Source organism: Pinus tabuliformis, chromosome 4_2 (genome assembly GCF_031772625.1).
Source record: "Pinus tabuliformis cultivar Carrire ecotype Pingquan chromosome 4_2, CPIR1, whole genome shotgun sequence".
NCBI classification, from domain to species: domain Eukaryota; kingdom Viridiplantae; phylum Streptophyta; class Pinopsida; order Pinales; family Pinaceae; genus Pinus; species Pinus tabuliformis.
In genome coordinates, this window is record NC_142304.1 from 5,932,163 (window position 1) to 6,004,251 (window position 72,089).

The 72,089-nt window shown below is 38.0% G+C and overlaps 1 protein-coding gene across 1 annotated transcript; it reads right to left on the reverse strand.

Moving 5' to 3' along the window:
- Window positions 1–25,241: 25,241 nt before the first annotated feature.
- LOC149168116 (guanine nucleotide-binding protein subunit gamma 2-like) lies at window positions 25,242–41,571 on the reverse strand. Its single transcript, XM_089428126.1, has 4 exons — window positions 40,625–41,571; window positions 26,005–26,057; window positions 25,842–25,886; window positions 25,242–25,738 (listed from the first exon to the last, which is right to left on the reverse strand). The coding sequence occupies exons 1-4, from the start codon at window positions 40,760–40,762 to the stop codon at window positions 25,657–25,659; spliced, it is 318 nt and encodes a 105-aa protein (XP_089284252.1). The 5' UTR covers window positions 40,763–41,571; the 3' UTR covers window positions 25,242–25,656.
- Between the last annotated feature and the right edge of the window lie 30,518 nt (window positions 41,572–72,089).

The window sequence follows — 72,089 nt, forward strand, 5'->3', positions numbered from 1 at the left end:
CATTGCATTACCAGTTTGATCTACAAGTGAAATTTCTACAGATAATAATTCTAACCATTTCTTACCAATCCATTTCAAAGGTCCTTCCTTTGTCTACACATCAACGACAACATGTGAATCATCCTGAAACACATCATTTATGGAAACTTCCTTTCCATTCCTGCCATTTTCTCTTTCCACCTTCTTCAAGTTTCATGGAAGCATTGTTGGATTCAAAGTCCAACATTTTGCAGCACCATGTCCTTGCTTATGGCAGTAAGTGCAACACATGTGCATCTTCTTGACAGCATGATTTGCCTTGTCCAGTGGATCTTTGGCTTTTTGCTTCTTTTCCTTCAAAAGTTTCCTGTATGTGCCCATTCTCTTCCAACATCTAGAAACATTATGGCTATCCAAAACACAAAAGGAACATGCAATTCTTTTCCCATACTTATATGGAAATTTACCATGCTGAACATAATCAAAAGGAATATAATTAGAACCAGATTTATACCTTTCTCTTTCACCTTTATTGCCTTCATAAGGAGGTGAATCAAATGAAGAAGTAGCTCCCTTTGGAACACCATCGACCTCTTGAATTGTTTCAAAGTTTCCACAACTTTCTAGTTCAAGTGTATGCTAATATACACCTTCTTTCTGTAAAGTATGCTTCACACTATTGCATTCCCCAAGAATACAATCTTCACAATCTTGAGGTAGAAGACCTGCAATGAAACTCCTTCATGGAGTTGTTTCAATGGTCTTCATGGCAGCTTTGGAACTCTCTCCATAAGCTTGTCCGTAGCCAAGACCCAAATACTTAGGCCTTTATTCAACAGTTATTGGCTCAACAATACCCTGTGCATGTTTTCCCAAGCCTTTTCCTTCATAGCCCATCTTGGACATTAACTTGGAACCTATGCCCCTGGTATGTTTTTCAAAAGAACCAATATAAACATTCTTAGAGGAAATTGAAGACAAACTTGAATTATTTACCTCTTCTTCAAACTGATACTTGACTAAGGGTTCTTTGGCAACAAAGAGCTGTGTCTCCAACTCATGCATCCTTTTCAGGTTCATATTTGCAATATGAAGTTGCCTCTCCATTTCCTGCAATTTGTCAAAAAACAATAGCTTCTCTTCCTTCATGGAATTCAACTACTCTCTAAGTATGATGCTCTTCCTTCCATCCTCATACATTTCTCTCACCATATCCTTCATGGTGAATAAGTATTCCTTCATGTCTTCATCAAAGACTCTTTTGAAGAAAGAAGAATTTGAGGACTCACTTGTAGAAGTTGTCATTATCAAAATGAACAAAAGTACTTCAAACAAGATTAACAAAGAGCTTATTCAAGCAACCTTTTGCAACAAACCTCTTGTGCTTCAAGGATTGCTTTGAGGTCCTTTGGGATAAGGAGAATTCCTTCAGCCCTTCTTCCTTCATGTCCTCTCCTGGACTTAGCTATCAGTAGCTTTTCCTTCACCTTTGCAAACTCAAACAACAGTTAGTTTACAAAAAATCAAATAGCAAAATCCTTGCTACTGTTTGAACACCTTTCAATTCAAACAAGCATATACTGGTACCACTTGCATCATGATACCACCTGCTCTGGGATAACCAGCTCTGATACCACCTTCTTTGAAGGTGGGGTTAATCAACCTGATGCTCTGATACCACCTAATCTAAAATGGGGCACTAAAGGCTTCTTGTCAGTTTACAAGAACCTCTCCCACTCCAAAGCTTAAACAATTTCCAAGATCTAGCTTATGCTTGACAATTTGCACAATTAAAAGAACTTGAAATAAGTGTATGCTTTTGATTGTCCTTAAATATTTATGGGCTTTGAGTTCATTTGCTTATGCTGCAATAAAACTCAAATAACAGTAAATAAAAGCAGCAAATAAACATCATACACATAGCAACAAGATGCAACAAATAACCAAACCACATAAACAACAAGTTTAATATGGAGTTCACCTTGATATCTTGGGCTACGTCTCCTTAAGCTCTAATCAACTCGATTAAACTCTTTGGGATTATGGCTTCAATTCTTTTACAAGTTTCACACTCAACTCCATTCGTTTACAAGTGAGCCAATGGGATTAGAATGCCATCTTAACCCTGGCTGCCTTCACTCTGTAAACAGATCTAGGCTTCTCTGGACTAGATTCCTTCAATCATTGCTCTAAGCTATATTGAGCTCTAGCTTGCACCAACTCCCTTAGAATTCTGTTAACTATCTCTGGAACTCCTCCTTCTGTCTTCAGCACACCTCGGACATCAGCAATAGCTTGATCATTTGATCTCTTTGTTATTCTGCCTCCAACCTCCGTGGCTTCTGCCTCTGCTCTCGGCTCTGGCTCTTGGCTCTAGCTCTCGACTTTGGCTCTTGGCTCTCTGGCTCTTGGCTTTGGCTCTTGGCTCTGGCTCTTACGAGCTTCTGGTTTCGCTTAACCTCCAAGCGACTCTCTGCTTCTGAGTCACCCCAACTCCACAGACTGCGTCCTCTGGACTTACACTCAGCATTCAAGCATCTCTGAGCCTCTTGGGCTTCTCTGCGCTTCTCCTGAGCATAACTCTGCCTCTTTGTGTTATCGGTGGTTCGCTCGACCTCCAAGTGAATCTCAACGACCTTCAGTCGCCCTGTCAATTGAGCTCCCTGTGCTTTTTGTAATACATCAGTTACAGTCGCCTCCATCATTGAAGAACCCGATTGTTTCATCACAAGAATCTGTTTACAAATGGAAAGGAACTAGCGGGCACAGGAAACCCGGTCGTTTGGCCTTCCTTTGCAGAAATCCCAAAAATAGCCACATAATGGAATACACAGGCAAACCGACCAAAAACACATCATGGAGCATTTTGCTGGATTTCAAATTATATTCAATCATGTTTATAATCCTATCGGGTCCGCACATATCGCAGTATTGCAATCGCATTGTGTAATGCTTAAAAACCCAATACACAGAAATACAAAGAAATACATTGAAAAACAAATTAACCCGGATCTCAAAGAACAATAAACTCGCCACTATAATGTCGTCGGGTCCGCCCATCGCAATCGCATGTCGCATAGGCCCCGCTCCTTTGTATTGTGGCATCCCAATTCACCGATTGTCGATCGCCGATCAACGCTATCGGCGCATCGCACATTGGCACTATCGCATATCAGCGAGTCACATGGTCATGGGTCTTGGTCCTTCAACCTTCCCGATTAGCGATCGCCGATTCAATCACAACCGTTGATCCCTTTTATTCATCTGACGGCTACGATGGAAGCGCTCGTCACAAGACTTTAAGCTATGGGTCTCAGTTCTTCTCCCTTGGTTCATTGCAATGCGATCTTGGCAGTTAATCTGGACCGTTGATCTGTCTTTTAATCCGATGGTTCGTACTGAACCCGAAATGGAAAACAGTCTACTCAATCTCCGTTGTTGATCCTGTGATCTCCAATCCAATGGTTGACAGCATTTTCAGATGGCCTACTTGTGCGGAGATCACCCGCCCGGAAAAAATGGTTTTCTCTCTCCTGCTGCGTGCTACATATCGGCCAATGTATGGAATCAGGTTCAACCTTTCCAATACCATTTACCACCTAGAGCCTGCCCAAAATACCGTTTACCGCCTTCCTCCCAGAACTCAAAAGGTTTATTTTATTTTCTATAAATTCTTCGGATCCACTTGGCCACTGCTGCCCACGTGCTTTATCCGAATTTCAATGTAAAATGCGCTTTATAAAGGTTTAGCGCTTAACAAAGGTTTTTAGCGCATAAGGCTAATATTAACCCTTAGGCCAAATTTAATAAGAAATGCCTCCTTTTCTAAGGACATTGGGAAAATCTTCTTTTTACAATAACTCCTTCGTCTGGAGTCCGTTTTGGCCTGTTCAAATTGCGTTGGATTCATAATGAAACAATCTACAAAATGAAACTATTTTCAAAATCATCCAATAACTTTCATTTTTCCTCTGTGAGGAAAATTCATAGACTTAGAAGTATATGTTAGATCCATTTTGGATCATTCTTCTATTAGAAATCAATTGTTTAGTAGATGTAAAAAGTACAATGGCAGAATGAATAAGTTCACCCAAATCTGAAGAAGATCTCTAACGGCAATAGCTGATGCAAACACTGAATCACCTTGGCTCTCCAAAATCTGCGCTTGCTCTTCAAGACTCTTTCTCTCTCTCTCAATCTTCCTCTAGACTCTCCAAGTCTCTCTTTCTCAAGTTTGAATTCTCCTCTCACAAGCACAAGGAAGTGTGTCAAGTAAGGATGAAAGGCACAAATATATAGGAAGAGCAGGGAGGTTGAATTGATGAGCGAGTAACTCCTATGCCTTGAGTAAGAGTTACATATGCCAAAATAGGAGTGTAACTTATGTCATAAAGGAGAGGAGTGCAACTTATGCATTTAGGAGAGAAGTGTAACTTATGCATTAAAGATGTGTAAGAGGAATATTTTTATGACAAGTCATTAAATTGTGTAAGAGAGTGTAAGTGGCATGTAAGAACATTAAAGAGAGAGAGAGTAACATATGCATTAATTGAGAGGAGTTACATATGACATGATTGAGAAACTTGAATTTATTTTTAATAATAATATAATAATATCATAAAGAGGACAATAGTGATAATAATAATAATATTGATGATTTAGTTAAAAATTAAACAATTGAAATTGATTAAGGACAAGTTAAGTGATTTTCCAACGTATATATATGATTACGAATTGACGGAAATTGATTATTTTTGGAAAGTCATGGCTTCAAAGATAGACATGACTTTCTATTTTTAGAAATGTTGGAAATGAAATTTTATTCAAGGAAATTCATCCCATAGCTGTCAATTTTCAACACTCCCTCTTAGCTAGGGAGGAATTTCTTTCTGATACAAGGATCTCTGCTATCTTTGCTTTGGAACAATGATGTTACAATCTAATGAAGAAGAATCATCATAGGGGAGATACATCCATCACCCTATACACACTTGGGGGGATCCACTTGTCAACACATGACAAGGATCTCGCACATCCAAGGCTCATCACTGCTTGGGGGGATCCACTTGTCAACACATGAAAAGGATCTCGCTCATCCAAGGCTCATCACTACTTGGGGGGATCCACTTGTCAACACATGACAAGGATCTCGCACATCCAAGGCTTATCATCCATGACCACCCTCTCTAGGAAGGGTCACATCTGTCAATCCAAGCTACTCTTTAAAAACCAATAACTTTACTTTTGGAAAAGGCTTGGTAAGAATGTCAGCGATCTAGTCATCAGTCGATATATGATGAAGTCTTACTGCTCCTCTTTGAACCATACCCCGGATATAGTGATATTTGATCTCAATGTGTTTGGAATTGTCATGGAACACAAGATTTTCAGCAAGTTGAATCCCACTCTTATTGCCATAGTAAATTATTGTAGTATCCAATATTTGTTCAAACATCTCTCCAAATAGCTTACTTATCCATACTGCCTCACAGTTAACCATGTTAGTAGCAATTTATTCGGCTTCAGTCGTGCTAAGTGCAACATACTTTTGCTTTCTGCTCATCTAAGATATCGTGGCATATCCTAAGCTGAAGTAGCACCCTGATGTGCTTTTTCTGTCAATAGAGTTACCAACCCATTCAACATCAAAGTATCCATGTAGCCTTATATCTTTGGCAATATATCTCAATCCAAGATTGATGGTCCCATGTAAGTACCTCAACACATGTTTTGCAAAAACCCAGTGTGCATGAGCATGATTAATCATGTAATGACTCAAAGTATTGACTGCAAAGCATATATCTGGTCTAGTGTTCACTAAGAACATCAATGCCCCAATCAGTTGATGGTACTCAGAAGAATTAGCCAAATCAAGTCATGCAACTTTACCACAAAGCTTCTTGAAATTCATTTCCATTGGAGTATTCATGGACTTAAACAGTCATGCCAAACCTTTCTAGTAGTTTGACAACATATTTTCCTTGAGAAAGAAAAATCTCACCAGATTTCTGCCATACCTCTAGGCCTAGAAAGTAGTGCATCAAACCAAGATCTTTGATTTCAAATTCAGAAGCTAACTCCATCTTACACTGGAGCATAAGAGGTTCACTACCGGTCAGAAATAAATCATCAACATACAATACCAAAATCAGGCATACCTTGGACTATCTTAAAGTAAAGATTTGGATCTACAATGCCTCGGGTAAAACCAATCTTCATCAAGAAGCTATCTATGCGAGCATACGAAGCTCTTGGAGCTTGCTTCAAACCATAGAGGGCTTTCTTCATCCTACACACATGATTTTCTGGAGCATGTACTTCAAAGCCTTGTGGTTGCTCCACAAATACTTCTTCTTTAAGGAAGCCACGCAGAAAAACAATCTTCACATCCATTTGGTGAAGAGACCATCATTGGCTAGCAGCTAGAGCTACAATAGATCAGATAGTGGTGTAATGGGAAACAGGTGCAAAAATTTCGTCATAATCTATTCCCTCTTTCTAAGAGAAATCTCTAGCCACAAATCTAGCTTTAGATTTTTGAATACTTCCATCAACGCCATGTTTAATTTTATACAACCCTTTAGAAGATACAATATATTTACCTTGGAGTCTTGGAACCACTTCCCATACATCATTATGAATGATGGATTCATACCCTTCAGCCATTACATCTTTCCACACTTGGGCCATTACAACTTCTTCAAAAGTGCATGGTTCAGCTTGAATAATATTGCTCATGTCTACGTCCACTTGGGGTAGCTCAATTGGCAATGGTTATGGAAATGAAGTCTCACCGAACTGGAAGTCTTGGGTTCAAATCTTGTTCTATCCCCCAATCGAGGTGAGAATTTGGACATGATAAAGATGTAGTCCTACCAAAGTTATATATACATATATATATATTTCTCATGGCTACAACATATCCTTGGAACCAACAAGGTTTCTTGCTTTCTCTAAAAGTTCCTTTGGGGGCACCATGTTTATCAACATCTTGAAGAATGTCACAAAGCCATAAAGGTCTCCTTTTAGAAGGAGAATCACATGGAGGAGGACCCAAAAGATCCATGGGCTCTGCGGGTTCATCAACAAGATTAGTTTTAGCTTCAAGATCTTCTTATATTTCAAATGCATCATCTTAACTATCAACATTAGCAAGAAGAAGAGGAGTGTCTGTTGCTTTTCCAAGAGTTGTGTCTTCATAAAATGTTACATCCATGCTAAATTTGATATTTCTATGACCATGTACGTATATTTTGTAAGCTTTAGAATTCTCACAATAACTAACAAACATACCTTTCTTACCTGAAGCTTCCAACTTGTTCCCATTAAGGGAATTTTGAAGTCTAAAATGGGCCTCCTAAAAAAAATGTACAACCAAAATAAACTTTATAAGAACCAATAGGATTCAAGATGATGATGTCAACCATGGGGGACGATTCACCTTTTGTTGAGTAAAAAAGTAAAATAATTATAAAATAATAAAACTACTTTTTTAACTCGTATTTTCAATTTATTTCCCTATGGGTTTACTCAAATTTCAAACAAAAATACTCGTTGGATGCAAAATTTGATTCATCATTCAAGGAATACCCATGTTGCATACTTTCGACGGACCATACTACACGGAAAATGAGAAATACATGAAAAGCGTAATTGCAAACATGTTTTTTCATGCATTACTCGTTTTTTCAACTCATTTTACTTATCTCCCTAATTTTTTACTCAAATAGTTTTTCTTTTTTCCCTCTAAATTTTATTTTATTATTTCCAATAGAAATGGACAACAATAGATTTTTCAACTGTAAATGAGATATTTCAGTAGCAAAATGGAAGAGAAATTTCGACAAAGAAAGAACAATAAGTAGAAGAAACAAGAGATATTTAAGAAAAATGAGAGTTGCAAATGGAGCAAAACAAGCTATATTTCAGTGGAAAATGAGCTGCAAATGGAGCAAACAACAAGCTATATTTCAGCAAAAAGAGATTTGTTGCAAATGGAGCGGACAACAAGATATATTTCAGCAGAAAATGAGCTGCAAATGGAGCGGACAACAAGCTATATTTAAGCAAAAAGAGAGTTGCAAATGGAGCGGACAACAAACTATATTTCAGCAGAAAATAGGTTGCAAATGGAATAGACAGCAAGAGATATTCCAACAAAAAGAGAGCTAGAAATGGAGTTTGTCTTCACCAAAGCTCTGATACCATGTTGAAATTTTGATGCTCTATGTTGTTACAATCACTTAAATCCAAAACTTTTTTATGTTGCAAATTAAGTAAAGTAATTGTAGATAGAACATAAACCATATGCACAATTGAAAATAGCCAATAACTCAATGAGACACAGAGATGTTTGGTCAATGACGAAGGAAAACACCACAAGGGGAAAATCCAATCAGATTCTTCTTCTAGTAGAAATCAATTGTTCAGTAGAAATACAAAGTACAATGAGAATGAAGAAGTTCACCCAAATCTGAAGAAGATCTCTAACAATAGTAGATGCAAACACTAAATCACTTTGGCTCTCCAAGATATGTTCTTGCTCTTTAAGACTCTTTCTCTCTCACTCACTCTTCCTCTAAACTCTCCAACTCTCTCTTTCTCAAGTTCAAATTCTTCTCTCACAAGCACACGCAATGTATCAAGTGAGGATGAAAGACACACATATATAAGAAGAGCAAGGAGGTTGAATTCACGAGGGAGTAACTCCTATGCTTTGAGGAGGAGTTACATATGCCAAAATAGGAGTGTAACTTATGTCATAAGGGAGAGGAGTGTAACTTTGAATTTAGGAGAGAAGTGTAACTTATGCATTAAAGAGGTGTAAGAGGAATCTTTTTATGAAAAATCATTAAATTGGGTAAGAGGGTGTAAGAGGTGCGTAAGAGCATTAAAGAGAGAGGAATGAATCCATTAAGAGAGAGAGAGAGAGAGTAATATATGCATTAATTGAGAGGAGTTACATGTGACATGATTGAGTCTCATGAATGAGAAACTTGAATTTATTTTTACTAATAATATAATAATATCATAGAGAAGATAATAGTAGTAATAATAATAGTAATAATATTGATTATTATATTAAAAATTAAACAATTGAGATTGATTAAGGACAAGTTAAGTGATTTTCCATTGTATATATATATATATATATGATTATGAATTGATGGAAAGTGATTATTTTTTGAAAGTCATGGTTGCAAAGATAAACATGACTTTCTATTTTTAGAAAGGTCATAAATGAAATTTTATTCAAGGGAATTCATCCCATAGCTGTCAATTTTCAAAAAAATCTATCTACTTCATCATTGAGAATGGGAGTTGGAAAAAATATTATTACATACAATTAGATCCATGGGAATTATATCTACTTCATCATTGAGAATGGAGTTGGAAAAAATATTATTTTTATACATACAATTTGATTATTTTATTAAGTCAAGATGAGGAATTGCACATCACTTATCAATGCAAATTCCATGACGACATTCACCCATTCAAGGACATTTTTTTGTGATGCAACCTTGCTTAATGTCTACAACATTCTACTCAGGAAACCTTTAATGTGGGAGAAACACAGGGTTTACGAGTCACATTATTAGCATCACCATCCTCAATATTGTGTACCAATGCTATTGAGCTACTAAGGTCATTCTGAAAACTAAGGTTGGCTTAATTTATGCCAGTCAATCTCACAAACTAATCAGACATTCTAAAAGGTTCATTTTCTTGAAGGTCCACTCACAAGTCATGCAAAATACTCCAATTCATACTCATATTTCCTTATTTTCACAACTTAATCAACTATACCTTTAGACTAGCAAGTAGGCCATTTGATTGACTCAATTCCCAAGTTCCATTTCCCATCAAATAAAGTATACTACATATCCATTCTAGAGGACGATAAGATCAAATGTCAACTAATCCATAAATTTCTACAAAATATAGAAACTAGCTTTAGACAAAACTGACTCAAAATTCACTATTGAAGTAAGCAATTATTCTCATGAAATTGGAAAAAATATTCTTGTTAACTGTTCAAAACCCCAGTGATATAAATAAATGCTAAATAGGCAGCTGAGAGAGATGGGGGCGCCGAGAGAAAACACGTAGAGCTAGGGTTTGCAGCAGGAGATCAGTGTTGGGTACCATGGAGAGGCGAGAGGGGGGGAGTTCCACTCCATCCTACAGTCAGGAAATCTCTAATCGATTCAAGAAACCACTGGGGACTGAAACCATGGTTTTAGGAAGAGGGAAACAGGAAAACAGAAGCTCACAGGGGCAAGAAGATATGCAGGAAGAAGTCAGACGAGAGAAGCGAATAGGAGGAGATAACCAGACTGTTGACACCAGAAATCGAACTGGACCATGTAAGCCTAGAGCAACCATCACACCCTGAGTGATGTTAAGTGATCCAGCGCTACAAGCGCATAGGGAACACATGGCAACTTATGCAGTTATTTGTAAATTCATGGGGTTATGGCCAACAGAGAAGGCTTTAAATGCATGGATAAAGAATCATTGGAAACCTAAGGGGGATATAGATCTACACCTTGGATCCAAGGGTTTCTTCACTGTAGTTTTTATAAACATAGAGGATAAAAACAAGGTGTTTGAAGGAGGGCCTTACTTCTATGTTATTGCAGGCCTCTATATGTGGCCTTGGGTGATGAATTTTGTCCCGAAGCATGAGACATTCACTTCGGTCCCGGTATGGGTAAGGCTCTATTCCCTACCTCTAGATTATTGGCAGCCAAAATCATTAAAAGCCATAGGAAATAAATTAGGGCATTTTTTTAAAATATCAGAGGCCACAAAGTGAGGAAAGTACACCTCCTTTGCCTGTATATGCATAGAGATGGACCTTTCTAGAGCTGTACCGGATGAAATAATTCTAGAATTTTTTGATGAAGAATGGGTGAAAGCGGTGGACTATGAGCATGTTCCTTTCAGATGCCGCAAATGCCATAAACACGGGCATCTATTCAGAGACTGCCCCTTAAACAAAGAGGAAATCAAAACTAAAGCAACCTCAGGGAAAGAAACTGAAAGCTTTAACAAAGTGGGGAGCAGAGGAAAAGGAGGGAGAAAGAACCAGAAGAAGGACAATGAGGAAAAATAGTTTATTCAGAATAGGTTCAAGGTATTAGAAGAAGCAGAGGAGCATGATAAAGCGAACCAGATACTAGAGGAAAGCATTGCAGAGAAGGAAAAGGAAGATAGCAGGGAGGATTTACCTGAAAAAAACCAACAAATGGAGGATCTGCCAAACAATATGGAACTTCATAGGGACCAAGAAATGACCCCGAGTGAGGTGGGAACAGAGGATCATGAACTGCAGGATAGACTGGATAGGGAGCATCTAGATCTGGAAAAGTTCTTGGAGAAGGGAACTACCAAAGGAATGGATTCGCTACCTCAAGAGGAGTTTAATAGAGTGCAACAGCTATTCCTATGGATAACTCAGGCAAAAGGTACGAGGGTCAAAAGAAACCATGATAGTCAGGACAGCAAAGGGGTTAAAACAATGAAGGCAACATCGAGACTAGCTCCAAGTAACCCAGGCAGGAAAAGGGGTAGGAAAAAACAGAATGAGCTACTAATAGAGTGTGGAAAACTCATGATCAATTCAGGTAAGATAAAAGACCTTACTAGTTACTCATTTACAAATATTTCTTAATGAAGCTAACAACATGGAATATTAGGGGTCTAGGAAGTAAAACGAAACAAAGAAATCTTAGCAATAGAATGAAAGAAGAAAAACCAGATATGATTTTCATCCAGGAAAAAAAATGTTCAGTAGACAAAATAAGAGAGATACATAGAAAATGGCTTATCAAATATGAATATCTAGAAGTTAAAGCAGACAAAGCAACAGGAGGAATTATCACACTTTGGAACCCTCAGAAACTGGGTATCCTAGATGCTGAAGCATCCAGGTTCTATTTGTCAGTGGTCATCCAACCTTTGGGGGACAAGGAAGTTTATTTGCTCACAAATGTTTATGGTCCACAAAAGCTGGAAGATAAACTTAGACTTCTAACCTCATTGGAGGAGTTAAGAGGAAGACATCTGGGTATCCCCTGGATTCTGGGAGGAGACTTCAATATGATCAGGTCTCTATCGAAAAAAAAGGGGGGACCAGATCACTAGGCAGAGATTCTATAGCATTTCAGAATTTCATAAACAACATGAAGCTTGTAGATACAAAGACAAGTAATGGCACATTTACCTGGAATAATAAGAGGGGAGGAGCGTCTCAAGTAGCCTCTAAACTTGACATATTAATTATAACAGAGGACCTCATCCTCACAGGCCATAACTTGGTAGCAATGATACTTCCTTTTGGAGGCTCGGACCACTGGCCTATTCAACTTGAAGCATCCTTTATAGGAACTCCAAGAAATAGACCTTTCAGGTTTGAAAACATTTGGCTTATCCATCCTGACTTCATCAGCAATATTGAAAGATGGTGGACAGAAGATACGCAAGTTCAAGGTGCTAAATGTTCCTTCTACATCAGAGATTGAAACACGTCACAAAGGCTCAAATATTGGAACAAGAATGAATTTGGTAATTTATTCGAAGCCAAATATGTAGCAGAACAAAAACTACAGGAAATTAACCAAACCCTCATTTTAGAGGGCTTCACCGAGGAGAGTAAGGAACAAGCGGACTGTGTTCAACAAGAATGGGAAGGCTTATGCAAGCAAGAGATCTTCTGGAAACAGAAATCGAGGGTACAATGGTTAAAAGAAGGAGAAAGGAATACAAGGTTTTTTCACAAATCTACCATGGATCATAGGTCGCATAACAGGATTTCAAAAATCAAAGATACTCAAGGAAAACAGTTCACTACACCCCAAGAAATAGAAACTATTCTTGTTTACCATTTCCAAGGCATAGCCTCATAGACAGATCTCAATTTATCAAGGACTTCACAAAGCACATTCTTAAGCTAGTGACAAGAGAAGACAATTATAATCTTAACAGGCCAGTGAATGAAGAGGAAATCAGCGAAGTCATCAAAGAAATGCAAAATGGGAAAGCTCCAGGTCCGGATGGTTTCAACGTTGACTTCTTCAAAGCATGCTAGGAAATAGTCAAGCAAGATATCCTCGATGTGGTGGAGGACTCAAGGAAAAACAAAACTGTTTTGAAGGCGCTCAACACCTCTTTCATAGCCCTGATTCCAAAGCAAGAGAATGCTATCACACCAGACAGATTTAGACCCATAGCATTATGCAACGTGGTGTATAAAATTATTTCAAAAGTAATTGTGAATATACTTAAGCCCCTGATCCCAACTCTAGTGTCTGAGGAGCAAACTGGATATGTGGAAGGCAGGAAAATTCTTAATAACATCATTCAAGCTCACGAGGTGATTCACTCACTTAAGAGCAATAAGCAGGCAGGTATGATCATTCAGCTTGACCTAGAAAAGGCTTATGATAAGCTGAGCTGGGCTTACATCAAGGAAGCACTGATAGCATATGGCTTTGACCATAACTGGATAAGATGGGTAATGGCCCTTGTAACCACCCCAAGTTTTTCAATCCTGCTAAATGGCTCACCATCCAAGACCTTTAAGCCCTTGAGAGGACTCAAACAAGGAGATCCACTCTCACCCTTCCTCTTTATTCTCATGATGGAAGGGCTAGGCAATGCGATTAAATATGCCAAAGGAGAAGGCAAAATCCGGGGTCTCAAACTCACATTAAATGGGGATGCCTTGACCCATCAACAATTTGTGGACGATACCATGTCACAGGGTACACCTACAGTCAAGGAAGCTCAAGTCTTCAAACAAATCCTTAACAACTTTGCTTTGGCTGCGGGGACAGAGGTAAGCCTAAGCAAATAAAAAATTTTATTTTTTAATACTGATATTTCTATTCAAAGAAACCTTACCAGAATTCTAGGCTTCCAAAGAGATATGCTACCCTCTAGATATTTGGGAGTACCTTTTACAGACAAACCTCTAAGCAAGGCATTTTGGGAGCCGGTTACTAATAAACTACATGACAAAATCCGGAAATGGACTAACAGGTCTTTGAATATAGCAGGACGGCTAGTGCTTACAAAAGCTATCCTACAAATTGTCCCCATCTTCATGCTATCAGTCCTTCCAGCTCCTAAAGGAGTAATGCAACACATCAGAAATATCCAAAGGGATTTTCTTTGGGGCAAAGGGGAAGAAAAAAAGAAATGGGCTTTGGTAGCCTGGGATAAAATATGTAAGCCAAAGATACATGGAGGTTTGGGACTTACTGACCCTAAAACCCTAAACAAAGTCTTGGGGGCAAAAATTTGGTGGAGATGGCTAAAAAAATCAGTTTCCCCTTGGGCCAAAGTATGGAAACAGAAATATGCAAGCAATTGGCAAGAAAGGGATTACATTAGGATGTCTGGGCTCATCAAAGGCTCCCACATTTGGAACAAAGCTTGGGAGAATAGAACCATAGTTCAAAAACACAGTTTCTAGGAGATCAAAGATAGAAACCTTTATTGGTTTTGGGAGGATAATTGGCCACAGGAACCCAAATTGCTAAAAGAAGAATTTGTCAATATCAAGAATGAAACTGACAACAAAGGGATGCTCAAAGTAAATGAGTTTTGGGATCAGGAAAGAAGTGATGGAAAATGGAAGAACCTAGGTTACAGTGATGACTCCCCATTGAAATCCCAGGCAGAAGCTCTTACAGTCATCTTGGAACAGAGAAAGATTTTGAAATCAACATCTTTAGACCAACTAAGATGGGGCAAAAACAATGAAGGCAACTTTAACCTCAAAGAGGCCAAACGAATAGCCATGGGGTTCGACTTCCCAAATCTTGATAAGGTATGGAAGGACCTATGGCAAAACCAAAACTGGATGAAAATTAAACTATTCATGTGGTTAGTGCAGCGTAAAAAAATACTTACTTGGGAAAACCTCAGGAAAAGAGGGGTCGCTGGTCCATCTAGGTGCCAGCGATGTGAATCACAAGAAGAAACTATGGAACACTGTCTCAACCTATGCCCATTCACCTCCACCTTATGGAATTAAGTGGCTTCAATATTTGGACAAACAAGCATGAACATTGGCAGCATCACCAGTACTTTGAAGAATTGGCGGAAAAATATCTCTGCAAATAAAATAATCAACAAAGCATGGGATTTGGTTCTAGGCTTTATAATCTGGGATGTCTGGAAAGAGCGCAACAATAGAATTTTCAAGAACAAGATTGGGTCACCCCAGAGCATCATGACTCAGATCATAAGACAGCTCAAAGAGACTGTAGGAACCCTTTTAAGAAGCCTACCTGATAACTAGCCTCAATATCAGGATGAGCGGATACTTCTAAATTTGGGACTGCAAGGACTTTTACCCTAGGGCACAAACAAGAAAGTAGGTCATATAAAAGCTGATAAGGAATTCTGGCATCCTCCACCTCAAGGTTTTATGAAATGCAATATGAATGGAGCCTCAAAAGGAAACCCTAGTATGGCTGGTTATGGAGGAGTCATATGAGATGAAAGGGGTATCATAAAAACCATCTTTCACTGTCATTTGGGGAAGGCCACCAATAATATGGTAGAGCTCATGGCCATGGAACATTGCCTAGAAATCTTGAGGGACTCAAATTTACATAACATCATAATTGAAGCTGATTCTGAATTGATAATTAATTCGGTCAAGAAAATTGGTCATGGCTCAGCACCAGAAAAGGTGCCGAGACATTGGAGGTTGTTGCAAGTCTATCAACGTATTCAATCCCACCTACAAAACATGAGAACCCTTAGTTTTATCCATGTGCGCAGAACAACCAACAAATTAGCAGATATTTTGGCAAACAAAGGCGTGCTCTACTCCAAAAGCAATATAAGATATGACTGGATAGGGGTTCCCCAAGGACATTTGAGGGAAGAATGTTCCAGACATGTGACTTTAGATAGAGAGCTCTATCAGAGCAAGGAAAATAAGTAGGATGAAGACTGAGGGAGACAAAGGAATTTGGGTCCACATGGGGAAGCAGTATATGGCAAAGTGCGAGCAGGAGGTCAGGGACCCCTCCAAAGTCTGCATTTGGCCTTCGGGCCGGAATTTGCTCCTGGAACTATATAAACTAATGGTTCTCAGGCCGGAAAATATAAATATAAACAGGATTAGTTGGGCCAAGGATACATTTATGGACCCTAATTACATTAAGATTAGAATATGGACCCTAATTACATTAATTAATTGGGACAAGGATTCATATAAAAGGGCAGCAGGTCGGCGAAATCGCAGCAATCCCATGCATTTCGCGTGGATAACAGCAAGAAAGTTAACCAGAAGATCGGACCTAAAATTACTTAGGCGGAATATTAATCCAGCTTCGGGTCCGATTCGGTGGTTAAATACCGTGCTAGTCGCACAGCCTCATCGAGATCACGTGAATATGGAGGATTTCGGGCAAGTAAAGTGCTCGAGGGATATCTCCCCAAACAGACCCGAAATAATAGTTAATTCAGTTCATTGGGCTCATCGGGTCCGAGTTAGAGGTTATGGGGTGGGCATGTTTGCCACCCGAAATGCTTTGCAACCGTTAGATCTGTGGAGGTAGATCACACAATCTACAGAGAGCTTTGTGTAATGTATTGTGGGCCCTCAGCATTGTAATGTAACAAAGGTTATGGTTATGTGGGCTTGACATTTATGTGGGCCACACCTCCTTTGTTTTGATGTACATTATGTATCTTTTTTAGATAAATGAAAAGAAGGAACCACTCTCGCTTGAGAAAAAAAAACTATTCAAAACCCCAGCTTTTGTACTTGAGAATTCTAAGAGAGAGGAGAGTTTCCTTCAAAAACCTCCACCTTTAGAATTTTTTTATGTCAGCAAGGTTCTATGATTCAATATTATGTTTCAAATCACTCCAAGCATCAAGTTCCACATGCTATGTTGGGAAAACTTTAAACATTGAGTTCCATCAAGAAATAGAACTAATCAAATTTGTTTTTCCTTTTGTCACCTTGACCTCTTTTATTTCTGTTATTTATATGTCTATAAGATCCTTGAATTATGATATCAAAATTTTGGTAAATTTATTTGAAAATAAGATCTTACAAGACTTTCATATCTTTGGGTAGAAGAATTTTTTTAACTTTTCATTTTGTAAAGATAAGGTTAAGATATCAAAATTTTAAAAAATATGGACCGAATTAGTAATAAGGATATTTTATTGTGTATTTCAAATTTTAAAATGAAGTATAATTTAGTTGTTTGTATTCCCTTAACTCCTCAAATTTTCGAAGAATTGTGATTTCACCCATAGGCATTAAACCTAGATGATTTAATATTTTATAATTTGTCATTTGAAAGACCTTTATATTCTTTTAAATATACGTACTTTGTGGCCTAACCCTAGATGATATGATATTTTTATAATCTTTCATTTGAGAGACCTCTTTTTTCTTTCATATATAAAGTACTATGTCAATTGGTTGTTAAGCTGGCAAGTATTCTAAAACATGTTGACCAAAAGACTCTTTTTGAAAAGAGATGATCGATTTTCTGCTAAATAAATTGTTTATGCATTTTGTGGTTTCACTGGATCGACCCATCTCTAATTCATGATGATTTTTTTCATAGGGGAAAACATTATATTCTATAATAGAATCGTGTTTTAACACTTGTAAGGAAAATTGAATTTATCTCCTTGTTAGACTAGACTGTCAAGGAAAGGCATAGGATTAAGAAGCCTTCGCATACCACATTGAGATAAAAAAAAGTCATGAAAAAAAGACTTCTATCAAATATTTGACGGCACAGACTAGTCATTTAATATTCAACTCCTATCAATCAACGTAATCGTTGGATAATCAACGCCAAAATTGACGGAAAGAAGCATCGGTCATTTGACAATCCCGTCAGACAGAACTTTTATCCGTTGAATATCAAACATGTCATCGTCAGCCTACATGCCCCAAACCAACGGAACAAGGCGTCTAATATTCAAAACTCTCATTGAACTAATTCAACTTGACATCAGTTATCCACACTGATACGTCAAACGAGCCACTCAAGACCAATGGAAGGGAATGTTAGAACGATAACACTCATGTCGCATAATTTAGGTATATCGTCAATTATACGACGCATAAAAGTCAGTTTTCCCCTTCAGACAAAACTAACTAATCGTCAAATATCCGACAGCCAATTGTCGCAGTTTTTCATGTTTGGGGCAATAAAATGCAATGCAAGACCTGTCGGATATTCAACGTTTGGTGCATCGGATATCCAACATTTTATAGCGTCGCAAAGCCAACTTCAAACATCAAATTTTTTATGACAATTTCAGCCTTTTTTGTGTCAGATAATCAACATTCGTACCTTCAAATATCCAACATTAACTAAACTATCAACTATTCGACAAAATGCCATCGACGAGTTGATTAGCACCAATGTGTCAAACAGTCGACACCAATAAGTCACATATCCAACTAATAGTTGTCAATTTTGGCCCCATTTGTACAAATGATAGTAGCGCTCTACAGAAGTGCGTAGATAGGGCTTGCAGCACTACTAACTGACCTTTATACATTGGGGATAGCATGGAAGATGTTATCACAAAAATCCACCCTGATAGGCTGCTGATTAGGAAGACTTTGAGTAACTATTTCAAACCAACTTTTGGCTAAGGCTTAGCCTCCCCAACCTGAGAGGGCTCTCTCACAAGATTAAAGATTTTTGATAATGAATTAGATGGCTAACTCTATGAAACAAGTGAAGAAATATGAATGGTTGAACATGATCAGTAAGCATCCATTGGGCTTATGGAGTCAATAAATGCTTCAGTATGACAATAAAATTAGCTTTACATGGAAGTCAGGGCATCTAGAATTCAACATATGAAGGGTACATCAGTAGCATAAAGGAAAACATAGTCTACAAATGTATGAAGGAAGTTAGAGCATAACCAATGAATTCTAAGTATCATACATTCATACTACTGCAAATAAGGAGATAAGGACAAACATAAACAAGCCACCATTGCACCATTGAACTCTTTCTGAATCCTGAGAAGTAAAGCCAAAGTCTGCATTCATAAAAACATAATCTTCTAGAATGGCACAATATGAGTCTTTCTCTCAAAATTTCCAACTTTTTGTACATTAGATCTTCTCCTATATATAGAGCTCTTTACATGACTTAGATTCCTCCTCTAGGATGAGGAAAATTCGAATTCTACCTGACCTGACACATATTGACACTTAAAACTAACTATTAAATGCAAATGACAACTAACTAGTAGTCCTAGAGACCTAAAACAATTAGGAGTGTAACTCCTCATTATGATTAAAACAACCTTATCTAGGAATTAAACACTCCTTTTGACACCTATAACTCCATGAATTCGAATTTGATGATGCTCATAACCCTCCAGCTAGCCCTTGATGACTCATCCTTTTACTGTTCCTAGAAACTAGGAGACTGTTCCTTACTCTGTTCTGGCTGAAAAATAGGTCTTGGGACAGAGCTCATATATTTTCATAAAAAATGTATTTGGAAAAACTGAAGGAGGCTTTTGTGAACCAATCCGTGCTGAACAAAAACATCTCTTGGTTTTTTTAAACACCTTTCCTACCGCCCAGAATGTGTCTTTGAAAAACAGGTGTAAAACAGAGAAATATGCTTGTGAAAAACTGCACCTACAGCAGTTTCGTAGCGCAAGTTTGGTCCTTCATTTCTCCCAGATCATAATGGATTTGAAGAAAGTAGAAGAGGTTTTTGTACTTAAGTATCTTAGGAATGAAAACCTCTTTCACTTTTTAGAGAGGAGTTTTCAACTGCTCAGAAACTCTTCTAGAAGTTGACTGGTAAAAACAAGAAGACAGTTTGACTGATAAAGTTTGGAGTTCAAAAATGTCTCTCCTCTACTTGTTTTGCCCTTGCTGAATGTTGACACCTTTTAAATGATCCTTTGTAGAGATTCCCCTTCAAGAAGATTTGCCTTTGTCTTTCAACATTGGTCCATGAAATCATAATGTGCAGCTACAGCAGTTTCGTAGCGCGCTACGAAACTGCTGTGTAATTTTAAAAACACAGCTTGAGGCCAAAAATTCAACTCTCTTGATCTTTCCTTTGCTTGAAATGGCCTTTCCATCTGCCATGAAGTTGTTCAAAACTAAAAACAAGACACCATTCTTTTAAGGTAAGCATCAAAAGGTAATTTGACAAAAATTAGGACTTAGCCTTACTTGCTGTGTGATTTCTTTAGCTAAGGAAATCCTTCCTGGTTATTCTTCTTTGTACCGTTTCACCTGTGAATTGTTCTTGTATCTTTTCTTTGATCTGACCTTTCCCTTTTTTAGCCTGCTGGGGTGTGTCTTGAATTACTAATGGTCTTGTGGGCTCCTTTCTTTCTGTATACTCCTCCATGGAATTCCTGCAACGTGAATATTAAAGAAGCCCGCACCATCTCAATTTCGATCACTACCTCGCTTGCAATGGATAAGGAAAGCTGCCTCGCTTGATCTTCAAAGAATTCAAATTGAACACCTGTCAATGTGCTCCTCATGCATGAACCCAAACCTAAATCATAACTGTGAATACTTGGCTCTTTTTGAAGCTTGCAACCTAAGCGTACCAAGACACCTAACGACTCTAACGATGAGGATGAATGGCTACATGTGATAGGCATGGTTCAATGACTGACACATGGTGATGAAAATTTAACGAATTTTGATGGGAAAGACAGTTAGACAAGATCTGGCACAAATCCCTGATTTCATAGCGCAACCAGTGTAAATTATGTGTTTTGCGCTACGAAATCTCCTAGTTACGAAACTGTCTAGGTGTTTTCGTAGCGCACATAGTGTATTTTTGTGAGTTTGCGCTACAAAAACTCCTAGTTGATTTCGAAATGCATGTAATTTTTGAAACAGCCTTAACACATGACACTTTGAATAAATGTGGGACCAATGGTGGGTAAAACAAGATTGTTGACCATATTTAACAAAGGGAACAAGACTCCTAGGACTTAGACACTAAAGCAAACATGGAAAAACTAAACCCAGACTAACACCTAACCTTTACAATCAAACTGATGTGAACAATTTAGAAATTGCTTCTTAAGTGATAACAGAAGAGTTCTCCAAATGGATCATGTTGGGTGTCCATATGGAGCAACATGAGTTGGGCATCAAGCAACATCAACATAGTAGACTTATTCCATGTGCAGGTATTCATGCATTATATCCTTCCCACGGGATGGATTGGCAAGAGATTATGAGTTGGTACTCTATTGATAGGATGATTCTCAGGAGGATACTCTTTGCCAAGGGCATATCACAGCATGGGCCCTTAGCCACAGACAATGATGGAGGGCTGAGTTGGTATCATAACCCACAAGTCCCACAACTTAGGTGGCATTTGGATCCAGGTGGATCTATTGATGGTAGGATTGGTTGGAGGATTGTTTGGGATCCAGGTATCGAAAGATCCATTCATGTTCATTTAGCAGGGAAGCATAGGGTAACACAATGGTTTGTATGAGATCTTCATATTAGTGTATAGATGCGTCTACTATGGATAGATGTGGATTGCTTGAAGGCAAGCAATCTTGGGAAGAGAGGATTTGTAATATTCCATTTTCTTGATATAGTCAAAATGGACGGAATATGCCCATGGTATTTACCATTTTATTTGTCCATGGTTTCTGCCTATGGTATTTGCTTTTGTTTTCTGGGAAAACAATAAAATAAGGTTTCTAGAGAGTCCATCAAGCCTATAAAAGGGGATAGAAGCTAGGCATTTGGATCATCCTAAGTTGTCTATCTATTTTGTCTTTGTTGAGAACTTGGTGAGGCTAATTCTAAAGTGAGCTCAGGGACGAAAACCCTGTGGATGTAATTTATCTGGTGGATCCATCCAAGGTCCACGATTGTGCTTCATTGTTTTTTATTTCTCATTTGATGAGCAGCCTTGCATGCCATTAGCAAGGGTTTTATATGTTAAACATTATGGCATGTATTATTTGCAATGATTAAGCAGATAAAGTGATTGTGTTTCTAAATCCGTCGTGTTTTTTTTGTTCTGGATGAGAACACTGAAGTATGCCAGATCAATTAAAAATTTGGACGTTTGGGATCTTACACTTCCTTAAAAACAACTTCCTTAAAAACAAACTTATCCATGATGCAATTGGGACAACACGATTTACATTGTTTTTTATGAGAACACTAAAGTATGCCAGATCAATTAAAAATTTGGACGTTTGGGATCTTACACTTCCTTAAAAACAAACTTATCCATGATGCAATTGGGACAACACACGATTTACATTCTATTTAGGTTTAAAAACAAGAAGCTCTGATACTGAAAATGGATGGTTTTTTTGCGGATTAGATTGGACTTATTTGCTACAGATTGGATTATGAGGTGTGTGACCAATGTAAATTATCCTGGTTTGATCAATGGTTCCCCTACTAAGTTGTTCAAGCGTTCTAGGGCATTGCAAGTTTAATATCCCAATAGCATCTAAAATAGCTTGCGAGTCTTGAATTGCCGATGTAATTATCAGAATATCGTCACCATTCTCTGAACCAAATGCAACTTTTCTGCCCAAATTTAAAAGTTGGCCATTGCAATTTTCCGTATGCCAATTGGGTTGAGTGACAAAACAATTAATTGGATTAGAGGCGTAGGCGTTCGATTTGGTCTAGAAACTTGGTGGGTGTCAGTTGCCAAGGGCGGTTCAAAGTTCAAATCACGAGATTGCACATTGATGCAGATAATATATGTGAATTTATAAACAAATGATGCAAGTGGCCTAATATTTTGTTTTCCCTTTTTCTTATTTAATGATCTAGGCTGAGTCGAGGCCAGCGTCAATGGAAGAACGACTGCCCAATTATAAGATTCTGTGGTCAAGATTGTGTAAGGTTTGGTAAAACCTGGAAAGCGGTCACATACTTACTTCCAAAATCTTGATCTACTAGTCTAAAAGGTTCAATTCTGCAAATCTACGATGTCTTCCACATAAATCTGGAGCATCATGAGTTGTTCTCGGCTCCAGCCTTGTTATATTTGAGTTCCTTCGGGCTGCTCCCTGCGTCTTTACCTGCTATACTCATTTTTTTCATTTTTCAAAAATTATAATTTTTATGAAAGCAAATCAAAAAATTTTGAACATGTAGTTTGAGGAATCTCAGATAAAATCTAAAGGGAAAAAAAGACTAATCTTGCAACAAAACATCCTTTCTTTGTTAAAATTTTGTAAACAAGTGAGAAATTTAATTGATCTATGATAATTAAAAAAAACCAATGACATGCATAATTCAGAATTGGATTAAAATCCATAAGCAATATCATTCAAGAATGCACATAACTTATAGTTAAAATGTGATCATAATTCGAAATTAAAAGTCACATATATTATAGTTTAAAAAATATCTTAATTGAAATTGAAATTGCTCTCTGAATCTGTAATAGGAAAGAGAGTTTTCTTACTAAAAGATTAGTTTAATTTCATTCTAATAATCCCATTACATAATGCAAATTCCCTGTTAATTAGTCATTATTAATGTTCATCAAAATAAGTCTCAGGGCATAGAGTAGACGGTGATGGGGTGTTCTGTTAAGGCACTCCATGGTGTAAAGGTCACTGGTTCAAAACTCCATGGGAAAAAATCCAGTCACACTAAAGGTTGGTGTGGCTCAGGTGGGTGCGATCCCTGGGTGATATTTACGGCTTAAATACCCCTAAATCATTGCTACTCAAGCCACAGATTGGTAATATTTACAGTTTAAATATCCCTGAATCACGGCTACTCAAGCCACAGATTGGTGATATTTATGGCTTAAATACCCCTAAATCATGGCTACTCAAGCCACAGATTGGTGATATTTACGGCTTAAATACCCCTGAATCACATGAATCATGGCTACTCAAGCCACAGATTGGTGATATTTATGGCTTAAATACCCCTAAATCATGGCTACTCAAGCCACAGATTGGTGATATTTACGGCTTAAATACCCCTGAATCACGGCTACTCAAGCCACAAATGGGTGATATTTATGGCTTCAATGACACTGAATCACAGCTACTCAAGCCACAGATTAGTCGTGTCAGTCATCTTACAACTCACATAAACTAACAAACAAAATAGACCTCAAACGGAAAAAATAGAATCGATTATGATCAAACAAATTATGTGCAGTTCCTCTTCTTATTCACTCGGAAATGACGAATTACGCACAGATATTGATGATGGTGCCAGAAGAAATCTACATGTCAATGTCAATGAGAACACCTGATGCCTGCTTTGCCCGTCCTTTGAATATTATTTTTAGGCCCATGTCAGCATTAACAATTAAAAATGAAATTTGAGGTTGCTTTAAAGTTTTAAACCCAAGTCGTTAACGTGGCTGATTAGGTATAATCTGCTCATTTACATATACAATTTTGTCATTATTAAGGTCTAGCAATTACCGTCGTTGGCCTTGTGGTCCAGCAGGGCGTCGAATTAAAGCTGGATTTTGCCAACGATTTCATTGCTTCTAAAACTTCCGAACTCAAACAAAATGAACCCGTACTCCTTTTGAATTCAAACAAACAAAGTTAACTTAATGCCCCTCGTAGACTGACAGTTGTTTTGAAAAGCCCAATTTGCCAAGAGACTTTTATGGAAGTTGCATCCCGAAATTGAAACAGTAGTCATAGTATCTACTCCTATGAAAGAAACTTTAGTCATAAACATCTAGCAGATTTCAAGACATGTCACACACTCTCAAATGTATCAACAATGTTGGTTTGAATGTTAGGATTTAGTGTTTCTTCAACAAATTCCCACAGCGTTGCAAAACATATAACACATTTAACAAAAGATCTCTTAGACATTGAACATCACGAAAATGATGATGAAACTAAATTCAATTGCTAGACAAAATATGGAAGCTTTTGAAGAAAAAGTTATGGAGAAAGATTCAACTTTTGTTACAACTCTTCAATAAGCAGCAATGGTTCCTACATTTCTACTATCATAGATAGGCATCAGAACATTTCGACTTGAGGTGCAAACATTTTTATAATCCTGCTTCTCACACGTTGATAACTTCATAGAGCCTACTTGTTTTATCTAAAACCATGGATGTGGTCTCAATGAGTTCAACGAATGAAGACTGAAACAGTTTAATACATGAAAGAAAAAGACAAGATCATACCAACCAACATGTTGTAAGGAAATTCCCACACATTATATGGCAAAACCCAAATAAAAAACCACATGCTGATACCAAAAACTACTCTTGAGGCAATCAAAATGGGCACAGAGTGTAGCACTTCAGAATCAATGACAGAAAATTAATAACCTTAATCCCTTTTCTTCCCTTTCCCTTATTCAGGGTCAGATGAGTAGAATGCAAAACAAAAGGGATTCATAAAGTTGGTACAGACATTAAGCATGCAAAGATGATAAACGCCCATTTTCTATCATAAAAACAAAGGAAAATCATAACCCATTCTGAAAGATACAGAGGCAGCATCTATCACTCTTCTGAACCCATCACAACTTACAAGTCAACGCTCGTAAACGATTGACCGGTCAAATGGAAGGGCTCTGGAAAACCACTTGCTAAGTCAAGGCAACTATCCTTGAAAATGGAGCGCCACTAGTACATCATAGGCCTCGACTTAGCAAGTGGCTCATAGACAACATCCACAGCCTCGAGATTCTTTAGTTTGTTCAAACCATTGTTTACATGCAGCGTTTTCTTGACCTCCAGTGCTGCAAACGGAAAGAGAAAAGAATTAGCATAATTAAAACAGGAAAATCATGCTCCAAAGAGATGCAATAAGGCATAAGCTTTCCCACACAAATAAAGTCTTACGTGGGAAGCAATGCATCTGGTCTGCTGTCAATGGTCACTAATACCCTGCAAAAGAAATAGATATATATTGTCATTCTTTGATTGGTTGTAGAGGACTGATCTTTATGTTCTATTCAACTCATCTAAAACGCAGTAATACAGACAACTTCAGTATATAGCATACTCTCCGCAAACTGTCGATGCTCTGTCTGTGCTATCAAGCTTCTTCAATTCCTCCTGCATGCATATGTCAAGCACTTAAAGACAAGGGAAAGGCTGGAACCATGTATTGACATATTTTAAGTGAACTAAAATGGAGTTTTTCATGAAAAATTTGTCCTTTATAAATGTAAAACAATTTGTAATAAAATACAATAAATTCCACTTGAGCTTTTCATGGGTCGGTGTAATGATCAGCTAACTTAGTTTCAATCATTTGAATAAAGGAACTGCCTAATCAAATATCCTACGTTGATAATCGCAGTTTCAGCAGGCAGAAACTTCTCGTATACCATCTTTTCTTTATTTCTATTATTTATTGTTTTCCCCAATACATTACTGCATATTGAATGTAAACAACACACCATAAACATGTCTAAGAACTATGTTACCAAAGGCTTCTATATCCTTTATTGATTCTGGATCTTAAGCTTATAATTTTGGGGTCCCTTAATCAAAATAAGATCATCTTAACACCTTTTTCCTGAACAGATTGTGTGAGGAAGACAGATCCAAGATAAATCCCATGACAGATCATGTCACCTTGTCGGACCTATGATGGGTTCCACCCTAAAACTTGTAGAGAAACAAACTTAAAGACAAAACAAGAAAAGAACATTATTTTAATTCATGTGTTTTTTGTATGTTCATATCTTTTCATAATTGAGAAATTCTTTCATAGTAAAACCTTGAAAATCTGCCTCTAGCATACCCAATTTGCATCTGCATTCATGTTTAAACTGCAGAGTATCTTGCATAAGTCTATCATAACCTTGATTTATTAAGCCCACCAAAAGTGGGTGATTAATAGGAGAAATTTTTTCTCCTCATTTGACAGCCAGCAGCCCTATGATGGTGGACAGATAACATTATGTCAGAGTTCACCTATTGCTTCAGTCTCTGCTCCCTCCCATCTAGCATACTTCTTGAAGGAAGGTCGGTCATCTATCGGCAGGTACTCTAACCATTCTAGCAAACATGTGCTTTCATTCAATGTTATAGGCATATTAATATGAATCACAGGGAAAACTGGATGATTGGCCACTGTCGATTATATCCTTGTTCCCACACATCACCTAGGAGGTTAGTCTTTGACTCTAATACAATGGTATTTCCTCTCAAGCCTTAGGGTTTGGAAAGGGCCCTACTAGGGGAACACTGCTTGATATAGCATGTCCAAGGTAATCGCCATTGGTCATTGGGATTGGCACCCTATATCCACATCCTTCAAGTAGGGCCTGGAAACTTGGCCTTGGAGGTTGATCTAGCTGAAGAATGATAAAAGTATATAAAGCCACAATAAAAAGAAAATGTAAAATGCAAAAGATGGCTAGGGCTTAGCACGTGGGCAAAAGCCTAGCATGAGATCTACCATCCATTAGCTATCACTAAATCCTCAAACATTTAATGCTTCACCTACATTGAACTCTTGAATGTCCCAACCTTGATGAGAGAGAAATTGCTACATCTAAAAGGGGTATTGGAAAAACATAAAGCAAGCTTGGGCTCCTAAGCTATGCACCAAATAAAGATAAATCATTAAAGTAAAAGGTGCACTAGAGGGGTAGAAAAAGCAGGCCAAGGGGTAACTCATGCCACCACGATTTCTCCTTCCTTACATCATTGCACTCTAGATGTCGGACCCCCATTGGTTGGTCCCATGGCTGTGGCAACTTCCTTGAAGTCTCTCCGACTCCATGACCACCACAACACACACACGTATGGATTGATGGGTGAACCTAAGACATGTCATTTCCCTTGGGGGTTGGAAACACCTAATAGGGTTGTTGCCCTAATCATTCCTAACATAAGTAAGGTAACTTGTTTATAGGTCGTGAGCTAGTTAGACATTTGAAGGTGAGTTTTGTGCACGGAGCATTTTTGTGCCCCTAGCATTAGATATGGTCCATTATGATGCTTTAATAGTTTTATATCCTCAATGGAGTCAATCTCACTTGATCTTGAGAGGTTTTGTTCAAGTGGTATCACACATGCAACAAACTTACAAAGATCCCTTGAGGGGTAGCTTGACCCCTCTTCAATACCTTCCATAAGGCACATTTCCCTATTTGGAGAGAAGATATGACTTTGTGACCTCAATGTTGGCCCCCCAGAGATGAGCATTGGGCCTTGAGCAAATTCCACATGCTTCTACACCTCTTGATGTGCCTCCTAAATGTTGAGCTTGAAAGCTTGGGTGTTGGACTAGTTGATGATGTCCCTAAATAGAACAAAGACGCCACTAGGCTAGCCTTGACCCTGTTTGATGGATGATGCCTTTTTTTGGAGCCCAAATGAGGATGGCTAACACTAATATGACTTGGGAGGGCAAGCACTTCCTTCCTTGATGCCAACACTTGTCCTAGATGGTGCCATGTTACTCCTACATGCCTTGGAAGGGTGACGTAGGCCTCCGTTTGATGATGTCATCATGGAGAAGGTACCTTTTGGGGATGTGTACATGTACTTTGAGGCTTTTCTTGGAGTGAGGAGCACTCTTCGACCATTACCTCATTTACTTGATGCATTTTTACCCATTTAGGATGATTTCATGGTGGAGACCACGTTTTTCCCACACATGTGGGTTATTTTTAGCATATTATTATGTTTTAGAGCTATCTCAAGGTCACCTTGTGACCTTTGATCTAGTTGAACACTCAAGTAAACTTGCTTTAGGGATTTTTCTTGCCAAATTAGTGAAGTAAGACTTGATTACCCTCATATAGATCGAGGGGAGTCTCACTCACTTATTCATCATTATCATTCATCACACATCTTCTTTAGAAGTGTGTACTAGCTCTTGTTGTCTTTCCTACTGGCCCGCAATGTAAATTTATGGAGCAAATTGTCTTTCGAGGAGGATTTTTGCACGAGGAAGCTTCTTTGGAATTGATCAAAGAGATTCTTGTGGAATTTTGTAAGTTTATTGTTTATCTTCTTCCATTTTTGCATGCTATAATATGTGAATTAGGGTTTCCATGTGAGCCATGTTAAAACTGCAATATTTATCTTGAAATTTTGATTATTCATGGAATGTAAAAATGTTTTACTTGAATCATTCAAGAGAATTTTAATCTGTGCATCTTTTGAACTTAAAATCTCCCATCTAAGGAAGTCGTTAGGGTTTGTAAGAAGTGATTGTTGCTCTTTCATCCTCCTCATTAAGGCCATCTTCATTGAATTTTCCCTAAAAGACTCCATTGCCCAATCAGATCAAGGCACTAGTCTAGTAGGTGCTGATCAAACTTTTCTCTATACACATTTTCTCTCTATTCTCTCCAATTTCTAGGTATCTAAGGTTAGGGTTAGGGTTTTCTTGAAATTGTGCCACATGATAATTTTACTTGATGTGTTATTTCCCTGTTAATAGGGATTACATTTAATTACTTGAAAAAAGTAAAATATGGCATTAATTGCATCGTCAAATCCTATAATTAGGGCTGATGTCATCTTTTCTATTATTTTTTTATGCTTGTTTCAGCCATAAAAGCTCATTTGCATACCCCAAACCTTGCATGCCTAATTGACAACCTTATTCCTTTATTGATCCATCCTTGGAAGGATATTTCTTCTAGCTATTATATGACATTTCATGCCATATCATTAAATATCTCTCAAACCCTAACTTATAACAGCTCGTCATTCTATTTAAGAGGTCTAAGGATAGAGTACTTAAACCCTGGTAAAGGTTATCTTAGCATTATAGGCTCCGCTAGTATCTTATCCCAATCATAGACCTTGCTTCACCTTAAACTCTTCTTGTTGAATATCCTTTAGGTGATCTATATAGGGAAGCCATCCTTGTAGGATGCTATTCCCACTAAACAGTTGGAGATAGGTCGCCAAGGTGACAATGGTGGATGATCTCTTGTTGCCATAAGGTCTAGAGTTTCCTAGTGGGGCTTTGCAATAGGCCCGCTAGATTTTGTAGTAACAATACACAGAGGGATCAAGGTGCAAACATCAATCTTTTTGTACCTTCAGTTACTATTTAATAAACACTAAAGTTTTCCCTTTGTTGCAACTTGTAAGGCTCACATATTTAATTATGGTAAGTAAGATAAATAATGCATGTACTTATATGTCAATTTGGCTTATTTTGAGTGGTTGGGAGGAGTGATTGTTATCTTCCCAACCTAGGTTCAATTCTCATAAGTGACATGTTAAGCTTATATCAAGTATATTGTCGTAATAGGTAATTCATGATGATCAAATACTCGTCATAATCTACCAAGAAAAAAACAAAAAGAAGAGACATAACATTCCACTTGCAATAGCTAATTCATGATCGTCAAATGCCCATCATAATCTATACAAAATAAATAAAAAGTGGAGACCTAACATTCCACCTCACTTTTTCTTTTTCTTGTCTGAGTCTTGGATTTAGTTCGCCCTAGGCATCCAACAACATATTTCTCCAATTCAACTATCCATTTCCTATTCCATATTCCAGATTGGTTGTCCCGACGTGTTCATATTTTTATTTCAAAATGATGGCACCATTGGGGTGACCCATCAATGGCACTCTAGGTGACATTGGATTGAAGTCTATGAAGAAAGCATATCCATAGAATTATTCTTTTTCTTTTTTCTTAACTTGGACATATTGTTAATAAGTAAATTGATGCGAGAAGAAAATAATTAAAAATAATTACACATATCGCAACAACACACATGATATACTCTAGAAAATGAAAAACATGTTGATTGGAGTAGAGAAATAAGGGTTTTGATTGCCTAAGTGCTAAGGCTAGCAGAGGGATTCGCATGATAGTCATTTAGCATCATATTAAGTTATTTAACTATTTCCTAAAGTTATACTTAGAAAAAAGTTTAAAATCCTAAGTTAATTATGATTTAATCCCAGCACTTCATCAATATCTAATCTCAATTGTTGAAAGTGAAGGAGGTTCTTTGGTCAAAATTATAAGAGGAGATAGAGCAAGTGGCCAGTCAGTTGAGCACGAGCAATGTGTCAAATCAACGAAGGGATACACTAGGGTTTCAGCGAATTGCAAAGCTTCAGCAATCAAGAAGGAGATCGAATGCGGGCCAAGATGTGCTTACAACCTCAGCACAGTTATTCCACTTGCACGTGTGCACAGGAATAGAGATTTGCACATCCGTACAACTCGCGCATGTGCTTAGATAGGTAGATTTGAGCAGTTGTACGACAGATCGAGTGCGCAGTAAGGAGATTGATTTATCTTGGGAGTTGATCAGTGCTTTTCCTGTAGAGAAAGGGAAATTTCCCTTGATATAACTTTTTGAAGATTACCCTTTGGTTGAAGATAATAAAAGACACAAAGTTGCAAGTTTTCCTTGGAGTTGGGGTTTCTTGGGTATATCTTGTGTTCTATGTGTTGAATGTGTTTGTCTTATGATTTAATATTAATTTCCATTATGCATGCTAAGTTAGAAAACTCAGTGTATTTGCAATTTAAGTTTTTGGAACAACTATTGTTTGTATTTATGGTTTTACACTTAGAAAATTGCCAATTAGTTACTGGGTTTTAAGGAAAAATAACATGGTATCAGAGCATAGCCTCTAATTGAAGACCAAACACAGTTTTTATCTTCAGGCACATGTTCTACAATTTAGAGGGAGCGAGTTCATCGGATCGATTTGGCCACTAGGGTTTCTGGGGAATGCGATTTGTTTTGAGAAGTGCGAATTGGCAGTGTGGTTTATCAAGGTCTCATATTTGAAGACAGGTTGAATGATGTATCCAACTTTTGTTCATGCGTGAGAGGATAACAATGGAGTTAGAGGAGAAAGGGGTATGGGAGTTTGTTGATAATGTCCCAGCTGCACCCACCAGCCCTTAACAGTGGGTTCAGCATAACAAGAAGGATTCCAAAGCAAGATGAATCATCTTGGAGGGAGTCAAAGACCACATTATTCCTCACCTGACTAGGAAGAAGATAGCCAAAGCCATGTGGATATCCATCATTGGTCTCTATCAAGGTCCGAGCAAGGCCAGGAAGTTGGTATTGAAGGACAAGCTCAAGAACATTAAAATGTCCAAGTCAGATTCTATGGTGTCTTACCTCACCAAATTTACCCAAGTGAGGGAAGAGTTGGCTGGTGTGGGCGAGACAATTCCAAATAGAGATCTGATGAATTTTGCCCTGTTGTGTTTCACCAAATCGTGGCAAGCTTTCATGGACAGGATATGTGTGGGAGACTATGTCTAAAAGGAGATTCAAAAACAAGCTCAATCTAGGTCACATGTTAAGACCGAGGAAGATGAAGAAAATTTTGCCCTAGCCAACAAAGGGTGTAAGCCAAAGGGTAAAAAGAACAGTGGTGGTGGAGAGTCGAGCTAAGGGCGAGAAGAAGAAAAAGGATCTCAGCAAGATCAAGTGCTTTTCATGCCACCAGTTTGGGCATTATGCTACTAAATGTCGTAACAGAAAGAAAGGGTCCAAGAAGGACCAAGTAGCAACCTCTGCAGAGATAGATGAGTTCTCTTCTCATTTTGAGAAGGGGTTTTCACTCATTTCTTGCATGGAAATCTCAATGGCTACTAGTTTATGGTTTGTGAACAGTGGTGCATCCTGTCATATGACGGGAAATAAGAAGTGTTTCAGCAAACTGTCAAAAAGGGGCATGCAGTTTGACATTGAGATGGGAGATGATGGGAAATACCAGGTTGAGGGTACTAGTATAGTTGGATTTGAGAGGAAGTTTGAAAACCCTCTGTATCTCAGAGATGTCCTTTACATACCTAGTCTCAAGAAGAACCTCATTTCAGTGTCAACATTGGAAGGTAAGGGGTACACGGTGACCTTCAGACAAGGTATGGTTTTTATAAAGCCCTCAGACTCCAAGGTGGCTAAGCAAGTTTGGTTTAGGCACAAGAGCCTGCACAGATTACAGTTTAAGACAGTCGCAACATTAACCAGCAGAGGGAATCATAACTCAATCAAGGACATTAAGGAGTTGTGGCACAGGCAGGGGCCATCTGCACCATAGTGCGCTAAAGATTCTAATGGAGATAGCGACAAGACTACCACCGTGAAGTGTGGATCAGCATGAGGTGTGCAAAGGTTGCACACTTGGCAAGTATGCCAAATCCTCTTTTCTTGGAAGAGTAAACATTAGCCAAAAGTATCTTGGACCTCGTCCATTCAGATGTTTGTGGTCCTTTCTCTATAATATCCCTCAGTGGGTACAAGTATTATGTCACCTTCATAATGATCACTCAAGGAAGACCTAGATATTTTTCATGAAAAAGAAGGATGAAGTCTTCTCAAAATTTCTAGAGTTTAAGGCCTTGGTTGAGAACTAGAATGGCAAGAAAATCAAGGCGTTGAGGTCTGATAATGGTGGGGAGTACACCCCAAATGCATTCAAGGAGTTTTGTGCCAAGGAGGGCATCAAGAGGGAGCTATCTACACCATATAATCCTCAGCAGAATGGGGTGGCAGAGTGCAAGAACATGGCCATCATTGAGTGGCCAAAGCCATGTTCAATGACCAGGGGTTGTCCAAGTTCCTTTGGGCTGAGGCATGGATGACAACAATTTTCTCGCAGAATTGGAGCCCACACAGTGTTGGGGCGAGCTACACCAAAGGAGGCGTCTACAAGGAAGAAACCAAATGTGTCACATTTCTGAATATTTGGTAGCCTGGTGTACTGCCATGTACCAACAGAGAAAAGGAAGACGTTGGAGCCAACAGTAGAGAAGGGAATCTTCATGGGTTACAATCCAAGGCATACAAGGTATATAAACCAACACTCAGGAAGACATTGATCAGGAGAGATGTAAAGTTTGAGGAGGAAAGGGCTTTGAGCAAGTCCTTAGAGTGTGAGTAGCTACAATGAAGGAAGAGGAGCAGCAGGCTACAATGCAGGAGGGGAAATAGGCTCCCAAGCAGGAGGTTCAACCAAAACCTCAGTCTACAGTTGTGCATGTTGATGGGCAGGCCGAGCAGCATAAGGACGAGGGGGAGACACAATTAGAGGAGTGAGTGGAGACCACTCAGGAAGTGACTCCTAGCACTAGGAGAAGAAGAACGAGATGGGAAAAGTAGTTGATCCAGGAGGCACAGGAGCAAGTTCGTGCTCGTAGTACATCAGTTCGACAGAGCAGACAACCACAGAGGTACACAAGATATATGACACTTATGACAGAGTTGTTGGATGCCAAGTCTTCCACTTACCAAGAGGTAGCCACTCAGCAGGTGTGGAGAGATGCCATGTTGGAGGAATATGCCTCCATCATGAAGAATGATGTTTGGTAAGTGGTGCTGAGGCAAGAAGGAAAATCTACTGTGGGGCCTCGCTGGGTCTACACGATTAAGCATGGGGATGATGGGAGCATTGAGAAATATAAGGCAAGATTTGTGGCAAAGGGGTTCTCGCAGATAGAGGGGATCGACTATGATGAGATCTTTGCCCCAATTTCCAGATATTCATCTGTCAAGACTATCATAGCAATTGCAGCTCAAATGGGGTGGAAGATATACTAGATGGACATTAAAATAACATTCCTCAATGGGGTTGTTGAGGATGAGATTTATATTGAACAACTGGAGGGGTTTGAGACATGTAGTAGAGAGACACATGTATGCGAACTCGAGAGATCCTTGTATGGGCTCAAAAAGGCTCCACAGGCATGGTATGCTTGGATTGACATTTACCTTCAAGGATTGGACTTCACCAAGAGTGAAGCAGACCCCAACTTCTACTACATTGTTCTTGTAGGTGAGCTACTTATTCTGGCGTTGTATGTGGATGATCTGATTTTGATAGGTGCAGATAAGCTCATCCAAGAGTGCAAGAGAGATCTTGCAGGCAAGTTTGAGATGAAGGATATGGGGTTAATGCACTATTTCCTTCGGTTGGAGGTTTGACAGGGTGATGGGGAGATCTTCTTGAGGCAAGGCAAGTGTGCCCTAAAGATTTTGAGGAGATTCCACATGCAGTATTGTAGGCCCATGACCACACCTCTAGTCACAAACTAGAGGAAGGTGGATACATCTTGATTGGAGCGAGTAGATCCCTCACTTTACCGACAGTTGATTGGATCACTAATGTATCTGGTAATCACGTGGCCAAATATATGTTTTTGCAATTAACTCTCTAACCCTATTTATGTTCAAACTTACCAGAGCGCATTGGGTTGCTGCCAAGCACGTATTGAGATATCTCAGGGGGACCATATAATTTGGATTGTGGTATAGACAGGTTGACGAGATGAGGTTTGAGGGCTTCACTGATGCAAATTGGGCAGGGAGCTCCACAAATAGGGAAAGCACATCGAGGTGCAAATTTAGTGTTGGATCAACAGTTGCTTTTCGGTTCAACCAGAAGCAGAGACCAATTGCATTGAGCTCAGCTGAGGTTGAGTACATGGTTGCCAGTTTGGTAGGGTACGAAGCTATTTGGTTGAGGAAGCTTCTTGTGGGTTTGTTTGGACAAGAGCTGGAGCCCACCGTGATTTACTGTGACAATCAGAATTGTATCAAACTCTCTGAGAATCCAGTGTTTCGGGATCACTCAAAGCACATCAACATACGTTATCATAACATCAAGGATATTGTTCAGAGAAGCATAGTTACACTCTAGTACATACCAACAGACAAGCAGACAATAGACATTCTAACCAAGGTTTTGCCAGGAAGCGGATTTGTTTACCTTATAGAGAAGTTGGGTGTAGTGTAGAACGCCTTCCTCTCTAAGAGGGAGTGTTGATTGGAGTAGAGCAACAAGGGTTTTGCTAACCTATGTGCTAAGGCTAGCAGAGGGACCCACATGACAGCCATTCAACAAAATATTAATTTATTTAACCATTTCCTAAAGTTAGACTTAGGAAAACTTTAAAATCCTAAGTTAACTTATGATTCAATCTCATCCCTTCATCAAAATCAATCTCATCCATTAAAAATGAAGGAGGGACTTATGTCGAAATTATAAGAGGATATAGAGCAAGTAAGTGGCTAGTCAATTGAGCACAAGCAGTGTGTCAGATCAACGAAGGGAGAAACTAGGGTTTCAGCAGATTGCAGAGCTTCAACAATCAAGAAGAAGATCGAGTGAGGGCCAATTTTCTCTTACAGCCTCAACGCAGTTATTCCACTCGCATGTGTGTGCAGGATGAGAAATTTGTGCATCCATACAGCTCATATGTGGGCGCAAATAGGCAGATCTGCGCGGTCGTATGACAGATCGAGTGCATATTAGGGAGATCAATTTATCTTTGGAGCTTATCATTGTTTTCTTGTAGAGAAAGGGAAATTTTCCCTTGATGTAAATTTCTAAAGGTTACCCTTTTGCAGAAGATAATAAAAGACACACAAAGTTGTTGGTTTTACCGGGAGTTGGGGTTTCATAGATATATATTGTGTTCTATGTGTTGAATGTGTTTGTCTTCTGATTTATTATTAATTTCCATTGTGCATGCTAAGTTAGAAAACTCATTGTGTTTTCAATTTAAGTTTCCAAAATAGTTGTCGTTCGTATTTATGGTTTTACACTTAGAAAATTGCAAATCATTTCTGGATTTTAAGGAAAACTAACAAAACCAACCAACAAAAGATCCATTATGTTATGGCTTAAAAAAGCCAATATCCTTCACTTAAACGCATCCAAGCCAACAAAAACCCTCGCCCCAGCCAAGTGAGTCTTTCGTTTAACTCTATATCAATACAATGGATAATCCCCAAGCCCTTTCAAGGTATTAACTACAATTAATACCACGGGCCACCAATATTAAGTGCCCGAAACTACCAATCTTGACCTAACAGCCTTGAATCTTTCACTAGGTCAAGTTTACCTAACAATCCCCCCTTTAAACTTGATTGGGGAAATTTCTCAGATTCAACCTAAAAAACCTGCATGCCCTTCTCCCCTATCACTAAGGCCTACATTTAGACTTTACTGGCAAGGATACACATCAAAAAACCTGCATGCTCTCCTCCCATATCACTTAGGTGTATATATAGACTTTACTGGCAAGGGTACACATGCCTACCCAGGTCTTACACTAGTATGCCCATATACATGTAGTTTAAACAAAAAAATAAATTCATCTCCAAAGTAATTTTTGTTTTTTTGTTGTTGTCTCAGCACTTGAGACGCTATCCTCTCGCCTTTACACTTGCTCACACCAAGTACTCTCCTCATACCACTTCATCGCAGCCAACATTTTGATCTAGTTTCCATCTACATTAACTTTGGTCTTTGCCTCTACATCTCCCTACTAAACTGTCAATCTCATGACATTTCCAGGCAGGTTATCCATGCACTGCTCTCAACCTCTTTGCAGCTTGACAAAACACTTAGTTCTTTCTTCATCAACTAGTTGCTTCTCCTTTTTAGCCCTTCATTTGGCTCTGATATCAATTATTAATAATTAAAATGTTGCGAGAAGAAAAATTATTATAAAGCAACATGCACATAAATTATGTACACATGATTTACCCTAGAAAACCCCAACCATGAAAAAACCGCCTAACAATAGAGCTATTATTATCCTGGACTTAAACACATCCAAGTCAGCCAACACCCTAGCCCCGACCAAGTGAGACTTCCACACAACTCTAACACATTACAATGGAAAATCCCCAAGCCTTTTAAAGGCTTTAACTACAAGTAATACCATAGAATCAATACCACAAGTTACCAATACCAGATACCTGAAGCCAACACTGTTAACCTAACAACCTTGACTCTTTTACCCAGTCAAATTTATCTAAACACATTATTGCATTGAAGTTAATTGAGATGAAAACTATACACAATATGGTTATGTTCAATGCATTGTTCCAAGTTTCTTGGCTTTTGTGATTGCACAACTGCATTTGTGCTTTGGTCAGCCATCTAAATAAGCCAAGCCAATACAATCTTGAGTCATATGATTGACATAAAGTAGTCATAAGAAAATTTTCATTTAATATCGAATAGACCGATTCTATAATGAGAGATTGAGCTGTCTGAAGGGGAGAAATCAAACTTCATCCCATGTATGGTATTTACAATTTTACACAATGAGTCATATCTTAGTCATACATTTCTTGCTATGAAGGTGAGGTTGGTTCAAACAAAATAAGGATACAAAGAGATTTTGATATGTCCTATCCTAAATGTTTGAGAGTAATTTTCCAGCCTTCAAAGCGTGTATGTGAAATTTCACACACCATAAGGGTGTCTCGACACTATCTTTTGAGTCATTTTTTCTATATCGAATTTTGCTATTTGTAAATTGTCTATAAAAGCATGATTCCCAGCCTGAAAATCAACTAATGACAAGGATGCCTTACATCCAGATGAAGGCTAATTTTGTTTCCCAGTCAAATCTCTCCTCACAGATCGACTTGACTTTTTTGTTCAACTTGCAACCCCCTTTTATGATTCTTTCAAGAGTAAGTTATATGGAAATAATCCAGTTGTCATTCTATGTACAAATTGTGTACCACATTAACTTCTGCTTCCCCTGTTGCCCAGTTGAGGCTGTTTTAAGATCAAAATATAGGCATGGGAAGAAAGTTTTACAAGCATAGAAAGAACAGAAAAATCAAAATAAATATACACACCCTAAGATGGGGTGTTTTGACAACCATCTTTGAGTATCAAGATTCCATCGTCTTCTTCTCCCTCATCTAGATGACTTAAACAATGAATCAAATCCTGGAACCAACTATTTCTTCCTCACGCTTGATGAAAGGGATGGCAGACATCTGGATCAAGAATATTTGACTCTTTTGAGCTTGTAGCATCATGCCAAGCATTCACTTTCTCAGACATCTCATCCATTCTATATTGAAAAATTTTCTTTCCTGGTATCCCTTGAATGAATAAATAACGTCATCTAGTTGAGATTAGAATTTATCTCTGATATTTTCCATATGCTCTAATCAGAAATGCATGAAGAATATATATCGAAATTTGCAAGTTAATCTTCTGTGGCAAATAATTACTCTACAACTGCAGGTACAGATGTGCATATTCTGATATTATTTAAGCAAGCCCAACCCAAGATATTCAATATCATATAGAATAACAAGAAAATTTAAATTTCACTCCAAATCTAAGAAACAACTAAGGCCAAGGTCACTATCAGCAAAAGGGGTAGAACATCTGAATGGCCAGCAATATATATTAAATATACGTTACATTGCTAACTAGTATAAAGCTATCTTAAACCTCTATGTAAGGAGCCGATAGAATTTTATCTTAAAATCATATGCTCACTGAATTATCTGGCAAAAGAAATCTGATCTCTGTGAAGCGTTGTTGGCTTCTCATCATTATCCTAATGCACTTCTGGATTTACCTGGTTTTGTACGTGGTGTTTTCCTTATATTTACTTAACCCTTTTGATTTAGTTTTCTCACATCATCATATGGAGTACTGGTTTTATCGGGTATGTGCAGTGTGTGATGGGTGTTCTTGCAATGACCGATAACTCATTTGAATCATTTTATGCTTTATGTGCTGAAGTTAAACAAATCTTATAGGACAAAGTAGTTTAACTGAACAAGGAAAGATTTTTCTGTGTTTTTGTCATCATGAATCTCAAACTTCAAAGATTATCTTTACAAATTCTTTTAGATGTAGTCATTGTAATGATTTTGTAGAATTCGGCATATGTTATACTTTTTATTGCTTCAAGCATTTTGTCTATAATGCTTTAATTCAATGAAACATAAACTCATTTAATAAACATTTGCCATGCATCATGACGCAGATAAACAATTTATTGTCAAAGGACATCAGAGTGTGTGATCTATGGATGTGAAGTGCAATCTGTGAAGTAGATGGACTAATTTTCGATAATACTTCATAGTTAAGGCAGGTTAGTCATATAGCCTGCACTATCTACATGGCGCATAGGTGGGATAATGGGAAATGCAGAGGTGACCTGATGGTCTTTAACTATCCACACCTTATCTCCAATGGCTTTGCTTGATCCTTTTGGAAAAAGGTGTTTTGGAGGTGATTTGGGTTCTCGGGATTACTGTGTGTGTCTAAACTATGACTATTCAAAATTCACAAGTGGGACTACTGCAAGTGGCTAACTATGACTATTCAAAATTCACAAGTGGAACTACTGAAGTGGCTTAACTATGACTCTTCAAAATTTGCAAGTGGTTGTTGTTGACCATCAAAAACACGAGTACTCCAGAAGCACGAAGTTAATTTTGAGACCTGAGCTCAAAATCAAAATGAATTGGGAGACTTCAGGCATCTTAATTGTTGGAATTGTTTCCATGGTGATCCATCAAATCAAGTTAAGATTTCATATTCCAAGAGCATCTAAAATAACTTGCAAGTCTTGAGCTGGGGACCAAAACCAAGCTACCAATTTGATTATCAGAGTATTCTCACCTTGCTCTGAGCTGAAAACGTATCCTACTACCCGAATTCAGAAGTAGGCCATTGCAACTTTCTTTTGGCTACTTGTGTTTTGTGAGAAAACAATAAATTGAGTCAGAGGCGCAGGCTTTGGGTTTGGTCTAGAAACTTAGTGTCAACTGCCAGGCACTGGTAACAAGTTCAAATCACGACACTGCACACTGACCCAGAAGGGAAATATGACTTTATAACCGAGAAACACAGGGGACCGAATACTGACCTCAAAATCCTTGATCTGCTGATCTAAGCGGTTCAGCTCTGCTAATTTGTGATTTATCCCACGTAAGTCTGGAGTTCCAGGAGCTGGTCTCGGCTCCAGCCTTTTCATATCCGGGCTCCTTCTGGCTGTCCCTTGCATCTTTACGGGCTATTTATTCCAATTTTCTTAATCCAGAGACCACCCAATTATTTTTAATCAAAATTCTTGGGAATTGTTGGGGATTCTCAAGTAGAGCCCATGGAGGCGTGCGCTGACGATCGCATTCCAACTTACCTGCTAATATGTTATCATTGACTGTCTAAATTTGTCCATCACATGGCTCAGAATGAAAAAATTGAATCCATTCTGATCCATCAGATTCTGTGCAGTCTCTCCTCTTATTGACTCGAGAGCGAAGAATCATGCGCAGATATCGATGGTGATGACCGAAGAAATGTCAATGTCAAGAACAGCTAAAGCCGACTTTGCCGGTCCTTTGAGCCGGTCTTGTTGCGACCGTGACAAAAATTAAAATGGCACGGCTAATAGAAAACCAATTGCCATGGAGGACATTAGATTTGGGGTTGCTCTAAATCTCCATCGTTACCGTGACTTCGATAAGGTATATCACTGTACTTTTACAACTTTGCCACGGTTAAGGTTAGCAATTTCCATCGAGTTCAGGTTGAATTTTCCAACGATGGTCAACATTGCAGCCGAAAAGTATGGGATCACCGCTTCTAATTCCTTTTAAATTCAAAGAATCTGAGCCCATTGCCTTTCATCTATTGCGATATGTTTGGAAAATCTCAAATTGAGAGATTGTCGCGGAAAATTGATTTGTACAAGAACAAGTCAATGAACTGCAGGGCTGACACACTGGACTTTCCATGGAAAGATTTGGTTTCGAAAAGTTATGGACAGCACGAGCGAGGCGAGGATTCATTGAAACGAGGCTGTAGGGTCATTTTCCTAGCTTTACGCTGTCATTTGAGTTGTCTATGGCCTACTGAGGATTGAGTTTTCTAGGACCTTTCCTCTGGTTACTTCTTCTGAGTGGTTCAGAGCGTATTTGCATTAATTCAGAATGTGGACATTTACGATGAGAGATATTTCATGAATATATGAAAAGAAAACCTTCCTGTAACTCTAATTGGATTGCAGGCTCTAGAATATTTTAGGAATTTTATGGATGTGGTACAAGTTAAATAGTTTACTTCTTTCATACTGTTCATCAAAGTTCTAAAATATTTCAGAATTTGCATTAGACCAAAGGAGAGCTTGTAAAGTTATATTATAAAATAGTAATTATAATAAGTATTTTTTTATTAAATTTAACTACGATAATTATAGATAATGATAATGTAGGTAGATAATGATGAGGGAGAAACCAGCAGAACATATGTTTATGTTTAGGATTTTCTCATAGTATTGTGTTTGAAGTAAATTGTGAATGTGGAAATTTAGGAGATGATTGCTTCATGAATTTTTTTTCAAATACAAAGTTAAGTAAGATTTTCAAGCAAATTTATCACATGAATCAATCTATCTTTAAGAAGAAATGTCTCCACCTTTTTGAATCAAATAACTTGAAGATTTATCACATGGTTAACTTGGAGTCAAGGCTAAATCAAGGTGAACTTTGATGGAGGGGCAAAAGGGGTATGTCCCACTTTCTTGATGGTTAATTAGGAGACTCATAAATCAAAGTGGAGGAATAATTCCTGATGGTTTAATGTAACATTTTGATGCTTTGTAAATTTTGGTTTTTGTTAGGTCAATATTCGTCAACAAGTGGAACATTGTAGATATTGTAGCATTTTGTTCAAAAGTTTCGAGGTTGGAATCCTATAAATGGTCATTGAGGAATAATTCCTCATGGTTTAATGTAACATTGTGATACTTTGTATATTTTGGTTTTTGTTAAGTGAGTGTTGGCAAATATACAAGTGGAGTATTATAAATATTGTAGCATTTTGTTCAAAAATTTCAAGGTATGAATTTTATAAATGGTCATTGATAGATAATCTAGTCCAACCATATCCATTGTTCAACTTGCTTTGGTAAATAATATATCTAAACTGAACATTAGCTCAAGGCCTTTTTATATAATAACTATTCTCAATTTTTATTTAAAAAAAATCAATCAAATGTTTAATAAAAGTATCTTCACAGGTATTTTGAAAAAATAAAAATATAAAACATTTATACAATTTTTTTTAAATTTAACTTACTATTTTTAGTCTACACATTTATCATTTTAATAACTTTTAATCAAAATTTTAGTTAAAATATCCTCACACATATTAAAGAAAAAATGAAACATTTAATTTTTTTTCCCTAATATAAGTTATTACTTACTGAAAAAATGAAATATTTTTGTTTTTTTTCTAATTTAAGTTATTATATTACTTCTCTTAAATGAAAACAATTTTTCAACTCTTAATAATTTTTTAATAAATTCAATCAGATAAATTTTATATTTTTGTTCACATTACTATCTTATTATATTAAATTTAAATAAATATAAAAATAATATCTTTTATAAACTAACCAAATACATAAATATACTATATATTGAATTTGTCTTTAGTGTTATTTTTTGGATTTTCTAGTGTGGGAATCCAGCTGAAAATTGTGAGGTGAAATTTTTTATTTGTGTTATTTAAACTGGTTCTTTTTTATTATATATGGATTCAACACCATGAAAAACACCTAAGTCACTTGGATTCTGCATGTGTTATCCATCAAATTTGTGATTTCAATAAATTTCTGCTGGATTTTAAAAAATTAAATGAGAAAAAACCAAAAAAAAACTTTCAAAAAATCTCACTATATATTTATCTAAAAATATAAGTTGTATAGTGCACACTGGGCAGTCTATTGCCTTCCTCCTACCCATAAGCTGTAGCTCTACCTACAACATGTTTATTTATAATACTGTTATCTGCCTTGATTACACGATATAGCAAGTAGATATTATTCGTGAAAGTAATTAATATTATATTATAAAATAAACCACATAAAAGAATTTATAATATATATATTATTAATTTATTTGATCTCATATAGATAATGATATTATTCATTTTTTTTATCTCATATAAATAATCATTGCCATGAAGCATCTTAGTTGTCTATTCTGACTCGTACGTGTGTGTTCACATTTGATTGGAGAAATAAAAAGTATGGCGCAGTGTTTCCTGTTCTATAGACAGCGATATTGTACACGCTCGGATAAAGGACGGGACGTGACCGACACTGCAGTGAGGAGACTAATGAACTGACATTTGCTTAATTATTTTCTATGAATTAAAATATATATATATATGATAATTGGACAAAGCATGCACAAGAAAGATATGAATTAAAAAAAAAATAAGGGATTGGTGTGTATCACTTTGAAAACTTTTGGAATATCACGACTTATTGGAATCTTGTCTCGGAGAATCTTATTGATTCTTATTTTTCAAGAAAAAATGTTGAACAAAGATAATAATGATAAATTAAGTTTGTCATATATTATAAGTATTAGGGATTCATTTGATATTATGAATCATGGCCATTGTCATCGAATCATGAGCCAAAAAAAATTATATTTTTTCCCTCTTAAGTTGTTTCGACCAATGTAGAAAACGACATACACCGCGCCAAAATCAACATGTCAACACAAAACTACCTTTTCGTTAAATCACTTCAATTATTATGTCATTGCTTTTAGTTATATCACTTACCCATAGTTTCAGTTTGGAAGCATTATTCAGGGTCGTACTAAAATGAGACAATTTTTTTGCTATAGCTAATGTTAACATTAGCTTTTGGTTTTTTCGATAGAGTGAGATTATCACACCACAACATGCTTGGCTCATTTTACGGGGATGACGTGTGTACTGAAAGATTTGAGTAGGTTTGCATTAAGTTCACCACTAGTTCACCAGGAATTGGTTGAAGACAAACGAAGAGACGCAGCAAGGCCAAGAGTGGAAGCAAGCTTGTGACAGAAGCCTCTGCTCTAAATTGGTATCGGAGCCAGTGATGTCTGGTTCAAGAGGTCGTTATTCTAAAATCAAAAATTCATATTATAATGGATTCATTTCGGAATTCTGTTTCTTTCCGAGAATTAGAAGATAGAGAGTCATCCGCAGAAGAGAACCCTCTTAGGGATATGTTTGCATCAAGTTCCAATAGAATCCTAAATCAAGCTGAACTTGAATTTGAAGAAACTCAGCCTTCTGCCCGTTGGCAATTACCTGCTATTTCTGCCTCTAAAGTTTATAATGACTTGTCCATGTTTCATTTGAAAGCTGCTACAAGAATTAGCATTAAGGAGTCCATAAGTCAAATCCAGGAAAACTCCGATAATATCCAGTCCATTCCTTTATTGGATCCTAAAGCTTTACAGGCCGAGGCTAAGAGATTGAAAACAAAATATCTTCATTTGGGATGCATCAAAATAGGAATCAACCCCTTAACTCATCAAGGGTTAAATACCTTTGTGTTAGCCACAGTTCGTGATCTTACCCACAATAAGTATACTAATTCCTTGATCGGAGGCATAGTCGCCCCTCTATCACATGGCCCAGTGTTTTTCGATTGCTATCCTAATTTTTCAGTTTATGTCCATGATGAGACTATCAATGATATCCTACAATTGCAGATCCAAACCTTTGGGTTTGATATGCATCAAAAAAGGCATAACATAGCCATACAGACTAGAGGATGCTTTCGACATACTAATACCTTATGGCCAGCTATAAAACATACTCCCAATCGTGACTCTAAATCTAGTGTTGTTGTTCTCACTGATTCAAAGAATCAAAAAATAGAACATCAAACTATCAGATGGGAAGACCTCACCTTTCCCAAACACTGGGTTGTCAATAATCCCAAGCCTCCTATTCCAAAAAGGATAACCTCTGTTGATATCAAAGAAAACCAGTCTTCTACAGTTTTGTCTTTTCACAAAAGATCTACCATTGATGACAGAGGTATTGAAAAAGCCTGTAAGAACTCCAAATATTACAGAGATCCTTCCATTGTTGAGTTTGCCCAACTAGTTAACTTCAATCCTTTAGAAGTTACATGTCCAGAATGTAAAGTTGTTGTAAATTTATGTACGCTTGTCGAATCTATCATACATATAAATCACCATCCCAGAACGAGAGAAGCTCCTCCTTCCACTTCAGTAAACTCATGCCCAAATCCAAAATGTTCAAACATACCTTTTCCACATGAACCAGAGTCTGGCCATGTCCTAATGATGCATGAGATTATCACTCTTGAAGGAGAAGATCCTCGACTAACAGAAACGATGAATCTGATGAGATCAACCAAGCCCAAGTATGGACTAGGCTATCTTGAGCAAGCCAAAGGTCTAATTCCAGCCTGTAGATTTGGTCATGTTCCAGATGACTGCAAGAAGCCTGCAGTCATGGAGATGCACAAATTCTTTACTCTTATGTCTGGTTGCTTAAAATCAGAAATAAGTTCCCAGTGGATGAAAGCCATGCTAAATTGGGACTTATTCACTAATCCAGAAGCTGAGTAGTTTGGCCAAAGCTATTCCATTGAAGAAAAGAAGAGATTAGCTGAAGATTGGAAACATTATATGGAAATTACAAATTCATGGATTTCTTTTTATGAATGGAAGAAAAATGTTTCCCTGAAGTTGTTTTAACTAGTTCATCTTCTTCATCATCTACCAAACATGCTTGGACTGCCTTGGATGGCAGCAGAGTAAAGACTCCATCTACTTTTCATCCATACAGAGGAATTATTATTGGGGAAAATCAAAATGCAGCAAAGGCAATTCCTTTCGTGCAGAAGGATGATAATGCTTTAGGCATTGATGGGAGGATTCAGAAAGCATCTGAACAAATCAACTAGACCAACACAACAATCAAAGGCCTGGAGATTAATACAACAAAAGCAGCATAAATAAAAGAATAGTTTGATATTGTTCAAGTGTCAATAAATGAGGTTAACAAAAACCTCAACGATGTACAGTATACTACATCTGTAGTAAGATCTTATGCTAAAGAATCTTTATCTAAAATAGAAGGAGTAGAAGATAAGTTAGTAGATCATCTTGATACTACTAAAACTCTCATATCTGGTTTGACTGAGAAGGTAGAAAAGATCAGTCTGTCAAAAACAGAAAAACCAGTTCCTACTTCTTTTTTGTATAAAAGAAATATAAAGATTCAGGATCCTGTTAAGCCAATAAACAGGTTCCCAACATTGTTCCCCAAAGAAGTAGCCACATCCTCAGAAGAAAAACCAGAGGCTACAGAGAAAATCACTATTGCATCCTTATTTAAGGATGAAGAAGTTTCAGAAGAAAAGAAAGAATCTGAGTCTCAGATCTTTCCTATTTATGAACCACTTGAGAGTAGGTTCAGTCATTATCCTGCACCTAATCTAGAAGGTAAAGGCAAGCTTCTAGAAGCTCACACTTTTTTCCCCGAATCTCATAGAGAATGGAAAATCGATAATCTGAGTGTTGGCCAGATCAGACAACTCATTGATATGATGTTCACAGAATACAAGCTCATGTGTTTAAGAGGGAAAAGTGAAATTGAAGCCTCCAAGACCATCATCCAGTGTTTTACAGGAACACTGCTCAGGTGGTGGGAAACAGAATAATCTCCAAAATTACTAGCAAAAATGGAAGCAGAAGTGCTGAAAGATGAAGGTGGAGATGTGATCCATAATCCAGATGGCACACCTATAAGTAATATGATCGGTGCTTTGACATCTATGATTCTTGAACATTGGTGCGGAATTGAAACAGAAATAGAAGATAAGAATGAAGTCATTTTTATGAATCTGAAATGTCATAAGATGTCACAGTATGAAGACTTCCACAGAGATTGGATGCAGAGGATCTATGAGGTAAAGGATTCCAAAAATCTGTTGTGGAAACAGGTTTATCTTGCTACACTCCCATCAAGGTTTGTAGATTATATCAGGCTGCAAGAAGTCTTCCAATTGCCATTTGAGTCGTATACTTGGGGTGAGATCTATGCTCACATCACAAAAACTCTGGTGAGTTTATGCACAAGCTCCAAAATAAACAAATCTTTGGAAAAGCTCTCAAAACTCCCAGATAAAAAGTCCATCTGCAGTAAATATGGACTTACAGTTGATGACCCCCTAGTCAAGTGGAGGAAAGCAAAGAAAAGGGCCAAAAAGGAATATAAGCAGAAATTTAAGAGCTACAGAAATCAGAGAAAAGATCCTCAGAGATCTAAAGGCCGATCCTCCAAAGCCAGAAAAGGCTATTACAGATATATCCCCAGAACACATTATTATAGACCTTCTGACATCCATCTCCATACATCTAAGCAGGAGAAATGGAACAGCCTTACTTGTCGGCTTTATGGAAAGACTGGACATACTTCTTCAAGATGTCTAGATGGAGAAGAGTCTAAACAGAACAGAAGCAAGAAATCCCAAGCCTTTGTTCAAAGGGGGGAAAATGTCAAGCAAGAAGGACAGAGACACATACAATGCATGAAATGTGGTTCCCGTTCTCACAAAACAGAGTGCTGCCAAAATGTGGTAATTAGAGACCAACTCCAGCAACACCAGTTTGAAGAATCATCCTATGATTCCTTTAGTTCTTCATCTCATGAAGAATTGCAAGCACACATGCAAGAATGTTCAGACTCAGAAGCTACAGCCTGTTCGTGTCCAAGCTCTGAAGAATGTGCTTGTCAGATACATTATGATTCTGATTCAGAATCATACAGTGATGAAAATTCTAAGGATTTCCATTTCAGACCTCAGAAGGAAAAGATCTTAATGGCTGCCACCAAAGAAGATGAGATAAAAATATTATCTCAGATACGTGCCATGGAAGATGGTGATATGAAAAATCGGTTGACTGAAGCATTTATGGACCAGCTCAGATGCAGCTCTTCCAGAAGTTTAGGTAAGAAGCCATTATTTGTTGATGCTTATTTTGACAGAAATACTAGATCTTTTCAAAGACATCACGAAAATCCAGATAAGGTGCGATCCCTAACCTTGGGAGAAGTGAGTCGAGAGATCCACAACATCAAAAATGAGATCTCTGCTCTAAAATCCCAGATTGCAAAAATAAAGAAAGGGAAAAAGGTGGCAGAAAAAGAAGAAGAAGACCCTCATCCATAGGATACCTCACAATATGATAAGATTCCAAATCCTAATCTTGAAATTATTGAGGGAAAGAAAGACCTCGTTTATGGGTTTAAAGAAATGAGACTCCTGACAATTTCATACTAGCAACACCATGTCAAGGTGAACATCTGCATCAAAGGGGAAATGTTTGAACTTACAACACTCCTCGATTCAGGAGTTGATGTAAACATCCTCAATAAGAAGATCACACCAGCCAGATATTGGGTCTCCGCAAAAAGAGATGTAATAGGATTGGGAAATAAAATGATCAAATATGAGGTGCCTAAAGCATCTATCTGCTTTGAACATTATTGCATCAATCTGAAGTTTGCAGTTGCAGATATCCCAGTTGACTGCATTTTAGGAAACATTTTCCTAGTAGCTGTTGAGCCACATGGGTCGACAAGATTGGAAGATAATAAAGCTGGTTATTTCATTTCTGTTCCTACTTCAAAAGGAACTAGAAAAAGGATTGAGTTTCCTTACATCTTGAGTCCTAGAGTCTCTATAATGGTTCAGACTATCCAAGATCTAGACAAAGCAGAAGCCATATTGTCAAATCTAAAAGATCTGAAATCCACACTCAGAGTGGAAGAACAGCTCAAAGATCCTCAAGTAAAAAGAAAGATTGAGGACTTCAAGAAGCAGATTGAAGAAGAATGTTTCTCTGAAGAACCAAATGCATTCTGGCACAGAAAGAAGCATACAGTGGAGCTCCCATATAAAGAAGGGTACATAAGAAATCCTTGTAGAAGCAGAGCCATTCCTATGAGCAAAGATTACAGAGATCTCTGTGAAAAAGAGATCAAACAGCTTTTAGACAGAAAGCTCATCAGAGAATCTGACAATCCTTGGAACTGTTATGGATTCTATGTTAACAAGAGAGCCGAACAAATCAGAGGCATTCCGAGGCTGGTAATAAATTTTAAACCTCTAAATTTTGTTCTTGTAGACGACACCTATCCTATACCTCACAAAGGTGATTTGATAAGTAGGATAGCTGGAGCTAGTCTTTTCTAAGTTTGATTTGAAAGCAGGATTCTGGCAAGTTGCTATTGCAGAAAAGGATAAGTTCAAAACTGCTTTCAACATTCCAGCAGGCCACTACGAGTGGAACACATTGCCTTTTGGTTTAAAAAATGCGCCATCTAAATTCCAGAAGGTAATGGACAAAATTTTCAAGCCATACTTTGATTGGCTTATAGTATATATAGATGATGTTCTAATCTTTTCTAAGAACATCCAAGATCATTTTAAGCATGTGCATACTTTCAAACAGTTAGTCAAGCATAATGGTCTTGTTTTGAGTAAGAAGAAGATAGAAGTCTTCCAAACTACTATCAAGTTTCTCAGCCATACCTTTTTCAATGGCCAGATATCACTCCAGAAACATGCTCTGGAGTTTGCTGACAAATTTCCTGATATCATCACAGACAAGAATTCGCTACAAAGATTCTTAGGATGTTTGAATTATGTCAGTAATTTTTATCAAGATTGTGCTAGTGACAGGAGTGTGTTAAATAAGAGACTTAAAAAGAATCCGCCAGAATGGACAGACGTTCATACAAAGGCTGTCCAAAATTTTAAAGCCAAAGTAAAGTCTCTTCCCATACTATATGTTGCAGATGATAATGCATTCAAAATTGTCGAAACAGATGCAAGCAATATTGGATGGGGAGGCATCTTAAAACAAAAAACTGGCGACACTGAACAAATTGTTCAGTATGCATCTGGAACTTGGAACCCAGCTGAGCATAATTACTCCACTATAGAGAAAGAAGTCAAGGCTGCGTGGAACTGCATCAACAAGTTTGATGTCTACCTGATAAATAAACAGTTTTTACTAAGAACTGATGCTTCAACACTGCATAAAGTTTTAACAAAAGACATCAAGAAGCCAGGAGAGGCTAAATTTGCCAGGTGGCAAGCACTCTTTGCTAATTTTGACTTCCAATTTGAACACATAAAGGGAGATAAGAATTGTTTTCTAGAATTTCTCAGTAGAGAATACATCTAGCCTCAAAACCACATAATGGTTATAGTGACGGAATGGGATCAAGCCCAAAAACAAGAGGTCCTTCGCACCATTCCTGAAAACCAAGAGTGGGAAGAATACAAGAAAAATTGGAAACCGCTTGGCAGTTAAGGAATACAAAAGTACTAGATGCCAATCTGCAGCCGCATACAGACATCCAACATCTTGTACCAGAAAGGAGAGTGTATCCAAAAGGAAGCAAATGGATACATGATATGATTTATGAAAAAGCAAAAAGAGAAGCCAGATTTGCAGAAGTATCTCTGCAACAAGATTTTCATGATATATCCGGCATATGGTATCATGGAGGGGCCCGCAACAGAATATATGAAAAATATTTTTGCATCCATCATACCAGAAATCCAACATGGTCCTGGCCTACCCACAATGCAGCCATATGGCCAAAAGGAGATCCTAAAATTATTTTTCCTGACACAGTTTATGATTTTGCAGGATACAAAAAGCTATGGTGGGATTTTCTTAATGTGGACGATAAAGATGAGACTCATTATACTAAACTCAAGTTTAGTACAACAGGAACCTTCCAGAGAAATCAGCAATGTGACTGGTTCCAACAGTGGTGGCTTGACTATGGTGTTAACAGAACAGCCATGGACCCGGTTTATCATGAATCATATTGCAGGAACCATTGTGACATATGCTTTGAACATAATATTGGAGAATGCTTTCATACCATCTATAAAACTGTTAAAGAAATGACAGTTGGAGAATGGACACCATTTCATGATGTAAATAATAGCTTAAAGGAATACATGAGTGGTCATTATGAATGGTTGGTTTTAACCAAAATAAAACATCAAATCATTCTGGGGAAACCAATGATCGTCCGAAGGATTTTTACTAAAGCTTGGGATGAATTATTGTACACAAAGTATAGATTCCCAGAAATCACTGTTTTTTGACGGTTCTCATGGGCTTGTTCGTTAAAAGCATCCATTATGTAATAATGTTGTCTAGTCACGAGGACTTAATCGTGGCCAGTTTTTCTCGTGGGCTTTACTGTACAAAAGCATCCACTATGTAAACAGTATAGACAACAGCATGATATCCCATAAGATTTACTTTTCCGGACTGGAATCTTTGTGCGGATGTCACCTCGGTGTTACCCAAAAGCAATGATTCCATCCACCTATCCGATGCTCTACAAGAATGTTTGTCCCCTCTCATTTGTTATAAATTGAGGGTAAGGCTCATTCATGAGGCATTCACATTTGGAGAGTCTTAGAGTCTTAGAGAGTCTTAGAGATCTGAGAAGCCTGCGTATCAGTGTGCTCGGCACTGGTAAGAACCTAAAGTGGCCAGATCTAGTAGCAGTGTGTCTAGTCTGGATAGGAGTCAAGTCTGTATATTCTGAGGCAGAGTCTATTAGTTGCCAGGTAGCCTTCGGTATTTCTTGTTCCTCTGTGAACGGCATAAAGCCCGATAAATGCAATGATAGTCAATCTCTGATAAGGAATTCTCTTTGTTATCTGTGATCTTCTCTCTGTCATAAGAGATCTGTAATCTGAATCCATTCTGAGAAATAATATGAGTATACATTTCCGCATCTGAATACTTGTGCACATCTAATTTATCTGATGTGGTAGTAATTTGTCTCTCAATCTTCTTTCAAAGTTCACAGGAAGTTCATTAGGGATTCGCCAAAGGATCAAAGGGACGCCAGACCGTTGTTAGGTGAGGAAGCCGTGTGTTGAGGTCGCAGAGCGTGAAAGATCTGAGTAGGTTTGCACTAAGTTCACCACTGGTTCACCAGGAGTTGGTTGAAGACAAACAAAGAGACACAACAAGGCCAAGAGTGGAAGTAAGCTTATGACAAAAGGATTTTTAATGGGGGAGTTAGTTGAATTTTAATGGGGGATTTAGTTGAATTTTGTGAAGGATTTTTCACATTTATTGTAAATACAGAGTAATTTTAGCGCATCAGTGCTTTGTGGTTTGAACATATTGAAATTAGACTTCATGTAAGGTTAGACGAAATTTAATTATGATGTATCATAAAGCGAAGACCATTATGTTTGTGTACGAGAGATTTGGAGATTTGTGGTGGTTTGATGATGCTTGGACTGTTGGTATGTCCAGCGGTGCCTATTGGTTGTGTCATTTTTCTCTTGACCAACATTACATAGATCTCAGCTATTTTTACTCTTTCAATATGAATTCCTACTAGTGGAACCTCATCTCTCAAGCAGATAACCCATCTCACATGAGCTATCATGCAATGGCAATAGATGATAAACATGTTTATGTGTTTGGCGAGTGTGGGGAGAAGGGTTCCCTGAACGATCTAAGGGTGTTCAATGTCGAGGATGTCTTCGCTCTTGGCACCGAGGTGCTTGAGGGGATCCAAGTCGTAGGTGATGATGATGAAAGTCATCGTGGACCAAGCAGATGGTTTGCATTTTTATAGGTTTGTGTTGTGGGAGTAAAGGACTGCTAGTCTATGGAGGGAACTCTCCTTCCAATAAGAGATTGGAAGACATACCTCACTTGTTAGCAATGTGTTGTTGCAGAGTGTCATTTTTTGGAAGAAGAATATGATGAGTATGCAACGACTCATGTAAGTGGTGTTGCATTCTTCCATTCAATTGCATTGATTGCATGCTTCCTTAATCATCTCTGATGCAATAGATGAAGTCAAAGCGATGATGGGTGACTTCTGGCAAAGCATTAAAAACATCATGAAAAATTATAACCTCTGAGTCTGGACGATGGTAAAAGCTTACCAGAGGTTTACATCCATAAGAAAAACTTGGTGTGGACAAAGCCGGGAGGTGGGAGAGTACCATGTCGAGTGTGCCAAGATTCAAAGTGTTGTAAGATCAATGGAAACAACAAAAAAATCTTGAAAGGGAAGCACATTCAAAATTTTTGAAAGTGTTGGTGTTGAAGTTGGAATTGGCAATGCCTTAAAACTCTAACAACCCCAAATTATTTCAATTATTTTGCATATCACTGATGAGAAATATAGAAACATTTTTTGGGTCATTATATTTATTAAAAACAAAAAAATGGGTAACCGTTCTTATCAACTGTAAGTGAATGCAATGCATGTAATTTTATATTTTGAGGGCTTGTTTATCTTAGAACACTACAAGAAAAAAGTACCAAAAAACTAAGAGAGGTATGGATTTAGACAACATGGCGCATTCCTACAAACCACCCATGAGGTTTATAGATTTACACAGAATGTTGCATCCCCAAAAGCCTTATGTGCATCGGCCAATAGTTAAACATGACTCCAATATTTACCTCTTCTTTTTTTTAACATGCTTTGTATCTTGTTAATATATGAAGATTTTTGGAAAAAATCACATTGAAAATATTTGGTTGACGCGTTTTGAACCAACCAATGTCGTTCATCTTCAAGACAAGATGAAGAGATAGATCTCACAAGGAGGCTAAATAAGAAGAAAGGTCAACTTAACAGTTAGATGAAAACGACTATTTTTTACTAGGGAGGGAGAATATAATTAATATATTTATTTATTTGTTTAAAAAATACTATTATTATAATATAATAAATGGCTATATTTGACTTAAATTGTCTAAATAATTAATAATTATTAATAATTTATTTATTTATCTATTCATTCCCTTAATTATTTACTTATTTATTTGATTAACGGAATTGGGAAAAAAATAAAATAAAATCAAAAAATAGAAATCAATCAATAATTAAGTAATATATATATATATATGTATATATATTTAAAATACATTGATATAAACAATGATAGTGAATGAAAAAATAAAATTAAAAAATAAAAATAAGAAATAAAATAAATAACATAAAAATATTAAAAGTGAATACTTGATAATACCAAAAATATACTAAAAAATATAAGACAATAACAAAATATAAAAATAATAATATTGTTTACAAAAACTAATAATGAATGTATGAATAATATTATTAATAAAAATTAATAAAATGAATAAAAAGAGAGGGTAATCTCTCTAATGAAAATCAATAAAAGGAAGAATAAAGAGGGAATTATAGGGGAAAAAAAGTTCAGACAAAGAGGAGAGGAAAAAAACTAAGAAGAGAGGGTGGGAATCCAACAACTACTAATTTTCCAGTTGTCATCCCTATTAATATTATTAGAGGACCTCTCAATTTCGATGGCTTCTCTAAACTTGCAGTGATGAAAATGAGAAATCTTAGCGACGACCTTAGCCTCCTCAATGCATATATGATGCTTGGTCTTCACTGCATGCTCCACCAAAGCAGAAGATTTGGTCCTCCCATGCTTGATATCAGCAGCGTGTTCCTTAATCCTTTGGTTAATAGACCGACCCATTTCGCCAATGTATGAGGTCCCACACGAACACGGGATGACATAAACACCTTTCAAATCCATAGGGTTCACTAGGTCTTTAACAGACTTGAGGGAGCTTCTAATAGTGTTGAGAGGTCTAATGCTTTGTATCTCTTTTATTATTTTCTACTTGTAATATGGTTGAACTATTTCAATCAATGACTAGTATTCCAAAGGTACTGGAAAACATTATTGGTCTATCATTGATATTTGAAAGGTATTGAGAAACATTATTGATTGATGTATGGTGTTTGAAGTTATTGTAGGTACTGAGAGACATCGTTAGTTGATGTCTCATATTTCATAGTGGCATGCTTATATTTACTGACATTGTTTAAAGAACAATTTGCAATTTATTCACTGCTACTTTTTTAAAGAGAACATGCAATGTTTTTCCAATGAATATCCATTTTAATATGTAATGTTTATCAAATTTTCATCATATTAGGTTATGTGTCTCTTTTATTGTTTTTCACTTGTATTATTGCTGGCTTGAACTATATAAAGCATTGTCTAGTAACTCAAATGTACTACGAAACATTGTTGGTTTATCACTTATACTTGTTTTCATTGGTAATCTATATTTATTAATGAAACATTGTTGGTTTATCACTTATACTTGTTTTCATTGGTAATCTATATTTATTAATGTGAGATCTCCCATAAGGTAACCATAGCACACATGGGGTGACTTGTTCAGGCACGACTGTCTGGCTCTCGTGATCTCATATTTGACTCTCATGAATATATATATTTTTATAAGCCATGGGACGATACGCATCATTATTCCTTCTTTCTTTTTTTTCTACCGCGGGACGTGTTTAAGTATCGATGCCTTTCAGGAGGTCCAATGTGGAAAAATGTCACCTACCGTCACGTTGGACATCTCTATTAGACCTGTAGTTACCAAAAACATTTTACAAGGGCCAACTTGTTTGTGTTTGTTGGTTTATATCTCTTTCTTAGATTTTTTATTTAATATTAAATTTAAGTGTTTGGTTCATAATGGATTTTTATTTATTAATTAATAGGTAATGGTGGGAATCTATCTATATATATACTTATACTTATACTGTGAATTTAGTGAAATCAATAGTTTTATCTGCCTTATAATGTGATTGTAGATATATGATAACGGTGAGAAAAAAATAAAGATTCTTATAAAAAAAAATATGATTTTGTTTTAAAAAATAAAATATATTTTAAAATCATTTTGAAATGATTTGATGAATTTAATTAAGTCAATTGTTTTTAGCTAGCTTATCATGTGATTATGGATACCTGATAACGATGGGTAAAGTTGGAATTTTTTATTATAAAATATTTTATAATTTTTAATATTAATGTTAAAAGTTTTTTTAATGGTAATAAAAAATTATTTATAAAAATATAAAAATAATTTTTTATATTATTTTTACTAAAATTAATAATCTTATGTTAATGGTTTTTTTGGCCGTGTGCTTTATTTTAATGATGATGATGATGATGGTTAACGTCCGTTGAGACCAAACAATGGTCTATCGGACCTAAAGAAACAAATTATTTATTTTGATTTAAGATTTTATTCCTATGCTCAAAAAGCTTGGAGAGAAGCCTCCCGAGCTCACTATAATTTTGACATTGTAAAAGGCTAGGAAGGTCAGTATTGTAACAAAGATTGTGAAACTGAGATCTAATGTGGTTATACGCAGGGCATTCTAAGAGGAAGTGGTTTTCATCCTCGATGTTCCTATTCTCACATATATGGCAGATCCTTTCCATCCATGGCGTTTTAGGAACTGCCCAACGACCTGTTTCACAATGGAGCTCATGAGAATTCGTTCTAATCTTTGCTATATTAATTTTCTTCTTTGAGCTAGCTAAAATAGAGAGATACTTTTGATCTTCTAGGGTGGGGTTGATGACTTTCTTATAATAACTTAATTTTCTTTTAACCGCTAAATCTTTCTCACACCACATTTTTTCTTTGAACTTAGAGGTAACAATATCTTTAATGTTATTTATGTTTTGCAATGCATCATTTTCGTTAATCTCCCAATAGTTTAACCAGGCCCTTGTGTCTTTATGCCACCCTCGATTGAGCCTTAGGTGGTTTTGGCTAGAATTTAAAGCTAGCTTAGGAAGTCTATGATCGTCTATGTTACTGATTTTGTGCTTGTACAACAGAAACCTAAGCATAGCTAAGCTCTCAATAGGGGAAAGACCCGCTTCTATAAGGAGAATAGGATAGGGTGTATTACTTTTAATTTTCAGGTTATAAGTTATAAAACGCTTCTGGCTCAATCTTTCTCCATGATTCTCTAGAGATGCTGCAACCCCAAACCTCATAGCCATATAAGATAACAGGAGTGACTAAAGTTTCAAAGAGGAACTTCTTTTTATCCCACATTACGAGGTTTGCTATTTTACAATTATTTTCAAGACCAAAATAAGCTTTCCACCCCCCATTAATCCTTTTCTCAATGCTATGGTTCCAGTTGAGCTTGTGATGAATATCAATTCCTAGGTACTTGTAAGAATACACTTCCTCCAAGTTATTATTGTCATACATAAAATTAGCGTAAGTTTCCTTCTTGGATTTGATAATCATAACTTTTGTTTTGTCCGTGTTAACAATCATACCCATGGTAGAGCAGAAATCCTTAAGAAGCTTGAGTTGCTTATTAAGATCAGATGGGCACCTTGCCAAAAGAACAATATCGTCAGCATAAAGAAGAAGGATGATGACTATCCCAGCTAAGATCGTGCCATCACATCCTGCTTCCTCTAAATAGCCTTCGAGCTTATCGATGTAAATGCCAAATAGGGTAGGGGAGATGGGGCAACCTTGTTTAACTCCGATGTTACACTTAATATCTTTCGACCACCCCTCATTGCTCTTTAGCTTGGCAATTACATTCTCGTATAACCTTATAGCGGCAGCTCTCAACTCAAGAGGAACCTTTAGCTCTTCTAATCTATTCCAAAGGTTGTATCTAGGAACCGTATCGAAAGCCTTTCTAAAGTCCACAAAGCAACAAAATAAATTGGATTTATCATTACGACATTCCTCCGCAATGATCCTAAGTGTAACAAGGTGGCCTATTGTTGAGTGATGCCTTCTGAAACCTGCTTGGCCTTTAGCCTGCTTACCTTCATTTTCAAGCCATATGCTTAACTTCTTTTCCAAAATACTACCATATAACTTGGCTAAGAGAGGGATGATCATAATTGTTCGATAATTAGAGGGAATATTTGTATCCCCACTTTTAAAAATGGGGATAATGAGGCTCTCGTTCCAAGGTTTAGGGAACCCTTGCTTGACTACTTGATTGAAAAACTTGTGGATGTGGGGGATGAGGACAGGACCTCCAATTTTTAAGATTTCCGCTTGGTAACCTTCAATGTCCTTAGCTTTCCCATTAGCGAGGCGATTAACCCCAAACTTAATGTCTTCTAAAGAGAAAACTTCTTTCGTTGTGAGAAGGGTTTCCAAATTATCCATGACATTTGGAGATTCATAAAGCTTTTTAAGATAGGAATTCCAATCGTGAAGAGCAATTTTATTATTATCCTTAGTCTTCCTAGTTAGAATCTGCCTCTAAAATTTCTTAGGATCTACCTTAGAGAGGTGTAAGAGATTCTCTTGTCTTTGATGAATGTACTGCCTCTTTTTCCTTTTAGTTAGGGCTTTGTATATTTTTATCTTGTCCATTTTAAGAGATTCATCAACAGCTTCCTTAATTGCTCTCCTCGCACTTTTACAATCTTTGTCATACCATGGATTGGTTTTGCTATTTCTTTTATTATTTGAAACTTCAATTGAGAACTTGTTAATAGAATATGAGAGGGTTGTAGTAAAATTATGATAGAGGTCTTCTATGTTGTCTATACTAGATAAAGGAAGCAAATTAGTTTTTAATTCATCTAGAAAGAGATCATTTTTATTAATATTTTTATAAACCATTTCTATCAAATAGAAATGGTTTATAAAAATAATTAAATATTTTGCTTTAAATTATTTAATTTAAAATTAATAATTTCTATTCCTTAATTGTTTTTATTTTTATTCTTATTTAATAAAAAAATAGTTTTTAATTTTTATAGTTAAATGTGGATTTAGGGTATACATTAAAATATGATGGGATGTGATTGTGAATGGGTGTTGACTTAATATATATGTAATGAGAGGGACAGAAAAATTGCCTTTATAAATAATTAATAAATTATATATAAATATATTGTAGATATTTTGATGATTTAATTAAAAAATATTTTATGTGTTTTATTTAAATATATAATAATTTTTATTTAATTTTGTTTGAAAATATTATATGTAAAAATTATAATTAAAATAAGTAATTATTTTCTAGAGTAAAATTGTACATATAGTTAAGAATTTATTTAATGGGTCAGGTGGCGAAGGGACAAGGTCCCAATGCATGTGGAGCAGTGAGGGAGGTGCAAAAGGGGAGCGCAATCCCATCCTCCAAATCACTGGTCTTGCTTTTTAGGAATTGAAATACATAGTAGCTATATTGTCGAACGAACTATCCTAACAGTAATCAAAGAGGCCACCAAAACTAATTAACTGAATCCTCAGGGGGCTTGTCTTTCTTGTTGCTTGGTCGAGGCTTCGCCTTGCTCGCTTTGGTTCAGTGTCTTTATGAAGCTCACCGCTTCTTCCAAATGTTGACATTTTTCCTTGAGCCCTTCGATCTCAGTTTTTTGCTTCTCAAACTTTTTCTTCTTGGATTTGTTTTCATTTTCCATTTCAGCCCTGAGCTCGTTAAGAGTTTTGATGAAGCGCCTAATCATGAAGCAGTTTTCCCGGCAGAGCGCGCAGCTGTTGTTATTCTCAATCTATTCCAAAGGATTACCAGACATGTTGATAACAGAGGAAATGCTCTCCTTATCCTTGTTGTTGTTTTGATGCTGAAGTCTTCTGAACGCAAAAGGGTGGGAGGCAGCAGTACTCAAGTTCTTGAAAAAAATTTCTCCTTGCTTCGAGAGCCTGTAGCTGACTGAGGAATGCTTGGTATTCATTCCGTCACTAGAAAAGTATTGAAACTGATGCCTATGGGTCAAGGAGCTTATGAGAGATGGGGTGAGACAACGAAGAATAGCCAGCTAAAGGGAGAGATCACAGATCCTAGAGCCCACAAATCCAATGGGAGAAGGGGAAGAGGAGTGACGGGGAGGCTGAGAAGAATTCTGGGAGCGAGAAGAGGAACATAGCAAGGATAGGAAATGAGACACGACTGAATAGGCTACCTTGTGCACAATACTAAACGGAACCACAGAAACAGACGAGAGATTAGCCGAAAATTTGCAAAACCATAAGGAAAACAACACCAAGATACCTTTGCCAATGCACAGAAGGGAAGAGAGGAAGCTGATATTACTCCCTGAAGGCCTCCTTTGACAAACACTGCAACTTGAAGAACTTCTGCTAGCGATGCTGAGATGCGTCTTCTTGTGAGGAGGCCTGGTCCCGAACTGGTTCTTATAATGCTTATTGTGGAGCTCCTCGTGAACCATCCTGGCAGAAAAATCATAACAATTCGTGACAGAATGAGACCCCCTGCACTTGAAGAGACCTTTACCAACTGTTGTCATGTCTTGAGGATGAAGATTATTCGGCAGTAGGATACACCACCTGCAGTTCTGAACAGGGGAGATTTTTCGCTCAGTGCTGGGTGGATTTTCTTTGCTTTTCATGTCAGACATATGAGGGAGGATCACCTTCTGAGTCTGCATTGTACTGATATCCCATTTTTTAAGATGATTGATGTAATTTACTAGGTCTTGAATAATGGGCCAGATCACCATTGAAGTCTTTTTAAAATTTGGTTTATCATAGATTTCATTATTTTCTCTAGTTGTCCCTACCCCTCTATCTACTGCCTTGTTGGCGAAGGCATCTACTGCTTGATTATTGGCTCTCGACACATGTTTGTAAACAACTTTCCCAAGCAGATTGACATTGCCATTAATTCTTTGCTTTATTTTGTTTAAAGCTTGATTTTTGAAATCTCTTCCAGCCTCCATTGTCGCTATTATAATAGCAAAGTCTCCAATAATGATTGGATCATTTCCCTGAAGCTTTGTGAGGAAGCTAGTACCCATAATCAAACCATAAGCCTTTGCCCTGTTATTTGATAAAGTCCCCAGCCCCCATTCAAACGTGGAAACTGTTTCACCTTACTGATCCAGGGTAAGCCCACCTGCCCCAACTCTTCTGGGATTGTTTTCTAAGGCTCCATCAAAGAAGAGGATGTATCTTCTTTGGTTTTTGATCCACCCCTCTTTTTCCCTTTCATTGCCCCGGAGCTTCCAATTTGCCTGATTGTTTCCAACATTCTTTGGTGAGTGGTTCCTGACTAGGCCATCCATGGGAATCTTGTTATACCAATCCTTTTCTACTTGTTTCCAGCTGGTTTTATCCGGGGGTGGCATACCTTTAGAGCTGATCATTTCCGCAATTTGGGCCCAAGTTTTGGATAGAATAGTCCCTAAGCTTGGTTTTTTGCCCTTGAAGATGCACTTATTTCTTGCCAACCAGATGTGCCAGCAAAGTGTGGAGGGGAGACACTTCTAAACACTCATGATGGCAGCCTTATTTCGCTTGGCATAAGGGTAGCTATGAGTCCAGTTCTTGTGTAAAGGAGACAACTGTTCAATTGGCTCAATATTCAAGTTGAGGGGGCTGATAACTTGCCTCCAACACTGTCTAGCTATGGCACAGTTCAAGAAGAGGTGTTGGGTACTGTCCTCTTCTTCTTGGCAAAGAACACACATAGAAGGCCCCTGAATGCCCTTTTTCCTCAAATTATCAGTTGTAAGAATCCTCCCTTTCAGCAGTGTCCAAGCGAAAAACTTGATCTTAGGAAGGCAAGCATTCTTCCACACAGCTGCCAGAGGCTCCAATTATCATAATTACTATGATTACAGAGAAAGTTGTAACCAGATTTGACAGTGTAGATTCCTCCGCTAGGATCCCAAATATAACTGTCCATACTCATTTTGTTTATCAGAGTTGAGCCATATAGCAAAGCCTTCAATGCTTCCCACTGATCAGAGAGGCGATTAGGTAGAGGGGGCTTTTTCCAAGCAGTCCATCTATTTTGGTCCCACTTCAAGATGGAGGATAAGGAAGAAATACCCTTCTCCTCCAACTAGTCATGGAGATCACGCAGATTGGGATTTCCTTTTAATGGCACTGTCCCCATAATTCGATCATTCCAAATGGAGGTGTTTTCTCCGTTTCCAGGATTTCTAGAGAATTGATCTTTGATGTGGGGGATGGATTTTTTTATAAGCCTCCAGATTTGGGTACAAGGACGATTCAAAATCAACTCATTAATTAGCAACAACCTCTGTCCATTGAGATATTTCATGGCCAAGGCTTCTCCCCACCACTGATCCTACCCATTTAACATGTGCTAGACTAGCTTAATACCAAGAGCTTTGTTTGTAATGTTTGGGAGGCGGATGGAGATACCTCCATATTGGAAGGGAAGAGTCACTTGATCCCACCAGACTAAACTGAACTTTTTGGAATCCTGTCTCCCCACTCGCCAAAGGAAGCCTCTGATTATAAGCTCCATTTGTTTATGGATGCTAGTTGGAGCCAAATTTCAAGCGAACTGATAAATTGGCAAAGCCGAAAGGAGGGCTTTGATTAAGATGGTTCTACCAGCCAAGTTTAACCACATCATCCCCCAGCTTTGGATTTTCCCTCTCACTTTCTCGATTTTTTTATTCTAGGTCTCTATCTTAATCCCATCTTTGGCCAACAGTAACCCCAAATATATGAAATGAATCCATTTTTGCTGAATTGGGATTTCCAGTATTTGAGAGATCCTTTGCATGATATTGTATGGCACATTCCAGGTGTATATTCTACATTTTTTTTGTTCAAGAGACCTCCAGAGGCAGCCAGGAAGTCATCTAACACCATTTTGAACCTTCTAGAAATGATACTGGAGGCGCCCCCAATCAAGAGAGTATCGTTAGCGAAGAGAGAGTGATTAATTTCTTTAACACCTCGAGAAATTCTGATACTAGTAATCTCCCTTCTAACTCTCTGATTCTCTAGCTATAAGCTGAGCATTTCTGCCATAATGATGTATAGAAAGGGGGAGAGCGGGCATCCCTGTCTCAACCCTCTAGTGCTGTCAAAGTATCTGTTGGGCCTTCCATTAATCAAAGCTGCAATCCATGGATTGGAGATGCACGCTTCAATAGTCCTAACAAACTTGGATGAAATGCCAAACTTTTGGAGAGTTGCAACAAGAAAGCGATGCAAACACGGTCAAAAGCATTAGCCATATCCAACTTTATAACCATACCTCTTTCATTGTTTTTGATGCTACTGTGGATGGCTTCTGGAATGAGGATCAAATTGTTAGTAATTTGCCTTTTTGGGATGAAGCCCCCTTGGTTTTACGAAATGATACAAGGTAAGATCTTTTTTAGACGGTTTGCCAACATCTTAGTTATGATTTTATATGAGGAGTTGCATAGAGAAATTGGCCTGAATCTATCAAAGGAGATAGGATTTGGCTCTTTGGGGATGAGGGCCAAGTGAGAAGTTTTCGTGTTTTCCCCCACCTTGTGTTTTTTGAAGGCATTCTTAATCATACGGACCAGATCTTTTTTAATTGTCTCCCAATGGCTCTTGAAGAAAGCGATGGTGAATCCATCGGGGCCTGAAGATTTTTCTGGGTGCATGCTCTAAATATCCTCCCTTATTTCCTCTGCTGTTACCTCCTTCTCAAGCTCACTGTTTTTCTGTTCACCAACTTTGTTGCTAATTTGATGAAGAAAATCAGGGCTTTCCACTTGCTGCTCCCCATCTGTGAGTAGGTTTTTAAAATGGTTATACACTGCCTCTTTTATTTCTTATCTTCCCTTGATTTCCTGTCCTTCCACTTGAATTTTGTCAATTTGGTTGCCCGCTCATCGAATCTTGAGGTTATGATGGAAAAAGCAGCGTTCTTGTCCCTTGCTTGGATCCAAAGACATCTAGACTTTTTCCTAAGTTCCTCCTCTTCATTTCTATTTTGCTTGTAGAGGGCCACAAAAATTTCTGTTTCATGGGCTTTTTCTTGTTCAATAGCTTGTGACTTTCTTTTTCTTTACTCCATTTTTCCAGCTTTTCTTGCAACTCTAATTTTTTTTTTTAATCCATGAGAGCTTCTTCTCTAGCCCACATTTTTATTTTTTCTCTCACATTTTTGAGCTTGGTTTCCCGTACATGCTGTGGGGAGCCCAACACCTCTGTGTCCCAGCTTTGTTTTATTATGTTCCTAAAGTTGTCTTTGTTGTCCCAAATTTTGCTATACTTGAATGGGATCGGACCTTGATTATCCCACTTGTCCAGAATGAGCATAACTGGCTTATGATCAGATGTTGAGGCATGCACGATTTTTCTCTTGATGGATGAAAAATTGGCTGCTATATCCTCCTGAATCAAGATTCTGTCAAGCCTTTCTTTTATGTTATGAAAACTCGTTCTTTTGTTACTCCATGTGAATTTTCTGTTGCTAGGATGCATATCGAGCAACTTATGTTCAGCAATAATATCCTCCAAGACTGCTCTTGATGGATTGCCAATGTATCTACCTCCCAGCTTTTCCTCAATATTCCGGATCAGATTTAGATCCCCTCCCAGGAATAGATTATCTATCTGAACATCTTGTACCTCTTCTTTTAGTGACTCCCAACATAAAGATTTGTCTCTGTAGTGATTTGGTGAATAGATGTTTATAACCATATAATTGACATTTATTTTCATCTTTGTTAAATCTGTCCTGACCCAACTGCTGTTGAGTTTTTGGCTGATTATTTTCCAGTTCCATTTATTCCACAACATTCCAATACCTCGTGAGGCCCTGTTGGAGTCTATGGCTATTCCTTCATAAATTTTTTGTGTTGCTATCAAGTTTTGAAATTCTTGGTTACTGATTTTGGTCTTTTGGATCATTAAAATATCCAGCTGTTCTTGCTTTATTAGATCTCTTGTTGCGTTGAGTTTTAAAGCAAAACCCAACCCCCTAATGTTCCAAGTGAGCAAGATCATTATTTACCTAGTTTATGATGGTTCCCAGTCTTGTCCTTCTGCTGTGTTTTCTCCCCACTTCCTTTCTGTTTGCCAAGGAAAGTGTCCATTCGCTATTGAGTGCCAATAGCCATATCCTTTGCTGTGGCCTCATCTCTAATTTCCTTATTGGATTTCCTCCCGGATTTTTTTGGCTGATCTGGAGCATTGGTTGTTTCTTTGACTTTATTTCTAGTGAGGATTCTATTGATGGAAGGGGGAGGAGGCGAGAAAATGAGGGGTGGGGATGAGGCACTGACAATAGCATTGGTTTGTGGAGGGGAACGAGGAGATGGGGGATCTTCATCCAGGAGTTCAAAGGGATTAGATGATGGTTCGACCGGAGGTGCAGGGTTAATGGGGGGGTTAGAGGAAGTTGCAGTATTTCCATGGGCTTGAGTGGGGTTATGGGTAGCTTGTTTATTACTAGTTTTCTTCCTTTTCACTTGTTCCCAATTGTTTTCTTGGACTTCTGCATTCTCAACCGTCTCCACATCCGTTAGTTTGCTACACCAATTTGAAAAATGACCATACTCATGACATATCTTACATTTGAAGGGGATTTTCTCGTAGTCCAGCTGCTAGATGTGCATCCATTGATCCACCTTGAGTTTGATTACCTCCGGAAGCCCTTTTCCCAGATCTACTTCCACGCAGATCTTGACACAAGTGTGCATGTTGTCTTTTGGTTCGCATCTATCAATATACTTGCCAACCGTGTTCCCTATAGCTCTGATTGACTCATCCCCCAACAGTGAAGAGGTAGGTGTGACAGCCTAACCCAGACCGACACTGCATTAGGGATGTCCATCTCAGGGTCAAAGTCTAGAGACCACTTATTCAGATACAGGCCTCTCAAGTCCATGAAGTATGGTTCATTCCTAAAGATAAGGTTCCTATCTTCTTTAGATTCAAATAAAAATGTATAGTATCCCCTTCCACAGAACCTGATGGCAATTTTCCCTTGTATGTTGGCGCTCCAGTTTCTCTCCACCCATTTTTGGATTGCTCTAGGGGAGGGCCACATACCTATAAACTGCCCAACCAATCCCCGTTCAGCTAGATAAATAGCTTATTTTCGAGGGAGAGTTGGGGGTAAGGATATCTCAGGAACGTCATCTATCTTTTTGACGAATTTTCTTGCAACTGGCCTGGCTTTTGGAGCTCCACGATCTGCTATTAATGAGGAAAAAGATGCTTCATGGTTGGATTTTTCATTTGAAGGAGGAGAGCCTTTCCTCGACAGGAGAGACATTGGACAGAGGGAAGCTCAGCAGCAGAAGGCTGCCAAGCCTGGTGGCAGAGAGTAAGGGTCAGCCTGATAAGATCAAGCCAGAGGAAAGCCAGAGGGGAGGGAGGGAGCCCAACAGCAACAAGCTGCCAGGTAGGGCAGCTGCAGGAGGCAGCACGAGAGGTAGGCTAGGTCATGGGCGCGCGCAGCCAACGAGCAGTGATCAACAATCATAATTTAGTTAGTTTTTATAATTTAAAAAAAAATTGGTAATGTGAGTAGTTTATTAGCTTAATAGGATATTGCTACAACTAGCTTTTTTTAATCTATGTATTTTTTTTTTGTTGGACAACCGGTTTCTACTAATTCTTCAAAACAATACAACATATTTGTGTAAATTCCACTACTCTCTCAGCCTCACTCCTACAGGATTTATTGGCCAGGAGAGACATACAAAAACCAAAAAGAAAAATGCCAAAAATTACATTGTACCTAGAAACAAAATGCCCAAAGCACCCAAAACACAAGGAGAATTAAAATGCAACCCACCTCCATCAAGGATTATCAGGGGGTGTCAGAGAATGTCCAACACAAGGTATGCTTGAAGGTCTAGGATACTCGTGAACATGGAACTCCGGGTGATTAAGTCAACCCTCAATATACTTTTGTTGTTATCTAAAATCAATTATTTTAAAACTATGGACACTTTCAAAATAAAAAATATAATCAAAAGTTTAAATATATAAATTTTCAATGAAGCCCTTTTATTTAAAATAATTCCATGTTCACATATATCATTCAACCAAATAAACTAAATGCACATGATTCATGTATGCAAATACGCAGTGACATGCCACCCTGTGGCTCTTGTTTATTAAGTTATTGGATAAATTTTAAAAATATTCTTTAAAAAAATTATATTAATTTTTTTAATAATACAAAATACATGATTAATTTATAATATATATTTTTTTTATAAAAAATTAAATGGTATTACACTGTGTTGGGAATGGGTTCCCCCAAGAGTAGTTTTGTGGCTAAAAGCCTATGTTTTGGGATACTTTTGTAATAAAATTGTAAAGTCTCTACATCTTGTGGTCGCGGAGTGCGAAGGTTTCAAGAGTCATAAAGGGTTGTCCGCCCTTATTTTGTAAAGTGTAAAGTCGGCTGTAAAGATTCACCCATGGTTCGCGGACCATGGGATTGTATAAAGAGGAGCTAATTAAGTAAGCTCAAGGAAGTGAAGGAAAGAAAGGAAGGAAAAAAGTAGCGAAGTAGAGTGGGGAAATCTAAGTGTTCTCGGTTCTTAGCGTAGGTAGAGGCTCTGCAGCTGAGTGCACAGAGGCCTAAGGTGGAAGTCTGCAGCTAAGTGCGTGGACCCATGCAGTTGTGTGCACAGGGCGGATAGAGTCTGTATTAAACTGAAAGATATCAATAAAGAGAAGTATTCTGCAATTACTGTGTATTTAGTTCCTGTTAATACATTTGATTATATGGCATGTTGGGTTTAATTTACAATGTTTATTTGATACGCGAATATATGTGATTGTATTAGTTAATTGAATGCAAGTAAGGATATTAGTTTACGCGGTGCTAACTATGATTGATTAGTAAGATAATTAAAACACTTGAGATAACTTGGGCAACTATACAATACATTATCATAGCTACGCGAAAGTACCAGGACCACGGGTTAGGGCTGCGCGAAGGTCAATTGTACACCTCCGCGGAGGTACTAAAGGGCGGAATAAAGGGTAGACTGACAGAGCCCTAAGGCTTAGCAACTTGCGTGAAAGTAGGGGCAGAGGGTATAAACCAACATCAAGACCATCTCAGGGTGCGAAAACTTGGTTCCAACATCCCCCCATACTGCTTCGGGTGATACTTCGATCTGTGCTCCGCGAGCTGATGCTGAAAGGGCCAGTAGTGTAGGGATTTGTTTGGCTAACTAATGCTGAACTTGGGTCAGGGTCCACAAAGCCAACAAATGGTTCCATTTTCGGGACCAGAATCTGCATGAGAGATGTGTCATGTCGTATCACTAGAATCCAACTAAGAAAGAGGTCGAAGTTTGCTTGGATAGGAAGATCCACGAATTCGTGGCGCAGGGGAATATAAATCCACGAGATTTGATTTTTTTTTTTTGGTTCCTTTCCAGTTGAGCTATACAAGTGGATCCCGAAGCTAGTGGATATCTAAGGAAGGTGGAGGCTTGACGGTCCTATTGTATGGACCCCGAACTTAGTACAAAGACTGGAAGCCTCTGAGGATAATATTGTCCGCATTGTCGATCATTGGTTCGATCGTATCATAGGGGGGTTGTGACAGAATTTGCGGTCGATACCTCAGTCAGTCACAGCGAGGCAGAGCGACGCTTTTTCAAAGGTCCACTAGGTAAGTGCTTGAAGTCTTTAAATACCTGGATTCAGATGTTATTGTGAAAAAAATAGGTTATGCATCTACCTTGATGTTCGGAGCTACGCGAAGTGGAAAGAATTACAAGAACGAAGAAAGAAATGGTCCAGAATATAGTCCACTGAATTCACCTCTTTTGAGTGATGAAGAGGGAATAGCGCAGGCTTCTCCCTGAAGTGCAGTTCAGTTGATAAAATGAGGGTTCCAGCGACTACCACCTCCACCCACACCACCTCTACCTTCACCACCATTGCCCCCTGGGACTTCGCCCACACCACCACCACCTCCACCATAGTTCAACATGGCGAATTCAATGAAGCAGCCTTTGTTTAAAGGCTTGGGAAATGAGAACCTGGACCAATTCTGGTTCGTTGTAAAAGTTGTATGGGAAGCTCAGGGTGTCACATACAATCACATGAAGAAGGCAACGTTGGTTAGTGCTTTACATGATCGTGCGCTAACTTGGTACATCAAGTACGCTAATGATAACCCAAACACTGGGTTGGTAGAGATCCATACCCCGCTAAATAAAGAGTTTAGTAGGCCTAAATTCGAGACGCAGTCGATTGTGGGGTTCAAGGAAATCATGATGAAACTAGGTGAGACACCTTGGGAATTGGATCAGAGATTAAAGTGTAAAATCCTTTAAGCTAATATGAACTTAACAGATGGAAAACACCATGAGTGGTTCGTGGCTTCACTCCTGCCTCACCTAAGGGTTGCACTATCACAATAGAAGATTACGACTCAGGCAGAGGCCTTGGAGATTTCAATAAGATTGCATGAAATGTTGATGCAAGATACGAATCTGGGGGTTCAGCAGATCCATGCGCAATTACAAAATCTTTGCCTCGAAATGCAAAGTTTGAAGCAGGATAGAACAATTCGACCAGAGGAGCGTGAATATGGTACCTGAAATGTAAAGGTTAGGGGTATGACAAAGACCACTGCCTGGTCTTTGCAAACTATATTGTAGGAGGAGGACCGATGCCCTTGAGGCTAGAAGCCCAAGTAGGATCGAGCGCGGGGTCCTGTGTTGTGGTGTGCTATATGTCAGATACCAGGGAAACATACGACTGATAATTGTCATTCGTTGTAGAAGTTTGTACAAACACAGCAACAACTATTCTACAACTTCTATAGGTTGGTAGGGCATGATGAGCGCAATTGCCGAAGTTATGAATTGATGATGGACAGAACACCCGCCTATAGAGTTTAGGCAGAAACGCGACCTCCTGGCTAGAGCACTGGGATGGCGCGAACAGACTTTCAGGGGCGCAGACGAGGCCGAGGTGGAGGAGGACCTGACAGAGGTCGGGGACAGCTAATTTATTACAATTATGGAAGACCAGGACACTATGCTCGTGAATGAATTAACCCAACATGTTTGTCAAGCAAATATTGTACTCAGTTTGATCATGAGACGACAGACTATCCTACATTGATAGCGAGGATACGTGACAAAGGGGTGCTACCACCGCAGCTGACTCAGAACCTGCAGATGATGAGAGATGAGCCTCGCAAAGAGGATCTGAATGTGAATACAGTGATCCAAAGTGAAATTGCACCGGGTGACGACAAGGGGAAACAACTTGAAGACAGTGCATGGGTTCACAAAGCTTTGGAGAAGGAGGCTGAATTTGATTTGGGGCATGCACCTGAAACGTTCATGGAAGCAAAGAGGATCTTCGCTAAGGCCTCTACCTTAGGGAGCCAGGATAAGTCTGTTCAGGAAATGGACCCTTCTATTCTCACGACCTTTCTAGAGACCTTCATTAAGCTACTGTGCGATATCAAGGTTGTGAAGGGGTTACAGGAACTTATAAATAGATGCGCTGGAAACACTCCAGGTGAACTGCACGTGGTACGGAAGATTGGTAAGCATAAAGCAAGGATAGGACGTGAGATGAGACTGACTGTGCAGATAGGAGAATATGAAAGGGATAAAGTTATTCTAGATCTAGGGTCAGACGCAAACGTTTTGCCGAAGCAGACTCGGGAGCGGATGAGGAGACCCATGCTGCAGTGGTCTCCGATTCAGTTAAGGATGGAAAATCAGCAGAAGATCATCCCCATGGGACAGTTGCAAGGAGTAACTGTAGATATTGAAGGCGTGAGCGCATTCACTGATTTTGAAGTAATAGAAATTGTGGATGACAACAACCCCTACCTTGTGCTCCTTGACATTGATTGGGCTACTGACATGAATGGGGTAATCAACCTAAAGAAGTGAAAGATGATATTTCACAAGAAATCACTTCGGTTAATAGTACCCCTAGATCTGCTGAAGGATCGCGCTATATGGAACCAGTCTGCGATTATGAAAGCGATGACGATTTGGACTGCATATATAGGATAACAACCTGAGACCAATATTTCGTGAATTCGATAGCGGATGGATGAATTACATGGGATCGCGAGAGTTCCTGCAACTTAGACTCGGACGAAGAATTAGAGCATTGGCAGAATCGGCTACATGAAGTAACCACGTTGAGTTGTAACATGATGACTCGGTCGCTGCGCTGTGTGTCATTAGAGGTAAGAAATCTACCCACTTATGATGGCTTGAATGATGTGGATGTGTTTTTGGATGCATTTGAGAGGGAAGTACCAGAGAAGCAGCGCTTCCAGGCTTTGGACTGGGCATTGTGCGCTATGCCTGTGAGATGGTGGGGTACGCACAAGGGTAGTTTTGAAGATTGGCGCAAGTGTAGGAGGATGATGAGAACATGCTTTCGAAAGCTTGAGGTACGAGTGACAGACAATTGATACGATGAAGGATGATCCACGCACACACTTGGCCAAATGGGCTAAGGCCTATGGAGCGAAGCCCCAACCTGAATCGATGCACTTGTTCTGTCACACCTTGGATGTCATCTTGATGAACTGGTACTTGGAGATAGAGTTTTGCCATGGCATAGGTGAATGGGATATTCTGTGCGAAGGGTTCATAATAACATTCAACTTTGAAGACGGGTTTGGCTGTATTGACGAAGCACTACAAGAAGTTAAAGCAACAATCTTTAGGATACTGCAAGATCCTTTGGATCTGGTTCAAATTGATTGAATTACTCAGTTAAGCCATGCGTTGGAATGCTATAACGTGACTGCTGAATAAGAAGACGAGGACCCCCGAAAGATTAATATCCCTGAAACTGAGGGTCACCTCGAGGTCGAGGGACTGCAGATCGAGAATCCTGATATAACCGCGCCACTGA

Excerpts from the sequence above, each read along its gene's own strand:
- LOC149168116 (XM_089428126.1), bottom strand. The coding sequence starts at position 40,762 with ATGCAAGGGACAGCCAGAAGGAGCCCGGATATGAAAAGGCTGGAGCCG. Across the intron at positions 26,058-40,624 it reads AGCAGATCAAGGATTTTGAG|GAGGAATTGAAGAAGCTTGA; the intron begins GTCAGTATTCGG and ends ATATGCATGCAG. Across the intron at positions 25,739-25,841 it reads CCAGATGCATTGCTTCCCAC|CACTGGAGGTCAAGAAAACG; the intron begins GTAAGACTTTAT and ends TTCCGTTTGCAG.